The sequence below is a fragment of the Pituophis catenifer genome, unplaced genomic scaffold (genome assembly GCF_029215685.1).
Source record: "Pituophis catenifer annectens isolate HBS135680 unplaced genomic scaffold, rPitCat1.0.hap2 SCAF_6, whole genome shotgun sequence".
NCBI lineage: Eukaryota > Metazoa > Chordata > Lepidosauria > Squamata > Colubridae > Pituophis > Pituophis catenifer.
Window position 1 is genome coordinate 69,431,600 of NW_027256886.1, and position 72,089 is coordinate 69,503,688.

The 72,089-nt window shown below is 39.8% G+C and overlaps 1 protein-coding gene across 1 annotated transcript; it reads right to left on the reverse strand.

Annotated features, from left to right (window-relative positions):
• Nucleotides 1-27,912: 27,912 nt before the first annotated feature.
• MINPP1 (multiple inositol-polyphosphate phosphatase 1) lies at nt 27,913-56,706 on the reverse strand. Its single transcript, XM_070945251.1, has 5 exons — nt 55,875-56,706; nt 44,697-44,894; nt 41,821-41,918; nt 40,857-40,990; nt 27,913-30,218 (listed from the first exon to the last, which is right to left on the reverse strand). Exons 1-5 carry the CDS (start codon nt 56,704-56,706, stop codon nt 29,822-29,824), a joined length of 1,659 nt encoding a protein of 552 aa, XP_070801352.1. The 3' UTR covers nt 27,913-29,821.
• Between the last annotated feature and the right edge of the window lie 15,383 nt (nt 56,707-72,089).

Genomic DNA, 72,089 nt, shown 5'->3' on the forward strand with positions numbered 1-72,089 from the left:
CAATGAGAAGAAACCAAAAATAGGTAAACCAATTCATGATGAGTGTGCTCATATCTTACATAGGAAGTTAGGACATGCAAGCTTTCCTGTAGTACAAAAAATGACTGAACACGCAGAAGGTGTAAGAATAAAAAATTGTGAAAATTATTTAGAATGCTCAGTATGTAAATCCACCAAACTAAAAACCAGTCCTAGACCAAAAAAATCTAACAGATCAACTAACAATATTTTTGATTTGGTACATATGGACTTAGTTGGTCCATTAACTCCATCAATTACCTATAGAAAACGTTACTTCCTAACAATAGTGGATGATTACAGTCGCTATGGTTTTGTTTACACATTAAAGCACAAGGATGAAACCTTTCAGAAATTTAAGGAATTCTACAAACGCATAGAAACACAACATAATATCAGAATAAAACAAATTATGACAGATAGGGGATGTGAATTCATGTCTAAAGAATTCTCCCAATGGTTAAAGGATAGAGGGATGCTACATTTCACGTCCAATCCATTTTCTGCCTTTCAAAATGGGATTGCAGAGAGAAAGAACTCCACACTACAAACCATGATTAGATGCACATTAGAGGATGCTGGTTTAGGCAAACAATTTTGGTCAGAAGCCTTACATTATTCAAATTACACTCAAAATAGAACATGGTCCAGTATTGTGAATAAGACACCATATGAGGTGATGTACAATAGAAAACCTAAATTAGCACACATGCACATATTTGGAGTTACTGCAGACGTGCACATACCTAAACAATTGAGGAGAAAGGGAGAAAACGTATCCAGGAGATTAAGATTCATGGGATACGAAACTGGAACCAAAGGGTACAGATTCATCGATAATAATAACAAATTTATAGTATCCAGAACAGCTGTGTTTCATGAGCAGGCCAATTGGTCTAAGTTGCACCTTAATGAAATTTTTCCTAATAAAAGCAAAGATAATATATCTTGCGAGGAAGGAACAACAGAAAATCAAAATATTAACAAAAGTAAGAACAAAACCAAAACTTGGATAAATAGTCAGCATAAAATAAAGACAGACACATTAACAAAAAAGGAAGCCAGATATTTGCATGACAACCATAGCAAACCTGAAAGAAATATTAGAAATAATAGAAACCAAATACCAAATAAATACAAAGATTATATTATGCATATGGATGGAGAACAAATAACACCTAATACATATGAGGAAGTATTGAAACTCCCCCGTGAAGAAAGAGAAAAATGGGAACTAGCTATGGAAAAAGAAATGAAAAGTTTACAAGGATTAAATGTATTCACACCTGCGATCGCACCTAAGGATAAAACAATTATAGGTACCAGGTGGATTTATAAAATTAAGAATTTAGAAGGAGGTAATACCTTATACAAGGCCAGACTAGTTGCACAAGGTTATGCACAAAAATATCCAGAAGACTATACTGACACATATTCACCCACAGTGAGAACAGAGAGTGTCAAAACAGCTCTTGTAGTAGCATCTGCACTCAATCTAGACGTGTTTCAATATGACATACAGACTGCATACTTACATGCAAAATTAGATAAGGAAATATATGTAAGAGCACCACACAGTCAATACACTAATAAGAACGAAATTTGGTTACTAAATAAGAGTCTGTACGGATTGAAGCAATCTGGCAAAAGATGGTACGATTGTTTGGTAAAAGTACTAAAGACCATGGATTTCAACGCCACCACTGCTGATAACTGTTTCTTTGTAAAAAAGAGTAATGATCATATTGAATTTGTATTAATTTATGTGGATGATATTTTATATATTGGAAAGCATAAAGAGAGCAGGGAAATCTTTGTAAATAAGTTAAACGAACACTTCTCATTGAAATCACTAGGTAGAGTGAATAAATACCTTGGTGTACAAATTAACAAAACAAAAAGGGGATTCAAACTTACCCAAAAAGATAAAATCATTGAACTCCTAAACAAATGTAACTTAAATAATGCCAAAACATGTGACACACCTATGCAAACTGATTTTCTTAGAAACAATGATGAATCTTCCCCTGAGTTTAAAGACAACACATTTTACAGATCAGTTATAGGTTCACTCCTTTATATATCTAATTGGACTAGGCCAGATATTGCATTACCTCTCAATTTATTGTCAAGATATGTTAGCAAACCAACCTTGTATCATTGGGAAGCTGTCAAAAGAATTTTAAGATATCTGAAAAGTACATTAGATTTTTGTTTAATATTGGAACCCAATAATGACAAAGAACCAAAAATTACTTGTTATGCTGATGCAGATTGGGCTGGTGATACATCATGCAGAAAGAGTACCTCTGGTTATGTTTTTCTATTGAACGATTGTCCAGTTTACTGGTATACTGGTAAACAAGAACTGGTAGCCACCTCTACCACAGAAGCAGAATATGTTTGCTTGTCTAAAGCTGCAAATAACCTTGTATGGTTCAATGATTTGATCACAGATGTTTGGAAGAAACCTACTTTACCATTTATTATGCATGAAGATAATAAAGCGGCCATTGAAATTTCTAGATCCGATGCAATTGGACAAAGGTCCAGGCATATTGATATAAAATTTAAGCACGTGAGACAACTATCTCAAGACGGATTCATCAAAGCAATACATTGTGATACTTCTGAACAATTAGCTGACATATTAACAAAACCCTTACCTTCTAAACAACACAAATATTTAACTTCTAAATTATATGTATTATATTGTCCTGAATCTGAATGTAACTGGTGTTGTATAACGAACCGGCATTTAGAGGGGGATTTGTCAGATGTAAATGCCTTATTCTCTAATGTGTAAATAATGTATATATGGAACATCAGGGGTTAACTTATTACTTGAGCTTTAATGTATTCATATTTTACCACTCCCATTCCTGGCTCCGCCCCTTGTATATAAAAGGAGCCATCCTCCCCATTTTCCTTGCTTCTATCTTGAATATTCAGCGAATATAGAATGCCTATTATGATTAAAGAGAATTATATTTAAACCTATAACTTCTATTATCTTTATTGAGTCTGATCCTGAAAATATTGCAACATGTATAAACCCAGATTATAAAAATTTTCTTGTGGTGGTTTGGCAGATAATTCTTTTTTTTTTCCTGGAAGTTGACATATTTTTATGAACTGCAGGTATATGGCAAGTATGCAAACATGGAAACCTAGATATTCTATTTCTTGTTGAAGTCTGACTGTACATAGAATGTATACATAATAAACCACATACTGACATGCGTCGACATGTACACACAAAGGTTACATCTCTTCTTAATGCCTTAATTTTTTTCCCCTGCACAAAACACCTACTATTTTCTCTTATTCCAGCTGCAGCCAATGTTCATATACTGAGACATACTCCTTTCATTCAGATTGACAGGCAGGAATTATATAACCCTGTTGTAGATATAATTCAAAACACAAGAAATGTTTGTGGAAAAGATAGAAATTGGTGGGGCCTTCACATATACAACTTTGAAAAGGAAGACTCTAGAGCTTGATTTGGCCTTAATCAGGGAGGAAGCAGAGCCTCATGTGGGCTCAAGACAGTTGTTATGTTCTATTGATGGCTTGGTTTGATAATATTGCAAGCAGGGATCCCAAAAAGCTTTGAAGAATGCATGAAAATTGAAGATTTCATTAGTGTATAGTTATGTATTTTTTGGAAAAATATTATGACATCTTGCACTTATTAGTCATGCTTGCACATTACAATAAATCAAGAGACAATAAATCAAGAGAAAGGTATCAAATGAGTGAATCTGGCATATGTCATAAAGTTCATTGTATTAAAATGAACCCTTTGAACAATTAATAATGATATCAAAATGCACTTATCTTAGTCAGGAGAACATGTTGTATTGTTTGTATATCCTATGGCCTAGATAAGGTCATTAAAAACTTGTTATATAACATGTATAGCTAATCCCTGGAAGACTTATTATATTTAATATTTGCATTGTTCCATAGAATTTAAACCATATTCATGTGGTTTGGTGCACACGAGTGCTTCTTTGTTTGGGGTTTTTTTTTTTGGCCACATACAAGAGTTTTGCCATCACAGAATTTGAAATAACTGTCAGGATTGCAATATTTTTCACTAACCTTCCAGAGCCAACCCATTACTTCTCAATTAGGGATTTCATCTGAAAGCAATTCCTGGTCATTCTTATTCTAACCTTTGTAAAATTAAGAGAGTCTTTTTCGATCTGAAAGAATCATGCATAGCCAAAACCTAACAGTATTGTTCTTTTCCCGGACCTAATTTTTATCCCGCAAATAAACTCCATAACTGGACTAACATAGCACAATAGCATAGCTTGTTTAACTCCAATTAACAATCCATTATTGGCTAGATTCATACATTGCAGTTGCTTATCATGGTTTATTAGACATGATGACTGAATTCCTACTACATTTCACATCAGAACTAAGCAAACCTCATTATTTGGAATTAGTTGGAATTTAGTGGTTCACTGGTGCTAGGAAGTTGTCAAATTCAAATTCTTTCTTATCTCATCCCAAACCTGCTAAAAGGAAGTATCACATGCTTACTGCCTATCAGTATTGACACATTCTCTGTAACTACCACATCTCACAGTTATTTGATGGGATTTTAATATTGTATTATTTTTCAGCATAGGCTGGCAAATAATTCTGATTTGGTAGATTGCTGAGAACATTTGGGGGGCGGGGGAACCCCAGGGATCCTCAGACCACACTTTTGATGAACACTGAATTACAGTACTCAAGATTTATGCACCAAAAGAAAACTAAAGAATGTTCCTCTGGAAACCTTTGATTTAATAAAATAACTTTTCATTAAAATAAGTTATTTGATTTTCCACTTTGTAAATGGCACTATTAATGTCCCATTAGAGTTGCATATGTGTATGCATATATGTATATGTGTATGTGTGAGAACTGTAACACTTTTATAAATGCCTACTGATTTGAAATATTTGAAATATTTTTTAATTCAAATTGAATTCTAATTTCAAATGTTCTTAAATTGTACCTAATAACTGTTCCTTGAGTGAAGGTGTGTCAAAAAATTCAAAATGGTAGCTATGACCTTTAATTCTTCCCCATTGCTGAAGCCCAGTTATGAACCATACTTCTAATAACCCGTGTCCATCCTGGTTGGTACTGGCCTCCTGGGAGGTGACGCGAGGCTGGCTCCAGGAGATTATAAATGCTTCTTTGAGTGAGGGTGTCTTTCCCACCGTCTTGAAAGAGGAGGTGGTGAGGCCCCTCCTCAAGAAGCCCTCCCTGGATCCAGCTGTATTAGCAAATTATCGTCCTGTCTCCAACCTTCGCTTTGTTGCAAAGGTTGTTGAGAGTGTGGTTGCACGACAACTGCCTCAGTACCTGGATGAATCGAATTATCTAGATCCGTTCCAGTCGGGATTCAGGCCTGGGTACAGCACAGAGACAGCATTGGTCGCATTGGTTGATGATCTCTGGAAGGCTCGGGACAGGGGTTACTCCTCTGTCCTGGTCCTACTAGACCTCTCAGCGGCTTTTGATACCATCGATCATGATATCATGCTGCACCGGTTGGAAGGGTTGGGGGTGGGGGGCACTGTTCTACAGTGGTTCTCCTCCTTTCTCTCTGACCGGTCGCAGTCTGTGTTGACAGGGGGGCAGAGGTCGACCCCGAGGCCCCTTATATGTGGGGTGCCAAAGGATCGGTCCTCTCGCCCCTTCTATTCAACATTTATGTGAAGCCGCTGGGTGAGATCATCCGTGGTTTTGGGGTGAAGTACCATCAGTTACGCTGATGACACCCAGCTGTACATCTCCACCCCAGACCACCCCAATGATGCCCTCGAGGTGATGTCCCGGTGCCTGGAGGCCGTACGGATCTGGATGGGGAGGAACAAACTCAGACTCAACCCATCCAAGACCGAGTGGCTGTGGTTTCCGTCGTCCCGATATAGTCAGTTGGCGCCATCTCTGACTATTGGGGGCGAGTCGTTGGCCCCCACAGATGGGGTTCGCAACTTGGGCATCCTCCTGGACTCACGGCTGTCTTTTGAAGAGCATATGACGGCCGTAGCGAGGAGGACTTTTTATCAGGTTCGCCTGATTCGCCAGTTGCATCCCTTTCTGGATCGGGACTCGTTACACACGGTCACTCATGCCCTTGTCACCTCACGCCTGGATTATTGTAATGCTCTCTACATGGGGCTCCCCTTGAGAAGCACCCGAAGGCTCCAACTGGTCCAGAATGCGGCCGCGCGGGTGGTAATGGGAGCAATGTGGCACTCTCATGTAACCCCCCTCCTGCGCGAGCTGCACTGGCTCCCAGTGGTCTTCCGGGTGCGCTTCAAGGTTTTGGTTACTATCTTTAGAGCGCTCCATGGCTCAGGACCAGGGTACTTACGAGACTGCCTCCTGCCACCAATAGCCTCTCACAGACCAGTTCGCTCCCATAGAGAGGGACTCCTCAGGGTGCCGTCGGCCAAACAATGTCTACTGACGGCCCCCAGGGGGAGAGCCTTTTCTGTGGGGGCACCTACCATCTGGAACGGGCTTCCCTCGGAGTTACGAAACATCCAAGACTTACGCATATTCCGCCGTGCCCTGAAAACATTTCTATTCCAACAAGCTGGTCTGGCCTAACTCTCCCTTTTTAATTGGCTTTTAAACTGGCTTTTAAATTGGGTTTTAAACCTCTTTAGATAAATTTGGATGTTTTTAATCTTTGAGCCTAAATTACTTAATCTGTTTCTTAATAGTTTTTAACTTCTATATATATTTGTATTTATTATGGCTGTTCACCACCCTGAGTCCTTCGGGAGTAGGGCGGTATACAAATATGAAAAATAAAATAAAATAATAATAAATAATTTATTTCTATTGCCATAAAATTTGATGCCTTTGTTTAGCACTGTATGAATACATTGGCTAAATGACACCTAACATTATAAATCATTTATTGAATAATATCTGAATATGGATGATATAAACTGGTTTGAGAAAATCTGACTTCTCTGACTGTATAACGTCTGTTTTTTTAATTAATGCATTTTAACAGTGCTAAAGAGTCAAACAAGTCCGTGAGAATTTTTTTTTGCTATATCTTTTTTTTTTTTTGCTGTAAAGTTATACAGAAGTCTTTGTTATAGGATCCTTGTAGCTGAGGAAAAATAATCTCTAGTAAGCATAGATTTTCAAATGCGTGACAAGCTTATCTGAGGCCAAAAGTGCTATTCAAACATGACATTCAATATTAATAAGATTGAACGGACTGTCTTGGGAAAGTGGATGTGGTTTTCTTCTCTGTTTACCTTGGTGTTGCAAGGGGTCTCCAATTTGCAAACAGACGAGTTAGGAAATAGTAGTAACGATGTACAATCATGAATATCCTAACCCAGGGGTGGGCAAATGTGGTCTTTTTACAACCTGTGGACTTCAACTCCCAGAATTCCTGAGACAGCCAAGCTGTCTCAGGAATTTTGGGAGTTGAAGTCCACAGATTGTAAAAGGGCCACATTTGCCCACCTCTGTCCTAACCTACTATTCTCCATAAAGGGAATTTTAGAAGTTGGGCCAACACTTTGGCGCCCCATCCTGCTAGGGTGGTTGATATATACAGTATGAGTTTTAACAAAGGAATGGACTTTAGGCCCCCATATTTTTTTTTTCATGAATCCATCAACAGATGAATCACTGATTTCTACAATAATCATAAGAATGAAGCAATAAGTAATGGTATGAATAAATTGATAAGAAGCAATGTCACAGAAAGCTTTCAAATGCTCAAACAGTAGGAAGCCTACAATCCTTCTTCAGGCTTAGGACCTGGCTATCTACAAGACCGCATTCTGCCACCGATTGCCTCCCACCGACTGGTACGCTCACAGAGAGGGCCTCCTCAGGGTGCCGTCAGCCAAACAATGTAGACTGGCGACCCCCAGGGGAAGAGCCCTCTCTGTGGGGGCCCCTGCCCTCTGGAATGAATTACCACCGGATATACGAAGGATTCCCGACCTCCGCGCCTTCCATCATGCAGTGGAGACCCTGTTATTCCAGCAAGCCGCTCTGATGGGATAAATGGTTAATTTGGTTTTAATGGGGTTTTAAAATTGTTTTAAAATGAGAGTTTTAAATTCGGCCTATGATTTAATTATTTTAATCTGCTTTTAAATTCTATTTTGTACATTGTTTTTATTATGGCTGTTTACCGCCCTGAGTCCTTCGGGAGAAGGGCGGTATATAAATTAAATAAAATAAATAAAATAAAATAAATAGGTGTTAGATTTCAATTCCTATTTACCTTGACATTTGGGCAGACATTTGAGAGTTCTATAATATTTGGTGGACCCAGGATTGCCAATTCCAATCTTTGATACACATTACTTCATTTAAAATGCCTAGTTAGTAGTGGCCACTAGTCTCTCTTGATTTAGAGCTGAGATAGTTACAGTAAGTGAGAAAGATAGTGGATAGTAATGGAGGTGATCTTAATGCATTCTCTTTTCTGGTCATTTTACTCAGTTTCATTGTCTCAGTTCCTCCTGTTGGTACAGGGGAAATGAGAGAGAAAGAATCATAGCCATACAAACTTGGAAGTTTAGATGATAAATATAACTATAGATATTTTCGGTGAGCTCACTCTTATCTTAAAAGTGTTAACACAGGAAACAGTCGTTCCATCTTTCCTATCCTTTTTAATGTAATAAATCTGATATACTGATTAAGAGCATTAAATATATGTCATATAATTTTCCCCAACAGTTGCCAGAATAAATTCATCCCATCTTTTTGCTATTATAGTCTGCTATTATTTTGGTAATGACCTTCACTTTATCAATGAGAGCAATGACTACCTGTTTCTGCATTGCTACAGGAAAGTCACATAGATGCATCCGTAAGTTAGATACTTTATTATGGTCAGTGACTGATCCATAAGATGCCCTACATATGTAAAATGAATATTAATTAATTAGTAGATCAGATAAGCATATTAATTATACTGTGCACCTTGCATATTACAAGTCAGAATTTAGCCATTCTAAACAACTAGAATCAGTAGTCAAATCCAATTTTTTTTTACTACTGGTTCTGTGGGCGTGGCTTGGTGCGTGTGGTGTGGCTTGGTGGGCGTGGCTGGGAAAGGATACTGCAAAATCACCATTCCCATCCCACTCTAAGGGAAGGATACTGTAAAATGCCCATTCCCACCCCACTCTGGGGCCAGCCAGAGGTGATATTTGCCGGTTCTTCGAACTGGTCAAAATTTCTGCTACCAGTTCTTCAGAACCTGCTGGATTTCACCCATGACTAGTATCACTTGAGTGTGAAAGTATGAATTGTAGTTAGAAAGAGTAGAGAAATTGGTTAAATATGCAGTTAGCATAAAATGAACAGCATTAAGTCATACCTCTGAATGGAATAGATCTGAATGGAATTGAATGTATCTCCCATCTAAAACAATTCATGGATATATCCATAAAGTTACAAAAGTGTTGAGCCCAACTTGAAGAGGGTTGTCTTGAGGATTGTCAATTTGAAGATTTTCTTTTCCCATACAAAACACAAAACATTATTCTGTTCTTCTTCCTTAAATTATAGCATTAATTTCATCCCTAATCCTATTTTGCTTTTAACTGTTTCTCTGAATCCCTCTTTGCAAATTATCTTTCCATTACACTATTATTGATATATATTAATATATATTTAGAAAATGCTCACTTGAACAATAGTGAGATGCATTGCTAAAAAAATCAGTTTATATGAACCTAACACTTTAAAAAAAAAATTGTGAGGTGACTTAAGCAATGCCAATGTTTGCAAATGTTCTGCATGCTGATGCTTGGAGGAAAAAAACAATCAGCACTGGGACTTACCAATTGGACTGGTTCGTTATGTAAGATTTTAATCTGAAAAGTTGGCACAACTATAATTAAATCAATAATTCCAACTTATGTGTACTTGCCCAGAGGCAGTATTGATTTCACATTTCTTTAAAAGCTAATTCACTATTATGTAAGTGAATTCTTCCATTGCATTCCTGCTTGAATTAAGTCAACTTGGAGACCAAAAGAAGAGAGACTCGTATTCTTATTTGGAGGATTATGCAACTTGACCTCTATACAGCAATATGCATATAAATTTTAAATCTTTTTTTAAAATTGTGTTATTTCAGTGGGTTTGATTTGAATGAATCAAATAGCCAGCTCAGCTTAGCTGAGCTGGCTATTTCCACAATTCTAGTTAGTGTCGTAACAAAATAATGAGCAAATAAAAATGTACCTTGATCAGGTTGTGAACTTTGTGTGAAGTTAGATAACCAGCTAATAATGACTACAAACAAGTTTTCTCAGAAAATGCACCTATCCCTTCCTTCAAACTAAAGACTTACTGTAGCTGCAAAGAGAATTACTCTGCTTATATTACATCTGAAGGGAAGATGTTTTCAAGGATTAAGTTTGTAGTTGGAGTGTACCCGATGTTTGCTAAGATTCTCATGTTTAGGATAAGTAGCCTAATCCAAAGAATGAATTACCAGAGGGTAGTTGCATAATATCTCCCAACTCACAAGATTGTGTACTTTATTCATCCAGGACATTTCTCAATAGTCTTTATAGCATGTGAATGTTTGTTGTTTTGGTGCAATTAGAACTGGGCATTTTAAAGAGAAATAAGAAGCAAAACTACAATGGGATCCAATATTGCATTTAGTTACTGTTGTACAATTATTTTTTACTTAATAAGCTGTAAGCAGTTAAGTTCACCCAGTATGCCAAGCTAAAACCAAAGTATTAGAGAAACTACTCTGGTTTTTAAACCATAAATTTAATGTGATTGTGTCCATCTCATGTAAAAGGCATTTACATGCACACAAGCACACACACACAGATGGAGAGACACAGAGAAATAATTATTTCACACTAATGAGATTTGTTGCATTTGGTTAAAGATGATTATGCAATAGATTGTCACTAATTTACACCAAGCAAAATAAATACAGACATTTCCTAGCATAGCTAATGATTTTTAAGACAATATTTATTTATTTATTATTTGTTTATGTATTTATTTGCTGGATTTATTGGGCGGCCCAACTAAAAAAAATGTTGTGATTTTGGAGAGTGTACAATAGAAAAACAAGCAATAAAGCTAAAGAATCAAATCAAATCAAATATATCCAATATATAAAATTAGGTGGGATTACTCCTTTCATGCCACCCATATTCATCTATATAAATAATAAGATAAGGATATAGGTGTCCCGGGGAGTGGGGTTGTCACAAACTTTAGGGGGCAATGCTGATGTGTGTTTTTTAACCCTAAGAGCCAGAGTTGCCTGGAGATGTTTCCACGGTCATTTGGGCAGCATGACATCGCGCCATAGCACAAAGCATGGCGCTCACATTTTAACCGCTGTGTCCCTACATATAAACAATATGTATAAGTAAATAAACCCAAAGCCTGAGGGAAAGGCAGGATCTTCAAGACTAACAGGCTTTGGGATGTCTGAATTTTAGAGGTGGGAGGAGCTATTCCAGAGGACAGGTGCTGTGACCGGAAAGGCAAGGTATCTGTATGATACAGTGAGTGTGTTTTTGTGTGTCTGTTAAAAAAGACTCACTGGGTCCCATCCTAATCTATGAAATATAACCAGTGGTGGGATTCAGCCAGTTCACACCACTTCGGGAGAACCAGTTGTTAACTTTCTGAGCAGTTTGGTAAACTGGTTGTTGGAAGAAATAATTAGGGCAGAGAACCGGTTGTTAAATTACTTGAATCCCACCACTGAATATAACTGATCTGCTTGCAGTAAACTGAGGTGTATCTCGCTGATTTTTCCATAATGGCATGCAATTGCTGTGATTTTTATCCAAGCAAGATTTTTCAGGTTTTCTTTAGCAAGATTTATTGGGACAAAAAGGATAGGGTTACAGGAATTCTAGGAACTAAAATGTTTTCAGGTCAATGTTTGGGGATCAGTCATGGCCAGATTATGAAAGTTGAAAACCCAAAAATATTGGTCTTTGGGTTTTAGGATTGGTGTCATTGTTGCTATTAAGATGTTTTATGATTATCTAATTTGAAGGTTTGAGGCTGTAATTTGAGGGGCTGTAACTTGTTCAGTCCAACTCTAGAGGGCAATGCTCATCTCCATGTCTTAGCTGAGGGAACCAGAGTTGTCTGAAGATATTTCCGGGTCATGTGGGCAGCATCAGTGATAGGTTGCTCCTGGTTCGGTCCGGTTCTATAGAACCGGTAGTAAAACTGGCGGGAGGCTCCGCCCACCCACCACAATGTCATCATGGGCGATCTGTGCATGCACAGAAGCTTCTGCGCATGCGCTCCCATTGTGAACCAGCAATAAAGGTAAGTAGAACCCACTCCTGGACAGCATGACTAAATGCTGAGGCACAGGGAATGCTGTTACCTTCACACTGAAGTGGTACCTATTTATCTACTCGCATTTGCATATTTTTGAACTACTAGGTGGGCAGGAGATATGGCAAGTACCAAGTGCTCATCCTGTTGCGCAGCACTTGGGTCTCAAATTCGGCCTGTCACCTTTCCAGATGACAAGCTCAGTGTTTTTAACTGCCTCCTTTATACAGCCCCCTCTGCAGCTATGATGTTACCAGGGCTGAGGTGGAGAGGGGCAAATCCCTCTCATACTAATTCTCCCAAGCTGGAAAAAAAAAGGATTCTTACTTCACACCACATAAATTTAGCTATTCTAAATTGTGTTGGAATGACACAAATGGGGTGCTGGGGCAGCCTATAGATTACCCATTGCTAAGATAAAATATCAGAAACTGATAAAAAGTTGAGTAATCAATCAGGAAATTTGATTGTAACGGTAAATATGTCATTGCAAACAGGTTTCCAGATTGATTAACTTTTACCTGTAGAAACATACATACATACATACATACATACATACCTTGCTGTTTCCATTTGCAGCACTGAAGTAGAACAGTGAACATTTGGAACCAGCACTGTAAGAAACATGTAACAGTCTGTCAGAAATCCCTGATAGATAAGGTCTGTACAACCCAATTATTTGCTAATTTACATTTAATGTTGTGGAAAGTTGTGCAATCATATTGGCCTAGGATTCATCTCCTTTCTTCCTGTAATTTTCAGAATCGTAAGTAGATGTGGTTTAATATACTCATAAAGTTTAAGCCAGTGTGGTTAAGGTATTGGACTGGCATTGGGGAACCTAAATTCATATCCACAACTGAATAACTTTGGGCAGCTCATTCTCTCTCCACTCAGCGTATTTCACTGGGTTGTCGCTGTTGGGAAAAATGGAAGGAGAGAATGCTATGTGGGCTGCCTTTTGCTCCTGGAAAAAAAGATATACAGTAAATCTATGAAACAAATGGATAAATAAATACCAATACATGTATCAGATTAGCAGAGAAATTCATGTGCATTCTGCCCAACAGTATATCTGGTATACATTTTAAGAATAGAACCAGTCCCAGAATTTGGCCATGATCAAACCGTCTTCATTTTATCGAGATTAAAATTTTGCCAACTTCGACTTGTTTGTAATGGATCTTGGGCTTCTCACCGACACACAATATAATTGCAAAGTTTAGGATGATTACCAAGGTTCAGGATGAAATAGTTTTCAAGACCAGTGAAGTCCTGGTTGTAGTCTCTAATGACAGAAGTCAAGAGAGCTGAAAAACTGCCCTGCTTGTTCAATCTGCCTACTTTCCTGTTATCCTCCTGTAATTAGGGGACTTAGTTTAATGTAAAAACAATATAAAACAGGGCGTCTCTGTATCTTCGTTCTCAAGTCCTTCAATCCACGGCTGCAGATTGGAGACTGAGTTCGTTATTCTTGAAATATGGTCCTCTGTGGTAATGACTGTATCTCCTTGCCATGTATTTTAGGCTTTAAATTGGTGTGTGTGTATGTGTGTGTGTTGTATCTTTCATTTGATTATACTTTTAAAAATAGCATTTGTGACTTCTTATGAGCGGCTCTTACCTAGAACAGTAAATATATATATTTTTTACTTAGGACCAAATAATTTTTCAAAGATGCTGATAAGCCATCAGTAACTTTCCTGAAGGCAGTTGCTGCTGTGTTTTCTTCTTATTCATTTGGATCTCTTAATAAGCTGATTCTAAAAACCACTGAAGTAAAGACAAGGATAGAGAAAGCTCAAACACGGTTCTTCAAAATGAAAAGAGTCTTCTGCAGTCACAATATAAGCCTAAGACTGAAAATCAGGCTTATTAGATGTTACATCTTTTCTATCCTGCTCTACGGAGTAGAGAGTTAGTCTCTGACAGAAAGTCACTTGAACAGACTAGAAGAATTTGAAATGTGGATTGACAGGCAGCTGTTACGTATAAGCTGGGTTGACAAAATCAGAAATGAGGAGGTGATAAGCCACCTGGGAAAGCCAAGGGAAATCATCAAAACCATAAAAAAGCGAAAGTTAGAATATTTCAGACATGTGATGCGACACCCGGAAAAATATGGCATACTTCACTTACCGTATAAGACACTCCCGACTATAAGTCGCACCTACCTTTTTTGGTGAGGAAAACAAGAAAAAGAAATCTGCCTCTACCTCCCAGCGATTTTGCCTCGTTGCAGCAAACAGCAAACAGCAAACAGCCTGCTATACTTTCATTTTCGATTTCAGGATAGCTTGATTAGCACAAGAAAAAAAAAAATCTGCTCCCAGCAATTGCAGCAAGCAGCAGAGGCCCGCACATCAATAGGCAATGGCAATCCCTGAAGCTTGAAACAACTGAGAGTTGGGAGGCCGATCCAACGAACAATCAACTTGTGCTAATTGGGTTGTGCTGAAGCTGAAATGGGCTGTTTCTTCTTGTTGCTTGCTGCAAGGAGGTAAATTGCTGGGAGGCAGAGGCCAAAGGGTGGGGCCAGTGGGTGGGCGGGGCTACATTCAGTATATAAGACGCACCCAAATTTTCACCCCTTTTTGGGGGGGGAAGGTGCATCTTATACTCTGAAAAATACGGTAATCCTCCAGGGAAAGATTGAAGGCAAATGAGGTCCAGGCAGAAAAAGATGATCATGGCTTCAAAATCTAAGGGACTGGTTTGGACAAAACTCAACAGCACATTTTCATGCGGTTCTTGATAAAAATAGGATCACTAACATTATCGCCAATTTCTGATGACAGATATGGCACAAGAGGAAGAAGAAGAAAAGTAATATCAAGATATAATATGTTATCATTAAAAGCAGCTTTCCAGCAATGATTGCATATATAGATAGGCTTGGTCTGATTAAGTTCTATTCCAACACTATTAACCAGTTGTATACAAGTTCTATAAGTATATTGTGAGATAAAGAATTGGGACAATTCTAATGGTAGAATAGATCCAGACTTCCTCCACTATTCCCTGAGAGCAAAGTATGCAGAAAGTAGGATGATGTTAAAAGCCAAGTAACTAAATCTTTAGTGAGAAAAATGGTGGTTGTGCTTCAAACTATTTGTTAGTTTTCAGCTACTGATCTAGTTAAGCAAACAACAACCGCTTCCAAAGCTAACTTCACCCAAGTAAAAGATTTGGGTAGCAACTGCTTCTTTTAAATACCACTCCTCTCTTATACAAGGAACATTCTCAAAATGTTATACAACTATAACTGATTCTTGTGTATTGCATCATTCTTAGCACTTATCATATTCCTGGAGTTTTCAAGATTGTTGTGGAGCCCTACAACAACAACAACAAAACGTGAGGGCAAGAACCACATGATATTCAGAAAGACATTGGCATCTTTAAGTCAGTCGGGATAAAAACAAAATCTTGAAAACCCTATGAATAAAATCCCAGGCAGAGAATTTAGGGAGTCAATTAAAACAGATTATCCTGGAATAGCTTTCTTCCCATGGCCTCCATATCTGGCTTGTGTTGCCTCTTCCCACATAAATTTAATTTCTCCTCACAATCTCTCACAAGACCCCTAATGAGTCCTGGAAGATGTAATACATGCCTGGATGCATATGTTGACCTTAATAGGTTCAGACTGTGCAGTCTACCTGGCTTTCATCAGGGAACATCTTGTTCACTGATGAAGCCAAATTCAGTTATGGAAATAAGTCGGGCAGATTTAGTATCAGAGTGGTGAAACTTCTGAGAATTACTGTACTGTAGTATTCTGATCTGAAATACTGCCTTTACCACAAAGAAAATAATGCAGGTAGTCCTTGTGAGAAAATAACAATTAAATCAAGTGCAGGGAACAAAATAGGAGCAGGATGTAGGAAGTTAGCACCCACCCCTCTCCTAGAAAAATGATATATTTTAGGAGATATTAAAAGGGCAGAATATTTCCCCTAAAAGGGAGGCAGAAATTCAGACACCGCCCCCTTTGGCAATGGGCCATTAAGGCCTGGGCCAGTCTATTCTACATAACGAAGATTTACCTCCTTCAGGCAGAGCCATAATAGGAATCCCAAATCCCTTTCATTACATCATCACCCAGCAAGGCTCAACCAAGCTTGGGACTCAAAAACACAACCTACAAAGTTATCCCTGAATGGCCCCATGGGAGTCTGACAACCAATCAGAATACAAGCTCAAATACAAGCGGCGGGGGGGGGGGGGGTAGAAAACTCAGGCACTCTCAGCATCTCTTCCCTTTTTTCCTTCACCCAAGATTTTCAAGGCATGTGATCCTGTCCACCATTAAAACCATCTTTTCAAGCAGCCACCATGTTTCCAGTGTCTTCTTTCCCCACATGGAACTGAACCCAGAAGGAAATTTCTTCCAACAAGGACTATGCAAACATGAATGGGACTGCCAGGCATTTAAATGCAGCTACAGTATAAATCATAAGTGAGACTAGGCTGCAACAATGCTGACACTCATTGCCTTTACAATGCATGCATGATTTAAACGTAGCAAGATTTTGGCACATGCTTTTTCCTGCTACAGATTGGCTTAGCTCCATTTTGAAAAAGGTAGGAGGCCAAATATTGCTAACTGAACACATGTTTACATTTATTTTGGGAGATTATGTTCAGGGCATTAAGTATAATCTTGAAAAAAAAATCATTTTGAAACTTGGGAGAGATACACATGACGAATTCAAATTAAGGCTGTTCAGGCCCATTGTCTTTGACAGAATATTGCATCATTAACCAGCAGGAAATTTGCAAAGGGAGTTGTCGGTTTGGGAAGGGAATTACCATCACCAAGATGAGTGAATTAGAAACAAACAACAACATAAAAACTGTTGGCAGGCCTCTGAAACTGAAGAAATTTTATTACTGCCACGTGAAATCTTTATGCAATACTATCCCAACATTCATATGAAAATATTTTAGGTTATGTTCAAGCATGGGCATAAATACTATAGCCCAGTGATGGTTAACCTTTTTGGTGCCGAGTGCCCAAAGTGCACATGCGAATGCACCAGTAGTGGGTTTCAATTTTCTTCGCTACTGGTCCGCTGTGTTTTTGATGACATCCGGGAGGGTGGGCGGAGCTTCATAATGAGTCCCCCCTGCGCATGTGCAGCAGAGACCCGAAGACCAGCTGGCTGGTGGGAGGTGTGCGCGCATGCATGGTGGAGTTGGGCTGGGGCAATGGCTGGCGTGCCCGCAGAGAAGGCTCTGCATGCCACCTGTGGCACGCGTGCCATAGGTTCACTATCACGACTGTAGCCTAAATCCTGTGTGATAAGATTGTCACAGCCCCGCACAATCCCAAGATAATTTAAAAACACCCAAAGACTTAATGAACATGGAGATCCTCCTTTGCAATTTATCTGCTTGCTTCAAATACCTACCAGGTAAGCTGCAATTTACCTTTGAAACTCCCCAGTGTTAAAGATACCATTGAGATGAAGGCTCCTCACCCCCACCCAAAAATCATGAACATTTAGACCAGAATGTCTACTTACCACGGCAGTAACAAAAGTTCTGTCAGATGGCTGTTGAAGTCCACATGTCTTTTAAGTTGCCAAGGTTGAGAGACACTGGTCTAGATAGCAGAGACATTTGGGCAGTTCTTTGGACTAATTGCAACTGGTTTTTTTGTTGGGGCAAAAAATTGAATACGTTCTTTGTTGGGGGTAGAGGAAGGTAGAAGTTAACAGGGAAAAAATAAACGTAAAACTTGTATTTTCATGCTTGTGAAGCTAAGCGAATACCTTTTATCTTTTAGTAGGATAAGAGGAACAAGGAAGTCTGTAAAATAAATGAAATGGCATCCTCAAGGAATCTAGAAATTGATAATAGGAATCTATTTTAAAAAATGGATCCTGCTTAGATATCAATTGATTGATTCGGTGTTCTCAATTTCTTAATTTTTAATTTCAGAACTTGTGTTACTGCAAGTAGCAGCAACTCTTTTTGTGATGTTTTCTGGTCATGTACCTTTCCTGTTATTTGGAGCACGGCTGGAAAATACATGATGTGGCAATTTCTATTTCTATAATACACTGCTGTAGAAGGAACTGCATAGCACCGAAACATGCTTACCTCAATGGCTCACTTAAGCTGCATTGGAATAATAATAAGACATCCAGCAGATATTTCTGGGACCAAGCCTGTCTTGGTATATTTTGCAACTAGTTGGAATGGCAAGAGAGAGTAAGGAACATAAACGTTTCCCCCTAATCTGGGAAAAAGTCTGTAATGGTAGGAATTATAACACAATATTAACAGGTTTGAGAAAGCTGCTATAAACCAACAGGAGTTCTAATGTCTGGCTTATCTAGATAGTCAGAGAGGATCAAAATAATGTGTGTGAGTGCGTGTCTCTAGTCTTTTTTATTTTGTGAAGATCCAAAGTTGTGTAGGAGCTCTGCAATAAGTAATTCGTTCATGTTGTGTAAGTATTTCTTTGTCTGTTTGGCAATGATTTGCAAAACTCTTACCTACAGTTTAAGAAAGCCAGTTTGGTATAGTAGTTAGGGCATCGGGTTAGAAGTCAGGAACCTGTGAGGTCTAGTCCTGCCTTAGGCACAAAGCCATTTGGGTCACCCAGGAAGGGAACAATGGCAAATGTCTTCGGAAACACCTTGCCAAGAAAAGTGGAGGGACCTGTCCTGGCAGTCTCTGAGAATCGGATACAAGGGGAGGAAAAAACCCTACAGTTTAAGGAACTGTAGTTGAAGGAACTACAGAAGGAGTATCATAGGGATATTGTTATTAAAAAGAATCAAGATACCGATTATATTCTGGAATGTATCCCTGATATCTGACCTGGCAGGTATTACGGAGACCTGGTTGGGCCAAGAAGGGGGGGTTCCCCTCGTAGAGATGTGCCCGCCAGGTTTCCGTGCATTTCATCAGCCAAGGGCCCAGGGGAGGGGTGGGGGAGTGGCGGTGATCATTAGGGAGAGTCTTTATCCGAGGGAGACCACTGTTCCTCAGATAGCCGGATGTGAGTCCCTTTGTGTGAAGTGGGGCCGTGGGGTGCAGATGGGTCTGCTGACTACGTACCTGGCTCCCTGCCACGTGGCAGCGACCCTGCCCGAGCTACTCGACGTCATTGCCGGGGTGGCGGTCGATACCCCCAGACTTATTGTCATGGGGGATTTCAACCTCCCATCCACAGGTGGGGCGTCAGAGGTGGCTCGGGAGTTCATGGCTTCCATGACGGCCTTGGACCTGACCCAGTTAGTTCAAGGCCCCACTCACATAGGGGGACACACTCTGGACCTGATTTTTATCTCTGGTCAGTGGTTGAATGATCTTGGTAGAGGGGACCTAGACATCAAACCCTTGTCATGGACAGATCATTCGCTCCTTCACTTAGACTTTCCTACCGCTTTCCCCCGCCGCAGGGAGACGGAACCAACCAGATGGTTCCGTCCCAGGCGCCTGATGGATCCCGAAAGGTTCCTGACGGAGCTTGGGCCGTTTCCTGAGACTCTAACACACGACTCGACTGAAGAACTGGTGGCCGCCTGGGAAAGGGCGGCCGCTGGAGCTTTGGACCGCGTCGTGCCTTTGCGGCCTCTGACCCGATGCCGATCTCAATTAGCTCCTTGGTTCTCTGAGGAGCTGAGAGAGATGAAGCGTCGGAAAAGACGCCTAGAGAGCATTTGGAGGACTAGTCAATCCGATTCTGACCGGACACAGGTGAGGTCTTATATCAAGACCTACCTAGTGGCGATAAAAGCGGCAAAATCTAACCATTTTTCCGCTCTTATTGCATCTGCAGAGAACCGCCCAGCTGCCCTGTTTAGGGTGACCCACTCCCTTCTTCGGGGGGGAGTACGGGAAGATCCCTTGCAGGGTCGTGCTGAGGATTTTGTGCAATTCCTGCATGATAAAGTCGCTCGGATTCGGGATGGCTTGAACTCCGATTGGATGAGTCCACGGGAGGAGACCGGGGCAGGTCTTGAGAATGTTATCTGGGAGGAGTTTGATCCTGTGACTCCCGAGGATGTGGACAGAGTTCTGAGTAAGATTAGTGCCGCCACGTGTTTATTGGACCCGTGCCCCTCCTGGTTGGTACTGGCCTCCCGGGAGGTTACACGAGGCTGGCTCCAGGGGATTATAAGTGCTTCTCTGAGTGAGGGTGCCTTTCCTGCCGCCTTGAAAGAGGCGGTGGTGAGGCCCCTCCTCAAGAAGCCTTCCCTGGACCCGGCTGAATTAGCTAACTATCGTCCAGTCTCCAACCTTCGTTTTGTGGCGAAGGTTGTTGAGAGCGTGGTGGCACGACAACTTTCCCGACACCTGTATGAAGCTATCTATCTAGACCCGTACCAGTCGGGCTTCAGGCGGGGGTACAGCACAGAAACGGCATTGGTCGCGTTGGTGGATGATCTCTGGAGGGCTCGGGACAGGGGTTGCTCCTCTGTCCTAGTCCTATTAGATCTCTCAGCGGCTTTTGACACCATCGACCATGGTATCATGCTGCAGCGGTTGAGGGGGTTAGGAATAGGGGGCACCGTTTTGCGGTGGTTCTCCTCCTTCCTCTCCGACCGCTCGCAGTTTGTGTTGTCAGGGGGACAGAGGTCGACCTCGAGGCGTCTCACATGGGGGGTGCCGCAAGGGTCAGTCCTCTCGCCCCTCCTGTTCAATATTTATGTGAAGCCGCTGGGTGAGATCATCCGTGGTTTTGGGGTGAAGTGCCATCTGTACGCTGATGATACTCAGCTGTACATCTCCACCCCAGACCACCCCAACGATGCCCTTGATGTGATGTCTCGCTGCCTGGAGGCCGTGCGGGTCTGGATGGGGAGGAACTTGCTCAGACTCAACCCCTCCAAGACCGAGTGGCTATGGCTTCCGGCGCCCCGATATAGTCAGCAGGTGCCATCGCTGACTATTGGGGGTGAATCTCTGCCCCCCACAGAGAGGGCTCGCAATCTAGGTGTCCTTCTGGATGCACGGCTGTCTTTAGAAGAGCATATGACGGCCGTGGCCAGGGGGGCCTTTTATCAGGTTCGCCTGATTCACCAGTTGCAGCCCTTTCTGGATCGGGACGCCCTACGCACGGTCACTCATGCCCTTGTTACTTCCCGGTTGGACTATTGTAATGCTCTCTACATGGGGCTCCCCTTGAAGAGCACTCGGAGGCTCCAACTGGTCCAGAATGCTGCCGCGCGGGTGGTTATGGGCACAACTCGTTGTGCCCATGTGACACCCCTCCTGCGCGAGCTGCACTGGCTCCCAGTGGTCTTCCGGGTGCGATTCAAGGTGTTAGTTACCACCTTTAAAGCACTCCATGGCATAGGACCCGGGTACCTCCGAGACCGTCTCCTGCCACCAATAGCCTCCCACCGACCAGTCCGTTCCCACAGGGAGGGTCTCCTCAGGGTGCCGTCAACCAAGTTATGTCGACTGGCGGCGCCCAGGGGGAGGGCCTTCTCTGTGGGAGCCCCATCCCTGTGGAACGAACTGCCCCCGGAAATTCGTAAGATCTCCGACCTCCGGGCGTTTCGCTGCTCACTGAAGACCCTATTATTCCACCAGGCCGGACTAACAACACAATAGCTTTTAAATTGGGATATTTAAATTTATTGGGGTTTTAAATCTGAGCCACTTTATTTAATTATTTTAAATTTTATATTGTTGTTTTGTTTGTGTTTTTAAACAGGCTGTACACCGCCCTGAGTCCTTCGGGAGAAGGGCGGTATAGAAATAAAATTATTATTATTATTATTATTATTATAAATCATTTCAGCAAAGCTAGTTAAGATGTCTTTATCTCTTCTGGTTCTATTGAAATTAAAGTCAATGGAAAGAGAAAATAGAATATATATGTATACAGGTAGTCCTCTACTTACAGCCATTCATTTAGTGACTGTTTGAAGTTACAATGGCAGTGAAGAAAGGCACTTCTGACCGTTTTCACACTTATGACTGGAGCAGCATCCACATGATAACGTGATCAAAATTCAGATGCTTGACAACTGGAATGTATTTATGACAGTTGCAGTATGCCAGGTTCATGTGATCACATTTTGCAACCCTGTAACAAGCAAAGTCAATGGGGAAGCCAGATTCACTTAACAACTGTGTTAATAACAACTGTAGTGATTCACTTAACAACTATGGCAGGAAAGGTCAGAACACCGGGCAAAATTCACTTAACTATCTTGCTTAGCAAGAGAGGAAAATGGAAATTTTGAGCTCAATTGTGGTCGTAAGTCAAGGACTACCTATATAATTGCATACCTAGAGGCACACACAGTGGTGAAATCTAAAATTTGTTACTACCAGTTCTTGGTGTGGCTTGGTGGTGGTGGGTAATGTGACTGGGTGGGCATGGCCAATTTTTTTTTTAATATTTAAAACCATTTTTTCTACAACCTCTTCAGCGAAGAGGTTGTAAAAAATGCTTTCAAAAGGCTCCGACGATCCCAGCTGAGTTGCCTGATCGGCAGAGGCTTTTTTTCTTTTAAAAGGATCTGCCAATCAGGCAACTCAGCTTGGATCATCAGAGGCTTTTAAAAGAAAAAAAGCCTCTGCTGATTAGGCAACTCAGCTTGGATTGTCAGAGGCTTTTAAAAGCATTTGATGATCCCAGCTGATCCTGCATGATCATCAGAGGCTTTTTTTTTTTTTTTTACTTTTAAAAGCACTTTTTCGGCCAAAGAGGTTGTAGAAAAAATGCTTTTAATTTTTTTAAAAAAAGGCTCTGATGATTGTGCGACTCAGCTGGGCATTGGGGGGGCGGGGGGAGGCAGGGATTTTTGCTACCGGTTCTCCGAATCATCACTACCGGATTGGGTGATCCAGTCCAAACCGGGAGCATTTTACCCCTGGGCACACATCCCAGAATGTTGGCCACCCATCTTTTTCTACTTTCTTCATAACAAATCTTGCTGCACAACAAAGCAGCTACTGTTTCAAATACACATAATGCAACAACAAATGTCCCAATGTTTAAAGCAAATAATTATAGTCATCTTCATATAAAGCAGGTGAAAGACTTTTCAGAAATGTGTACTGAAGGTGTGAGGCTGCGTTCTTTGGTGTAAAAATAGTGACAACTATAAAAAACATGTCCTCCCATTAAAACATTTACAACACTTTTAACAGCAATAGACCACACCTATTATATTGCTTTTTGAGAAACTTTAATGTTCCAAGAAGCTTAACAGACAATATGTCAAAGGTGAGTAATTTGGGGTCCTTTGGATGTTGCTAAACCAGAAGTTTGGAAGTCTGGCAAATTAAATTATACCTAGTGATTTTAAAAATATTTTTTAAAAAATCTCAAAAGAGTTTGAAGTAGTTATAAAAGTGCAAGACAAAGTCACAGGAAAGTGTTCTGACCTAGGCTTCCTTAGAAATTAAACTGCACAAGCTTAGTCCCGGCAAACCTCCTTAATTCATATGGCTGTAAATTACTTTCATTTACAGTCCGCAAGGCTTGATAAACAGTCTTTCAGAGGAAGGTTATCAACACCCACCTATCTCATGTGGAATGCTGCCAAAGAGTTAATTTCCAGATGCAGGGCAAGGCCAAACGTGGCACAGAGTCACAAACAGAATTTTCAAATCTTGAATCGGCCAGATGAACTAATTGCTTCCTGCAAAACCTCATGTCGCGTTCGCTTCTCTTTTATGTCTTATGGAAGGGGCCAATCAACTCCAAGCCTTACTCCCAAATCGACCCTATTTCTTAATTGTTCTTGTCTCCTGGCAGCTCTGAGTATGCACACACTGGGAACAGGCTTACGCTGTTCTTCTGCCTCGCTGATGTTAGACTCCGGAGACTCCAGGGGCAGCAAAGAACTACCAGATGGCCTCGGCCCCCTCTGCCTCTGCAGCCATCGTCTGAGCCTTCCCCAGACTCCAGGACTGGCCCACATTCCTCCCCGACCTCCTCACTGTCCGAATCTGCTGCCAGCTCTGCTGGCCGCTGGCGGGCCACAACATAATGGTGGTTAACGAAGATATTGGGCATTAGTCCTTCATTCCTGCCATAAGTGAGAACTGACTCAATATTTACAGGAAAAACTTTGGAACTTTACTATATATGTTGACAGCAGCAAGACTATTGTATGCACAAAAATTGAAGGACACTTCGATTCCTACCATGGAGGAATGGTTGCAGAAGTTGATGGAATTGGCTGGAATTGCAAAATTGACTATTTTGATCAAAGAAAAGAATATAAATACTTTTGTTTCCACATGGAAACCGCTTCTGAACTTTGTGCTTGAAGTGCAAAAGAATGAAACTTTGATCTTGGGTTTTATCAATTAGGTTGATAGATCTTTATAGAAATGGCTTGTTCATATTATTATGAAAAAACAAAAAGTTATGATGTTAATGCCTTCTTTTATTGCAACATAGAATCGGAAGAAAAAAAAAATTCCTACCTTTCCTCCCTTCTCTTCCCCCTCTTCCTCCCCATCGTTCTTCTATTTACTTTTGTATTTTGTATCTTATTTTATTTTATAACTCAATAAAAATATTAAGCTGGAATACTTACAGGAAAAACTGAATTGCTATGTCATGATTACTGCACACTAAATTCCCATGTTATGTGGATTAGTTAGATATGCAGAAAACATTGTTCATCCAATGAATGCACATCCCACAATCTATCAGTAGCGGTACTGTAATTTGCTAACTGAATGTTATGTTTCTGGTAGCTGTAGTCACCATTTCATGCTTCCATCATGTCATTAATCTGTATATTGTTTGTGGTGTTTAAGGTAATAGTTTCTTTTCTATCTTGTTTCCCCCAAAATAAGACATCTCCTAATATGCCCAATCGGGCTTTTGAGGGCATGGCAATAAGGCCGAGTGCTTATTTCAGGGTTCAAAAAAATATAAGACGGGGTCTTATTTTCGGGAAAACAGTAATCATATGAGTTGAGAATTTGGGTTCCTTTTTAAAACCAAATCAGACACTTCCTGAGTTTGAAATAAAAACCCAGGATGCTGTTGAATCTAATGCTAAACATTTTTGCAGACTTTTTTTTCTCCTTTAACAAGGAAACCAGGAGGTAGATAAAAAAGAACGGAATGACTGAAGAAGTTTTACTAAGGGAAAAACCCATGTTGCTTTCTGCTTACCTCCTAAAAATGGTGGTGAGAGAACATCACAAGTCTGGGTTAACTGTCTTCGATGCCTTTCCAACATTGGCACCCTCCAGAAGAGAGGAACTTATTCAGCTTTAGAGATGTTCAAATTGCAGCTCTCACCGGTTGTAGGAAGGAGAATTAATGGCCCAAAAGAAACAAAACTGCCCAACATTTCTTTGTTCTTGCTGGTTGGGGAATTCCATACATCTTAAAACTTGGCCCAAGTTTGAGAAATACTTTTTTTAAACAGTCAGATCTGTTTTCATTATTGCATATGGTCCATCAGTTAACCCCACCTCAGTACTCAGTTTGCTAGCCTAAGACAACCCGAGTGCTGCCGAATGGTGGGGCGAGCTCCCTTCATTCAGTCCAGCTCCTGCTGACCTACCGTTTTCCTGAAAATAAGACCCTTATATTTTTTTGAACCCTGAAATAAGCGCTTGGCCTTATTGCCATGCGCTCAAAAGCCGGATTGGGCTTACTATCAGGGGATGTCTTATTTTGGGGAAAACAGGGTAGAAGTACATAATTTGGTCCTAGTCTCTCCCGTCTATATTGGGATTATTATTCTGAAAGAAATTTGAACTTTCTCATAGTTTCATTAGCTACTTTCTCATTCAAATATGTATTTATTGCTTTCAAGTCCCTACTTTGCATTTCCACAAAGCATAGAAGGACTGAATTTTTTTTTTCCTGCTACAGAAATGCTTCTCTTGCTCCAGGAGATTCTCCAGCCATTCTTTGTGGTTTGTTAGTCATCAACTGAATCAGATCTCTATAGCTCTTCCTTGTTTTAAACACATGATCCATTTTTATAGAGAAGTTAACTCTTATGACCAACATTTGTTTATATGTCAACAAATCAGTGTTGGCTCTTAGTGACCACAGATACTTTAAACCTTTTCCAGTTTGATCTGTGTCCAACCTGGCCCTTCAGGTCTTCCAATAGTCTACAGTAATCTATCTTAACTAAACATTTTCATCATGATGAAAAGGGACTGTTACACAACAAGTTGTCACAAACATTAAATGGATAAGATAGAATAGAATAATAGAGTTGGAAGGGACCTTGGATGTCTTCTAGTCCAACCTCCTGCTTAGGCAGGAAACTCTACACCACTTCAGACAAATGGTTATCCAACAACTTCTTAAAAACTTCCAGTGTTGGAGCATTCACAACTTCTGGAGGCAAGTTGTTCCACTGATTAATTGTTCTGTCAGGAAATTTCTCCTTAGTTCTAAGTTGCTTCTCTCCTTGATTACAGCTTCCACCCATTGCTTCTTGTCCTGCCCTCAGGTGCTTCGGAGAATAGTTTGACTCCCTCTTCTTTGATGATCTCTAAGATTTTGTTTTTAAGTGAAACTGATGAAGTATGCTTTCAGAACAATTCCATCTGACAAGGACAAGCTGTTCTTAGTTATGGGGAAAGGATTTCAATAACATTTCAAAAACCTTGAAAACAACCTGCGGCCATCTAGACCTGTTTAAAGCAATGCTAAAATGTTCTACATTTAGAGAATAAAAAGAGAAGCACTTCATGCTGCATACTTCACACTGGGTTGAGTCTCCTTTTTTTCAGACCCATATTTGATTTAAACAAATGCAAAGTTAGTCTGTAAACATTTTAGGTGTTACTTTCTTCCTGTCCCTTAATGGATTATTTATAAAGCAGAAATAATGTAACATAATGCCTTTGCTAAAGCACTCTAAATGGAATAAATCTAGACATAGTTTTTTTAAATGTATTTTCTATCAAGGCTTTGTTTTTCATAACACTGCAAATTCAACAGCTGTAAAAACTGTCACCAAAGAGGAATAAAGAGAGAAGGGACAAAATGCAACTCCAAGCACAAAAGGAAGTCCTTTCTCCGTAATCAATAATTATCCTCAACTGAGCTTATTTTTCATGAGTAAATGGAAATCAGAGATCTCATGCAGGACTTAGTGAATGGGAGGCAGCTGCTTCCCCCCACCTCCAATTCACTAAGTCCTCCTCTCTGCATGAAATCTCCTTTCTTTCCACACTCTATCTTTTTTTATTGCCAATGTGCGTCCTGGAATCCATGTTCACCTTTAATCTGCATCAAATTCCCACACGAAGCAGATCAAGCAGAAAATTGTAATTAAACTTGTTTGAATTTAACCTGCATAACTGCTTCGCAATGTTATTTGAACTTGAACTTCTTGATCAATCATAACATTTCCCTCACATTGTTAAACCTCAATGTAAAAGACTTTAGTATACTAAGAATGACAGTGATCTTGAGTCATATGATGAGTTATCTGTTTAACAAGGGCTTGCAAAATGAAAACCTGAATTGCAAGAACTATACACCTCTTAAAGCCTTATCCAGTTTACATTCAGTAACATATTTAACAAACATGCTATATTCCACTTAATGAAAGATCACAAAAGCAATGGAATGTTCTAAAATCAAGGCAGCTATGAGTCTTTTGCCTATAATAATGATTTTAATTGTACTAGTAGGTTTAATGATCGATATTCTCAAACAGGGTTCTTGATAAATGTTCCTTTAAGTTAGTGTCAATTCTTAGCAACCACAGAAATAAGTTTTTTTTCCAACCCGACTCTTCCAATTTTTCAGCAGTGCACTCATCACTCCTTAGTCTACCTTGCTACTGTCATCATTTTCTCTTCCCTTTCATCTTGATCACTAGAGCCATCATTACAGACTCGATCCTTTAATTACTTCCATTAAAAGCCTAATCTCTAAAAGCAAGTTTAAAATCCCTTTCTTCAAACTCTATTGTAATTCTAATTCAGTACATTTAATTCAAATTGCTTTTGTTAAGACATATAAAGTGATTTAAAATGAACTCTAATCAGATTTCTGCTTAAGCATGAAACCTCTTACTTCAGCATCTGATCTTATATACCGTAGCTGCGTCTCTTAAATTCAAAAATTTAAGGTAGCAACTGTTGTTCCCAAATGATTCTTTAAAAGAAAGAATCTAAAAATATTTTCTTGATAAAATGAATCCAGCATACTGGCTGGGGAATTCAGGAAATTGAAACCCACTCATTTTAAAGTTGTCAAGTTTGAAAAATACTGATTTACACAATCAGAATATATATATATCTTTTAAAGATTAATGAAAATTTTCACAAAAGCACTATATACTGTCTTTATAACATGCAATATAACCTTCTCTCTAAACAGGAGTTGGCAGCTAATCACCTTTGTACTGGAGGCAGTTTTAATAACTTGTATTTGTCTCCCTAACATTATGAAGTTGAAATGCAGAGATACAGAAGCAAAATGGGCTTTTATTTCAAACGTTTGATGTTGTTTTTGGTGTTTGAAGGGATGTTTCGGAGTTAGAATGGTAGACATTTCTCATTCCCACTGTAAGTCGTCTCTTTCACACCCAAAATGGATTAAATTTCAGGCCATTTTTCATGGTTGTTTTTTTTAAATCACCTGCTGTACAGACTAACTTTATCTTTTTGAATCTGGAATAAAATCCACTAATTCTTCACCTTCAACATGAATACAGAAGAAGACAATTGGAATAGTTAAATACTGAAACTGGAATGGCCTTTGTCCAAATGGCAAGTTCACAAGTCTTCTTTTTCTGGTCCTAGAAGATGAACATTATTACTGGACAAAGTCTACCATTAAAAATAAACGACTGCATTATGGAATGTGGTCAGTTACCACTGGGCTGCCCAAATGTATGCTAAACCTTTGAAACGGAATACAGAGAAATAAATATTTAGGCAATTCACATGGCCTCAAAAGTCCCCTGAGATTAACAGGAATATGTGAATGTCCCTTGGAATCGAAAGTAAGAAATACTTGTTGAAATCCACCTTTTTTTCTTTTTTGAATCGAAAGTAAGAAATACTTGCTGAAATCCAGCTTTTTTTCTTTTTACAAAGTACCAGCAACCATTTTTTCATTATCATTAACTCTGGAACTATTCACAGTAGACCACAGCCAGCACAATGGAGTAAGCTGAATGTGGAACAGCACAACATTACTTTTCAATCATTCCTGATTTAGGAACAGGGGAGAGAGAGAGAGAAAGAGAGAGTTATTTTTCATGAACAGAGCGTCAGTTTGTTTCAAGCTTTGGAAATATCCAGTATGCCTTTCTTTCTTTCAGGCTTCAGGTTTGATGCCACCGTTAAAAATTGCAAATATACATTTAAGGACTTTTTTTTAACACTGCAGTATCAGCAGTGCACCAGTCTTAACAGCAAAAGCAAAAATATTACCATTTGTCAAAAATATGCACACGCCGAAACATTGATCTTCTTTTTTTTTTACGATGTCTCTTTATAACAATTTAATGCTAGTACCATTTTTCTTGATACTGCACACTTTGGCAAACTCACAATTCTGAAGGGAATATTTATAATGGTTTTTCAGTTTGGTGTACAAAGAAACTGTTTTCCCCGAGTACGTGAAAGGCAGGAGCTTCTCGTTGAGAAGAATCTGAACCTTATACTCATCTTTAGGAGACCTAGCTTGATCACAATGATAAAGCACAAATAACAAGTTGGCAGCATAAGGGACGATACGACCACTACGGAACTTGCGTTTCGACTGACTGCGATAGTTTCTGGCATTAAGAGGCACTTTGTCTTTAAAATAGCCCATAAGTGAGAGAAGTGGCTGAAGAGTCTCTGCATGTCCAAATTGGATGATCACCGGCGAAGAAATAGGTTTTGACCTGGAAAGTTAAAAAGTCAAGAAAGAAATGATTACTCAAATTTATCCAAGTTCAGATGAATAGGAAACTACTGTTTTGTTACTACGGTAGGTGCTGTAGTCAAATCTGCTATGTAGTAGAAAACCTAGATTTAATTGTAGTGATTTGAAGCTAAGAGGATCAATTCAGTTGGAAAAAGTCATGCTTTGATCAAATAACACATTCAAATAATGGCCAGTTCCTCAAAATAGGACTCATTTTTAAAACCCTACCTCAAAAAAAAGTACTTAAAAAAAAAAAAGACAGTCTCTCTGGCAGATTACAGAGGCCAGATTCCTGACATGTTTGCAACTAACCTGATTAGGCTAGGCCGAAAGGGAGTGACTGGCCCAAGTCACCCATCCTGCTTTCATGCCTAAAGGAAGCCTAGAATTCAGTATCCTGTTTTTTTGCCCAGCATCTTAACCAATACACCAAACTGAGACTCTATGTATTTATGTAATCTAAACGATGGTCCTTTTATGACTTGTGGACTTCAACTCCCAGAATTCCTGAGCCAGTCTGGCTCAGGAATTCTGGGAGTTGAAGTCCACAAGTCATAAAGGGCCTGTTGTACCCCACCGCTGCTCTAAAGGGTTGATTTTTTTTCTGCAGATAAGCTTGTCCTTATTTTAAGAAATGCCTAAAGCATTTTTTTTCATCCATTTATTTATTTATAGGATTTATGTGGCTGCCTATCTCATACAATTACTAGGCTGCTCACTGCAAACCATAAAAACAAAGGTACCCTCCCTGATAGGGTATCTTAAGATATTCTTATCTATGACTTCCTTTTGCGTATTTCTAATTTCCCTTGTTCCATTAAATTACTGCACCCAGTCTCCCTTGCTTCACCGCAAAATGCCTCTTTGAATATGCACGTGAGAGCAAACATAGTTTTCCTTTAAATGCTTTTCAATATGCACTTTTTCTAGGGGTCTGCCACATTTAGTTAAGCTGAAAATGCATTTGCTAGCCCTTTTGTTAGATTATAAATAAGATATTCATGCAAACTTTGGAATTTTGTGAATCACTAAGATAAGAGTGCGGTGCAAAGCAGATGATGCAAAGCCTGAATACCGTAAAGAATTACAGAGATAGTACAGTATAAAATACTGTAGGTACATAAATTCCAAACTGTAGTTCATTGCTATAAAAACCTATCGGCTGAGCCCATTTCTACATTCTGGGAGGGTTTCTAAGTATATGGATAAGCCACATCTAAAGTGATTTTTTAAAAACAGCCTAATGTGATATGTGCACTAGGAGTTCGTTTAAAGTTCTGAATACACTAACAATATGGATTAGTGCACTGATTACTGAGATCTGGAGTTAATTACAACTCAGAAACCGGCCTTAATCCTTCCTATCCTAGTACTCTTTAAATGTGGTAGACTATGGCTCTCTCTATCCAACCAATACAGACTGCAAGATGATGGGATCTGAAGGGTAGGGAAGTCTGGCTAGATACGTTATCAAGACTAGAAGCCGTAGCTTACTGTTCCGACACAAACCAGATGTTAACCCAAGAAGCCCTTGTGTTTGGACCCTGTGTTATTTGAGATTGATACGATCAATTATCCAATTCAGATGATACATTCAAACAAATTACTTCTGGTCTGTGGAGTCCTTGATGCTCTGACCTTGATTGTTTGCTTAGAGTTGTTTCATTTCTGTCTAGGTAACATCCTCAGTGCTAGTAATCAAACCCCACGGTCAGTCAATGTTACCAAGTTGAGTAATGAAACATCTGCAAGCAAATGTCTATGGAGATTCTCAGTCATCCAGGTCTTGGTTGTCCCAAAGGTGTTTTTTTTTTTCTTCAAGAGGTAAATGGACCTTCTGGTTGCCATCTATCTCAAAATTGAACAGCCCTCTCTCAACAGTGGGGGAGGGATACGATGACATCATCTATCTCCAGTCGACAACACAGTCCTTTCAAGGTTTCCAAGAAGGTTCCACACCCATTTGCACTACTCAGGTGACCCTGAGGACACAGATAAACTTCCAAGTGGCCTCAATGACTCTCTAAAAGAATGCAAATGACCATCTGTCTGCAAATCCTTATAAATCCTTCCATTCCCCACCATCAGACAAACTGGAGAAGCTTCTTGGATGAGAAGTGAAACATCTTCAAAGAAAAATCAGAAAGTCCAGTTGACTCGGGGGGGGGGGGGAGGGAGGGAGGGAAGCATCTTTGGAATCTGTAAGCAAACAACCAGGCTTAGAGAGCACTAAGGACTCCATAGTTCAACCCAATACTACATATATTCTATTTCTGGTTTGTTTAGCTGCTCATATTACTGGAAAAATTCAAATGGGAGCAAAGAGGGTGTTTTCACAAGCCACAACATCCTGCAGATTTGCCATTCTGAGCTAACAAGTCCATAGTTTAAAATTATCGAAGGAATGCTTTTAGTTATATGGGCTGGTCTATAATATCATGTAAAAGGCAACAAAGTTCAGTTAATTGTTTGATTGCCATATTTGTAATATATTGCTTTACTATCTCATTACACAGCATTACTGATAAACTTATTTTAATATAAAATCAAGCTAGCAAAATTAGGCAAGAGATATATTTCTGAAAGGGAAGGAAGGGTGAGAAACTTACCATGATTGCACTAAGCCATAATGAAGTTTATTAGTTTTGGCTTAACATGCTATATGAATGAGCGAACTGTACTTTATGTAATAATCAATGACTAAACAAATATACTATGGCACAATTTTGTAGTCAGCGAAATTCATTTACAAGTTTTTGTAATTCAACCAATATTAAGAGTCTTTAATCAGGATGCATTTAGTCCTGGCTTATTTCCTTCACTGAAAACATAGTTCCTCACAACTCTAATATTAAATTCTCATAATACCCATGACTATTGGGATTTGGGATTTACTAAAATATTAACCAGTTCTATGCAGCAGAGATACAATTAAGTAGTTTCCTAAAGTAATGTAAATGAGCACCGATTCTTGAACAAATGATCAGAAACAGATACGAGTTACCCTAGAAAGACAGATTTCTATAACAGCTTTCTGTGTACTAAGCTTTCAATACAAATACATCTATGTTCTTTTTATTTTATTAAGGCAAAGGGTTATGTTTGATAATCCTGTTTGCATCATAACATCACAAAGGTCCCACCCACATAGGTCAACAAACCTTGACTGCTATTCAAAAAAGAAAAGCAACTCTTGAGAAAAAATTTCCCTGGAAAATTCTTGTATAACAGAACACATTCACTTGCCAAAAGCATATTAAGCAAAAGTATCTCGTCAATCAACACAAAGTTTTAACTTTAACTCCAACCTTTTCTTTTACCTGCACTTAAGGACAACTGGCAACTCATATGGGTAGAAGGAGTTGCTTCCAGAAAATCAGAGTCTGAACTCGAGGGAAAGAAAATTGAAAGAAAATTGGATAGAAATATCCGATTTGAGCTAACAAACTGATGTTTTTCTGATGATTAAGTTGGACCTCTTTGGTGTGTGAAACTTGCAGAGCTGCCAGGAATAAGAATTGTCTAGAACTGTTTTTTGTTCTACTTTATCTTTTTTTTTTAAGGCAATTTGCCATTTTGATATTTTTAGATTACTCTAGGTACGTAAATGGTAACTGGTCAACAAAAATGCGTTTTCCTTCAAAATTATAAATCAGAAGATCATAAGCTTCCCCAATCTGCTGCCAAAGACTTGGGTGTAATCTCTAGAAGTCCTCCAATAGGTACTATTGAACTGTAAGTTTTAATGTGACTAATAATAAAAAATAATTATTCCTTATTTCCTTACAAATATTGTTATCTTCCTTTGGCTCCAATGGAATGCAGAAAATATATCTATAATAAAATATTATTTATTGTTTGTATCCTGCCTTTTATTTTTTTTAACAAATAATCCACTGCAGTGAACATATTCAACACATTCCTCCTATTTTTCCCACAAGAACCCTGTGAGGTAGGTGAGTTGGGCTGAGAGTGTGTTACTAATTCAAGGTGACTCAGTTAGCTTTCAGGTGACATTAAAACTCACTGTCTCTTAGCTTTCTAGCCTTAACCACTTTATTAACCGCTATATTAAATTCAATTTAATAAACCACTATATTAAATTCATAGCAACTAAATTAAATTAAATTTAATAAACTAAATTAAATCCTATCTTCTGTTTTAAATATGGCCCTCATGAAAAAACTTGCATGAAATCAAAAGCACAAACGGGATGTTACTGAAGGCCATTGTTCTGTTGTCATTATTAATATTTTGGGACAATAGATATATTTTCTGCATTCCATTGTAGAAAGGTCCCCTCTCATTTAGAAACTGGAGGAAATAAAGAGAGAAAATTCCCCTTCCCCAGGATTAACATTTTAAGTGAAAGGCTCCAGTGTTTCCTTTTAACCAAGTTTACCAAGCTCAGGTGGTTTTGGAGCTTAAAAATAAAGCATCTATATTTCAAGAAAAGCAATAAAGGAAACATGTAAGATACAGGTTAAGTATGTAGTAAGATTGAATCTGCATATGAAAGCCAGAAAACATTAATCTGTTAACAGGATGAGCAAAGAAATAAAGAATTACAATGGCAAATGGGAGCGAAGGCTATTGAAGTGTCTACTCAAACTTTCCCCATCAAATTTATCTTAACTAGTTCTAGTTCCAATAAAGGAGACTACTTGTAGCTCAGGGTTGAACTGAGGTGCCCTTGTGCTCCCTGAGCTTGGTTGTTGGTTTTTTTGCAGACATTTCATTACCCAAACTAGGTAACACCATCAGTGCTAGACATTGTTGGTTTTAGTTATCCCAAGACTTTTTGGACCCATCCTGAATCTCAGATATAATGGGCAAAAATACGTTCCCACATTCTTTTGCTGTGTTTAGGATTTTCCAGCTCAACCATCTAATTGGAGACAACAAAACTTCTAACTTCTCCACATTAGTCTCATCCTCATCTCTTGTTGGAAGAGGATGATGGTTTTAATAGTAGAATACTTACAGACCACCCAGCTCACCCAGTGCCCCCTAATCTGCTAGAGTTTTACAGACAGTTCTCAAATTACAACCATAATTAAACCCAAATTTTTCGATGCTAAGAGAGATAATTAAGTGAATTATACTCCATTTTGTGATCTTTCTTACCATAGTTGTTATATGAATCACTGCAGTTGTTAAGTCAGTAATACGGCTGTAAAGTGAATCTGGCTTCCCCACTGACTTTGTCAGAAAGTCACAAAACTCACATGACCCTGGGACACTGTAACTGTCATAAATATGAACTAGTTCCCAATCATCCACATTTTGCTTATGTGACCATGGGGATGCTGCAACAGCCGTTAAATGTGAAAAATGGGCATATGCCACTTTTTTTCAGGGCCATTGTAACTTCCAACGTTCACTAAATGAACCTGTACTTGTTTTATGTAATTGTTTTAAGAAAATAAGAAAAAGTATAATAAGTAAAACCTCTTTCCTCTCTGCAACCACCACTAACTATCGATTTAAAGATCTCTTGGGTTACAATATGGAGCAGGGATGGGGAACTATAGCCCTTTTATGACTTGTGGACTTCAACTCCCAGAATTCCTGAGCTAGTATTTCAAACATCTGGTTCAGTTTCCATTCTGTATAAATGCAGTTCATTTGGGCACCAAAATCATCCATGTTGTTCCTGCCAAACAGATGGAGGGATTCCAATCCAGTATAAAAAATGCCTCAGTAGTTCTGCAGGTAAATGTGACCATGCTTCAACAATTATTTCTTACAATATTTTACTTATTTGTTAAATTTATATCCTGCCTTTTCTCCAGGAGTTCAAAGCAGCTTACAAGAGGATCTCCCTTCCTTTTATCCCCACAACATCAAGCAGACATGATGAGGAAGATTAGGCTACGTGACTAATTAATGACTAAGGCTTCCTGGCACAATACCTTAACCTCTACATCACTTTACGAAATACTTTTTCAGCAAAATCAAATAAAGTTTACTATAAACCTCTCTTAATTTTTTAATAGATGCATTTACTATCATACCTTACAAGAAGTTTATCTTCTAAGGATATTATACTTCGGTGCCCGAAGCATTGAAGCACTATTGCCCAGGGTCTGCCCAGTTGGGTCTCTTTTCACATCCCATTATGTTACTGCAAAATGATACCCTTCTATCTACTTGAGGTCGCCCGCTTTCAAACTGCTGAGTCGGCAGGAGCTGAAGTGAGTGATGGGAGCTCACTCCACCATGGGGCAGCCACTGGGCCACAAACACGAGCTTGCTGATCATCCGACCAGTGTCATAATCACCTGAGCCACTGGGCTCCGGCATCTGCTAGGTTGATCAAATACAGTAGGCCGAGCACAGGGGATCTAGATCCTAAATCAATGCTTAGGTGAGTTTTTGTAAGTAAAGCTCCCTTTGTTCCCTACTGTAAATACATTTGAAATAGCCTCTGTAGTTATTCCCAAGTTCTCCTTGGGAATAAGAATTCACTCACTTCGGCTTAGGTTGCAAAGTGTCCTTGCTCATCAAAGAAGAAAAGGATGTTGAACTTTACTCCTACTCTCTGTAATTGAAATATTGTTTGATTTATAATTGAATAGGATTAGGGTTAAAGTCATCTTCTTTTTTATGCGCTCTGTATTTGCCAACTACTTGACTGCTCTCTGTCTCTCTGTTAGGGGATATCCGTGCCATAGTCCCAGCAAAATTGATTTTGAGCATTTTCTCAATGGGATGCTATTCAAACAGCAGAAAGGCAACATTAGCCCTGAACCTTTAGTTCTTTCTTAGTCTTCTAGGTGTGGCTTTATCACCATCTTGATTCTGTAAATTACATATTCTAAGTCACTCAACCCAACTGTGCTTTATCCTACTTTATAAAAAAAAAAAAAAGGTCCAAATTACCTAATCCTTTCCGATGTCAGGCTTATATTTGTTCAGAAATATAAAGAAGAAATGGACACATTGAATTACATAACCTAAGGCAGCATTATGAAAATATATGCTAACATCTTGTATTTACACCGCCATCAAGTGTTAGGAGATAGAACACCATGTGTTGAAAGCAGAGTGGATAAAAACTGATTTAAAAAAAAAAACAAATTAAAACAATCGGATTTTTAAAAAATTTAAATCAGATTTTTTTTTATTTTTATCAAATTTATTTTAATAAAATGCTTTTTGAGTAAAAATGTATCTCAAGATAGTTTTCTATTTAAGATACATTAATAATTTACGGTTGTTCATTCAGCATGAAATGGAGCTGAGTTATGTAGCATGTATATGCTGCAATATTTACATTTTTGGTAAACATGTTATCTCAGCTTGCAGAGCTTGGATTCATTCAATGAATCCAAGCTCTGCAAGCTGAGATAACATGCACTTCATTGATCCATTCACACAATTTCGCAGTAACCGTGAGATAAATCATAAAACAAAGTTCAGGAATATTCCTTTATCTCATTGTTTTGCAAATCTATGTACACTACAAACTGTATGATTGAAGAGAAATGCATCTGTACCAGCAGGTTCTAAGTGTGAGGAGGAAGGACAAGCAGTAAAAATGAAAGTGAAACCTTCTAAGCAGCTTATAAATATAATATGAAAGAGCACCTGTCATTTCCCATCCATCATGGCAGCGCCTGTTAGTGGGCATCCATTCACCTGCTGCCTGCCATGTCCCTCACCTTGTTGTGTCACTGCTGCATCGCCAGCTGTCCCATTAAAGTGAATGGGACTGTCAGTGAGTCAACAGTGGGTCAGAGGAGGAGCCGCTGGGGGACAGAGATGACAGTTGCTCTTTATGATTTAAATTATGATTAAATTATGATTTAAATTGAATTGATTTAAATCAAGCCTTTTTACTAGTGATTTAAATCGTGATTTAAATCAACTTGGTTTAAATCAAATCCACCGTGGTTGAAAGTCTCATTAAAAACCCAAAAGCCGTGGAACAGTGTGTACACAACTCCTGTCTGTAACTCCAGCCTTAAATAGTTTCAATATAAACTGAGGCCAACACAAATGCAGCATTCCTAATCATAATTAAAAGGCTGGGAGTATATTGGTTTTCCTTTCTCAAGTAGAAATTCAGCCCTTCATTCCATGGCTTTCTGAAAGGATTATGGCTGCATTAATATGTTCCCTGACTACCAAAGTTTAACACAGCCTATCTACCATGAATCATGACAAATTTAGCCACCTAAGCTTAGCTTCTGTAATCTTTTGGTTTACTATTCGTCAGAGAGCAGCTTGGAAGCAGAAACGTTCTTTGCTGCACATCCTTCCTTTCACGCTGCATGTTTGAACAAACTCCGCCATGACTGTGCTGTGAGAGCTTCAAAGTTACTGGACCATAAATAGAACGAAGGAGCCAATCTGCACCCAATAGTTATAAGAGAGACAGCGGAAGAGGTATAGTGTGAACGTTTTACTTGTACTCAGGTTAAATGTTGGGTAAAATTGATCCCAATGGGGATATATAGCCGTGATAGAAGACCTCATGAGCCATGAATGAGAAGCTGCATTGCAATGGGTCTAACTACGGTTGGTATTTGTCAGAATTCAGGATCAAAGTAGTGCTGCTTCTAGCCCTGGTCTCCACTCTTCATCCATAATGAAGGCAAAATTTGAGAAGTTGCGAGCCATACAATTGATATGTACAAAACCCTGTTCCAATAGTCATTGTACCACAGCACCTACCTTGCAGTCAGGCTTAAACGTTCTGTATAAGCAAAATCAAGGCTATCTGTTAAATAGTAAATAGTATAGACAACTCCTGAAATATACACCATGCATGGATTGTTCATGTTGGCTGTAACAAAGAACCAAAGATCAGAGCCTCTAGGCATAGACTGGGCTGGAATTTTAACTGCAGAAGAAAATGCAGGTAATCCTCGACTTACAACTGGTTGCTTAGTGGTTCAATGTTACGACAGATTCCCCCCAAAAGATACTTATCACCTTCAACATCCCCCCTCCCCCGCCCCATGTGATCACATGATCTCATTTTGGGCCCTAACGTAAGAAACCCATTATATAAAGTCTATTTAGAGGACACTTGTCGCTAGTATTATTATGAATGCTGGTGATGTTCCTGAGTCATCCGCAAACTCATTCGTCTTATTAGTGCATAAAAAGGATGAACAACTTTTATGTTGGCATCTATATAAAAACCCAACATTTCTGGAACTTGTCTTTTATAAGATACATTCCAACAAAAATGATCCTTTGGACAACGATTATGCTACACCTTTATCAACATATGGACCTTATTTCCATAATTTCTCAATCAGTTAATTGTGAATTATTTCATATTCACTGGCAATTTACTTTTTATTTTTGGTCATAATATTTATTTCAAAGACTTCTGTTCTGGCAATATACATTTAATAAAAAAAGGTAATTTAAAAAAACCTACTTTCTAAAAATGTAATTAATTAAATTATATCCACTACCTTTTTGATTCAAGGTCCTTGTTTTATTGATCTTCTCTATTTATTTAGGGTTAAGTGCCTACTGACTAGTGACTAGCACAAAGTTTGATCCTTCTATCTATCCATCCATAACTGTTGACCATAACATGTAGTATCAGTTTTAAACTGTTAGCAACATTATTTCCAGAGAGTGTTCATGCAATAATACATGAATTTTAAATATACCAAATAATGCTTGAATTAGGCATAACAGTTACTATTCAATGACATGTTATGTGCTGGTTAAGCATTTAGGCAAAACTTAGGAATCCAAAGATTTTTTTTTGCGACCAATGTATTTATTACAGTGGTGGGTTTCAAAATTTTTTACTACCGGTTCTGTGGGTGTGGCTTGGTGGGTGTGGCATGGCTTGGTGGGTGTGGCAGGGGAAGGATACTGTAAAATCTCCATTCCCACCCCAGTCCAAGGGGAAGGATACTGTAAAATCTCCATTCCCTCCCCAATCCAGGGGAAGGTTACTGCAAATACCCATTTCCTCCTGATCAGCTGGGACTTGGGAGGCAGAGAATAGATGGGGGCGGGGCCAGTTAGAATTTTTACTACTGGTTCTCTGAACTCAAAATTTCTGCTACCGGTTCTCCAGAACTGTTCAGAACCTGCTAAAACCCACCTCTGATTTATTAGTATTTGTGCCTGAACATAAGAAGATACTGTGTAATAAGGAAGCCGTTCAATGGTAGTATTTCCAATTGGGATATTTACTGGTATCTTGATTTGGATCCATGGAATTTTTATCTTCACTGAAACAAATTTATTAGAAGTTATCATTAAATACCATGAGGCAAATACACCCACGTGTAGTCATTATAAGTTCCTATTATTGAACAATAAATTTGTTATGTACATTTTAAAGACTGCATAGAGTAAGGAATCGGAGACCCCCTATTTTCTTAAACAATGGGAAACTGTTATAACAGTTCTTTTTAAAAAAGTACTTTTTATGGCTTATTAATAAAAAAAAAATCATACTTGTGTTTTTAAAATCTTTAAAATGCTTTAAAATGTTGGATAGAAATACTAGATACAAATACATTCAAGTGGTCAGAGCCAATTTATTGCTATCAAGTATCAATCAGCCAATCTATTATTGCGAATTATCAGTCCCAAAGTAGTGTTCCCCTCCCTTTCAAAACAATACCTTTTACTCTCTGAAACTGCCTTGTCCAAATTTTTGAAGATATCTTGGAGAAGTATGCAGCTGGACTGACTGTTAATATTATATCCATAGGCTCTCTTCCAATATTGTTTGAGATCATTCAGATACTCAAGTGCCTAGAAATAAATATTAAACATTCTATTGAATTAAAAATGCCAGTTTAGATTTGATACTCTGACACTTCACATTACATGGCTTAGAGATAATACATAGTCCTCAACTTACAACAGTTCATTTAGTGACCATTCGAAATTACATCACTGAAAAAAGTGACTTACCGTATTTTTTGGAGTATAAGACACACACACACACACACACACACCCAAAAGTGGGTGCAAATTTAGGTGCATCTTATAGACCAAACACAGGCATTTTTGGCCTCCCAAACCCTCCGTGCATTGTGTTTTCATCCTCCCTGACCCCCCAGAAGAACTTTACAGGCCAAAATTGGGCGCATTTTTGGCAAAAACGAGCCGTGCAGAGCACTGCAGAATACTTCTGGGTGCCTAGGAGGCTGAAAATCTGACGCGTGGAGGCCAAAAACTATTTTTTTCTTGTTTTCCTCCTGTAAATTTAGGTGCGTTTTATAGTCCGGTGCGTTTTATAATCCGAAAAATACGATATGCCCATTTTCACACTTATGACTGTTGTAGCATCCCCTACACAATTTGGATGCTTGGCAACAGGTTCGTTTTTATGACGATTGCAGTGTCCTGGGGTCATGTGATCAAACTTTTGCAACCTTCTGACAAGCAAAGTCAGTGGGGAAGCCAAATTTATCTAAAACCGTGTTACTAACTTAAAAACTGCAGTGATAAACTTAACAACTGCGGCAAGAAAGGCCGTAAAATGGGAGAAAACTCACTTAACAAAGTCTCACTTAACAACAGAAATTTTGGGCTCAATGGTGGTCGTAAGTCAAGGTCTACCTGTATTCAACACTTACCTTGGCATCTTCTTTGTTGAACAGTGAACACCAGGGGGAGCTAATGTTTTTTATACTTAGTCCAAAGGAGCAAGTAAAAAATGCCACTTGAACCAGATCTGCAGGGGAAAAATAAGATAGCAATAAACTAACTCGGCTTTTAAGATACTTATTCAAAAATGGCAAGATGAAAAAACCTACTTCAAAAAAGGAGAAAACATTACTTTACAATACTCCCATATCAGTGAAGAAAAAAGGAAACTGAAACATTAATCCAGGAATAGAGCCCTACAGAGAAACAACATGGTAGTAGAACAGAAAGTACCACAAACAAAGTTGTTACTTCTTTTCCCAGACAACTCGCAATTCCGCTGAATGGATAGCGCCACACAGAATTTATTGGTTTATCTACAATTTCTGCATCTACAATCTTTGCATCTACAATCTGCAGTCAGATGTCAAGATGTATAAAATGTAAAGTACGAACTGGCAGATGTTTAATATAAACTTATCTATATTATTCATAAATGACATGCAGATGGGTGTTAAGGGTGTGCAGAGAACTTGTTTGATTAGTATAAGCAAAAACAGAATTTTTATAGGTCCTTATTTTCCAAAGATGGTTGCAAACTCCTGGACTCACGACTCCTGCTTGAAGAGCAGGTGACGGTCGTGGCCAGGAGGGCTTTGCGCAACTGCAAGTGGTGTGCCGGTTACACCCTTTCCTGGACCGGCAATCCCTACTCACAGTCACTCATGCCTTAGTCACTTCCCGTCTTGACTATTGTAACACGCTCTACATGGGGCTGCCCTTGAAGAGCATCCGGAAGCTCCAGTTGTTGCAAAATGCAGCGGCCCACATGGTTTTGTGCAGACCACGGTGTTCACATGTATCACCTTTCCTGCGGGAGTTGCATTGGCTGCCGATCTGCTTCCGGGTGCAATTCAAGGTGCTGGTTGTCACCTTTAAAACCCTTCATGGTTTGGGACCAGGTTATCTGAGGGACCGTCTCTTGCCGGTCACATCTACCCAACCCATCAGAGCGGGGAGGCAGGGAATGCTGTGGGTCCCATCCCCGAGGGAGATACACCTGGTGAGACCCAGAAGGGCCTTTTCTGTAGTGGCTCCCTTTCTCTGGAACATCATTCCCCCAGAGATTAGAACAGCCCACACTCTAATTCTCTTCTGGAAGGCACTGAAGAACTGGTTCTGCTAGTGGGCCTGGGGAACCCAGAGCAGGATGGAGCCCATTACATGGCTCGTGTGATCAGCTATCGCTGGGGCGGGAGGTGGGGAGTGATTTTATAACATTAATTTATCTGATTTTTTATTACGTTTTACTGTTTTTTAAATGTGGTTTTTATATTCTGTAAGCCGCCTTGAGTCGCCCTGGGCGAATAGGTGGCAATATAAATTTAAGAAATAAATAAATAAATAAATAAATAAATAAATAAATAAATAAATAGGTTCAAATGCTTGTCCATTTAAGCTGCAAAGTGTGAAACCTGAAACTTAATATATTATCTTTTCTACATTCTCATTCGTAGGCAGACATTAACATACTATACATAAACATGCATACTATATAAAGGACAATTATTTACCTACTTTTGTACTTACTGTATTTTCTTTCATTCATGATATTCTAATTAAAAAGCCCACTGCTTATATAACTCCACGCTGTTACTCTGATGAATTTTAAGATTTTTCTCCTATTCGGGTTTTTGAAAAGACAGTGATCCTAATATCTGTAGCGTGCATTTACTTAAGCCTTACTAAACGGAAGTATAAACAATGACTGATGGCAAGGATATTATTAGTAGCTACTCAGCTTGCTAGCAGTGGATGCTCTACAGCAGTTACATGTTTGGGGATTGAATTACCTGAGCTTTGCATGAAAATTGCTGATAGGTTACTTCCTTTCTGTCCTCCACACCTGATCTTACAAAGCCTTTCCAATCAGTGGGACTCAATGGTAAACGTCTGTCTCCTCTCTCCAGGCTACCACATAAACATGAATCAAGTTTCAGTTTTTACTCTTGGTGGCAAATGTGCAGGTAGTCCTTGATTTATGTCCATTCATTTAACGGCCATTCAAAGTTATGACTATGTTGAAAAAAGCAATTTACGAGCAATCCTCAGTGGTGGGTTGCCCCCAGTTCAGACCGGTTCTATAGAACTGGTAGTAAAACCGGCGGGAGGCTCCGCCCACTGACCCTGATGTCATCAGAAGCGATCTGCGCATGCGCAGAAGGCATGCGTGCAAGCAAAGCGAGCGTGCACGTGCAATCCCATTGTGAACCGGTAGTAAAGGTAAGTAGAGCCCACCCCTGGCAATCCTCATACTGACAACTGTAGCAGGCCCCATGGTCACGTGATCAAAATTTGGATGCTTGGCAACTGGTGTGTATTTACAATGGTTGCTGCATCCTAAGATCACATGATCAGCACTTGTGACCTTTCCAGGCGGCTTCTGACAAGCAAAGTTGTCAGGGTAATGAAGATTTAAACCTGACCAGCCCTTAAGACTGAGGATGAATCAACAGGGTCATTGCCCTTTAAGAAGCTGTCTATATAAAAGTCATACAGAAAAGTCGTATTCACTTAGTGACCATGGGTGATTCGTGTGGCAGAAAAGGTCGTAAAATCGCATATAACTCACTTAATGGTTGTATTGTTAGTGAGGGATGTTCCTTATTAAGTTGTGGTCATAAGTAAAGGACTACTTTTGTGCACGTGAGACATACTACCCACAACCAGGACACTTTGGTATTGAAGAGGTTCAAATTCAAGTGGTATTATCATGTTTAACATTTCATGTCCACCTGATCCTTATCATAACCGAAGACAGGTAGCAAACACAATAAGCTTCAAGAGTTCAAAGACTGAGTATTACCTGCATTTAAGTCTTCCGCTGGTAGACACAAAGTATGTGTGGTTTTATTCACTACCTTCATCATCTCAGGGCTTTCCTTAAAGGCGTCAACCTCATGCATGGCTGTGTCGTTGTCTTCAACGTCTCGTACAAATTTTTCACAGTGATCAAAAAATCTCATCAATTTATCATTGATTTCAAATGTTTCTGTCAATGTAACTGAAAATAAACGAAGTAATGTTAACAATTTCTTTATTTCATCATTGTCATCACATTGCTGTTATAACTACTAGTGTACACTTAAGAGTTAATTGCATTAAATCAGTTATGTAAACATCTTTTCTCCTAGTGATGAAGATTTCACTAAATATCCATTGAAAGCATTTTCAGCATCCTTGGGTGTGGCACAAACAGTATGATACAGTTAATCCCCGGGTTATGAGTGTTCCCTTAGCAAACGTTTGAAGTTATGTGATCAGCGCCCCCTAGTGTTTATGAACAAGTCCCGAAACTACGAGTCTTGCAGCAGTACGGCAATTGTTCACTCTTACGAACAACTGCAGAGGTTCTGCAAAATTCATCCTGCACTTTGCCGGCCAAAATGGAGGTTAGGAGGGGCGGGTCCTGATCAGGCCTAAACGGAGCTCCGATTTTGCCAGAAAAATGCCAGCCTGCAGAGGCCTAAACATAGCATCGGAGGGGCACGCTTGGCTGAGAAGCTGGAGAAGAGACAGCTTGCTAAATCTTCGCATGGTAAGTGACCTGGCGCAGCAGGTTTGGGGGGGGGAAGCAATTGTGAGATATTTCAGTGGGTCAAGGAGGCCTTGGGTGGTTTTAAGCAGGTGGCCTGTTCCATCACTAGGCCCCCACATGGCCTTCCCAACCCCGAAATACCTCATGTGCACTTAACGAGCTGCACATTCGATTAGCAAATGCGTGGGCAAAAGGAGGGAGTGATTGTGTTCAAGGTACGATTCACTCCCACAAATCTCCAGGTTACGAATGGCTCCATTACATTCGTAACTCAAGGACTACCTGTATTATGTCTATTTACGTGCAGTGGTATCATATCAATTTAATATGCAATATTAGGAGAATGTACATGGACCTCAACGGCAAAAACAAAGAAATCACAACTCAGTCCAAGATTTTAGTTTTACATGCAAGATCCAGGGGAACTGGAAGCTAGTAATCACTTGTTGCAACTATTATAATTGGTATCTTAGTCTATGCGTTGGTATTAACTGACTGATCACTGGAAGTGGTTGACTATTCCGTACCATTTTGATGCAGGATGATACTTAACAGTTGCCTACTGCAACTGTTATTGAACATCTTTTGCTTATTATTACTTGATTTAAATTAGACCTTCTATAACTGAGCCTTTAGCTCCAAAACAATCCCTCCCCATAGTATCTTATGAAATTGTTTGTTTCAAGAAAAACAATAAAGTACTCGAAAGGATGGAGATCAGATATTTTATGTTGAAGGTGTTCACTGATCTACCTTATATCATTGTGTGATCATTTAGTACAAGGTAGCCCTTGAATTATGACCTCTCATTCAATGGCTGTTCAGAGTTACATCAGCACTGAATGAGGACTTACGACCGGTCCTCAGAGTTCCAGCCATTAGTGTCCCTACAGACCTGTGATCCTGATCTGGGCACTTGATCCTGACTCACAATTATGTTGTAGTGAGCCATGATCACATGATCGTGATTTCTGACATTCCCAGCCAGCTTCCCACAAATGATGTCAATGGGGGAGCCAGTAGAAAGTTGGAAGTTGCTCTTGTTCCTGTCAATTTTTCACCTGACCATGGTCTGTAGCACTGCCTGTGGCACTTGACCACATTCCGTAGTGCCTGACCATGGCATCCTCACTCCTGCTTACTTGGACTCCTGCATCTTCCTGCTTAATGGCCTGTATGATTCTGGGGTTGCAATAGCAAATGGGACTGTGGGATTGCAGTTGCTAAGCAATGTGGTTACGTGATATTGGGCTTTATAATCATATGGCTGTCATGGGGATCGTGTATTGTGTATATTAGTAGATTTATGGGAAAATCTTTGAATGTTAATAATGCTAGTGCAATGTTGAATTACATACCAAAACATTGGGATTTGACTGTTTATTAGGAATTGTGAATGTATCAAGCATTGATGGTGGCGAAAGAATACTAAGAAATGGTAATAAAAAAAAAAAAGTGGAATTATCCCAATATCAAGGAGTAATTGTTGGAAATGTGTGATCAGTCTGTTTTGGGGAAGGCAATATCTTTTACCAAAAGAAAAAAGAATCATTCCGGGCCCAAAGACTGGATGACAGGCCTTTAATGGCTTGGAAGGAGACAGGAGCAGGCTTGAAACTACTGGCCAAAAAGAATGCAATCAGAAGTGGCAACAGCTGACCAAGCACCAGACTGACTCCACTGAACAACTGAATGGATGGAACAATGCCCTAACATGGCAACTAGACCTTGGATGTGATGGTGCTGGCCCCTCCTCTATCCAAAAGTCCAGATAGCTTGGCATTGTCTAACTTGAGCCAAGTGCCAGACCAAAAAAAGGACTGTTTCAAACTGTGGTCTTGGATTGGACAACCTGGACAGGGCTAGGTAACTGCATTCATCAATTCCACACTTTGTGACACTTTTACAGGAAATTTTGCAAAGGTACAAAAGATGTTTTTAATCACAATACAGCAGCCACTCATATAGCTTCAAGTTTCAATACTTTATGGAGCTGAAGATTAAGTGTTATGATTTCCTTGCTTGAAAGTCTTAAGAGTACTGTTTCTAATGATTTGCATTGCCATGGTGAGTGAATGGGTATGCAAACTTGAACTATTCTTAGACACACTCATAACTCAATCTGTAAGTTTTAGGCAAAACAGTGCCCTCCTCTGGAACGTATTTAAGGAACACTGGTTGTAATACATTAATCACTTTTACTTTTAATTAGGTAATCCTTGATTTCAGAGCATTTAGCTATTGTTCAAAGTTACCACGGTACTGAAAAAAAAAGACTTATAACTGGTCTTCACACAATATGACCACTGCAGCATCTCCCACAGTCATGTGGTAAAAATTCAGGTATTTGACAAGTGGCTTGTATTTATAATGATTGTAGCACCCCAGAGTCATGTAATTGCCATTTATGACCCTCTCCCAGATGGTTTCTGACAAGCAAATTCAATAGAGGAAGATTAAGATTTGCTTAATGGCAGTATGATTCAGTAATGACCATGGTGATTTGCTTAACAACCAAGGCCGCAAAATCAGGCACAAGTCAGTTAATGATTGCCTTGCTCAGTGATGGAAATTCCAATCCCAGTTGTGGTCATAAAGGCTATTTATCTTGAATTAATTTTAATTACTATTTGATGAAGCCACTGTTGCTGGGAAAGAGACTATTGTTAGTCATCTCTCAATCTGGCCTGGTCTGTCCCCAGCTTTTGCCATGTACAAATACATGAGGAACAAAGCAGGGATTACATTCTTTTTGCTGATGTTTTTGACTATTTTTCAAAGCACAGCAGAAAATGAGAGATTGGCCTAAAATACAGTTATCTGACAAATTGATGAAAAAATTAACAATATACTAGGCCCAGGGGGGGGCCTTCTCTGTGGGGGCACCTACCCTCTGGAATCAGCTGCTCCCAGAGATAAGGAGAATCCAAGACCTCGGTGCCTTCCGCTGTGCCCTTAAAACCTTCTTTTTCCAGCAAGCCGGGCTGGCCTAACACTTTTTAAAATGTTTTTAATTGTCTGTTATTGTTTTTAATCATGGGGCCAAATTTATATATATCTTTTTAATTGTATTTTTAATGTTTGTAGTTTATGTTTTTACTTGGCTGTTCACCACCCTGAGTCCTCAGGGAGAAGGGCGGTATACAAATTTAAAAATAAATAAATAAATAAATAAAATTAGATATACATTGCCACATTTTGTAGCTATTGAATCCCGCTCTCAAAACTGACAGCTGTTTTCTATCTTCTTTTCCAAATACGTCAAAGGAAATAGATCAAAGACATGCCACTATGATTAAAGATGCTGGAACCTTAGTTACAGGTTTTATATCCTTTCCCATTCCGTCCCAACACAAAACACAGAATCATAGAGATGGAAAGGATAATTTAGTCCAGTGTTTTTCAAACTTGGCATGTAGGCTGGGGAATTCTAGGAATTGAAGTACACGCATCTTAAAGTTGCCAAGTTCGAAAAACTTGATTACAGCTAACAACAGGCTCTAACATCAAGATAGACCTGACAGGTGATTACTCTGCCCGTCTGAACAAATTTCAAGGGAACCCATTGCCTCCCTTGAAAATTGGTTCTATTGTTGAATGCTTTGAGATGTTTCTTAGTATTTAGCTAAAATCTGTCTTCTTATAACTTAAGAACATTACTATGCTCCAGAACAACAGAAAACAAATCTTAACCTTCTAAGTGAACTTGATGAAAAATGTTGCTGTAACTTTCCACACTTGTCTTTTCTTAAGGCTAAATGTACTGTATTTGTATTCTCTCTTCAGAGGACTTCTTTTCAAGTCACCAGATCATTCTTCCCCACTGCTCTAAGAATAGATTATAGTACTCAAAGGTTGAAGTCTAACCAGCACAGATTATATTGGAGCTACTGTTTCCTGAGACGTAGAAACCATACTTCAAGTTCCAAAGTTTGTAATAGCCAGTTTGATTTAGTGTTTAAGGGATCAGGCTAGAAACCAGGAGAATGTGAGTTCTAATCCTGCCTTAGGCATGAAAACTGCCTAGGTGACTTTGGGCCAGGCACTCTTTCTCTGTGTAACCCACCTCACAGGCTCGCTGTAGTGGAGAAAACAAGAAGAAAAAGAAGTACTAGGTATCCCAAAGGTGCTTTTTCAGGATTTTCTTGTTTTTTCTTTGAAGACGTTTCGCTTCTCATCCAAGAAGCTTCCTCAGTTCTGACAGAATAGTGGGGAATGGAAGGATTTATATTCCTTTATATTCCTTCCATTCCCCACTATCTACTGTCAAAGCTGAGGAAGCTTCTTGGATGAGAAGCGAAACGACTTCAAAGAAAAAACAAGAAAATCCAGTTGCCTCCTGAAAAAGCACCTTTGGGACAACCATGTCCCTGGATGACTGAGAATCGCTAGAGTTTGAGAATTAGGTATGGTCGCCATCTTGAATTATTTATAAAAATATAAAAAAGTGTGATAAAAATCAACATAAATACTTCTATTGAAGCCACCTCACACTGCTCACTCATATGCATTTTTCCAATCTACATCTAAATATTATTTCAATACCTGCTCAGTAATACCTCTATAATTATTACTTAAATAAAGTGTAATAAGAATATATGAAAATATACACGAGCCTCATAAAATCCTCTCTACTCTAGTCTTGTTAACAGGAAAAAATAAACAAAAAGTGTGTGTGTGTGTGTGTGTGTATGTATGTATGTATATATATATATACATACATACATACACACACACACACACGCTATAGTTTTCTTTTGTTTTCTGTTCCCTAATAGCTAGGAAACTCCCTTCATGGAGAATTTCAATTTTGAAAGTGTAATGTGAAATGCAAAAATTCTTTTTTAAGTTTTCTGTTTTCTTCTTTTATAACTATGTGTGTTCTTTCTCATTGGCTTTTGTATTTTGTTAATTAAAAAAGATTTTAAAAAATATGTGATTAATTTACTCAAATAAATTAGGAAGTGCCTTTTTTAATGACCCCAAAATTGTTCTTGGATAAGCAAAAAAGAAACTAAACAAAACAGAACTTGGTTTTACTATTTAACTTCTCTGTTCTTATTTATATATTTATAGGTCGTAACATTGTACATAACATTTCCTATTGTTCTCCATAAAAATCACCCTGTGAGGCATAAAGATAGTCCTCGGCTGAGGACAGTCAGTTACAACGGACTTTCTCACATCTATTTACAACCCAGTTTCAAAGTTCCAATGGTCATGTGATCATACGTGAGGCGCTTGGCAACCAACCTGTGTTCAAAACCTTTTGCAACATCCCCAAGTCACGTGATTGCGATTTTTGGTATTTCTTTTTTTGCCAGGAACTGGTACAGGTAGTCCTCAACTTACAACAGTTCATTTAGTGACCGCTCAAAGTTAAAACGGCACTGAAAAAAGTGACTTATGACCATCTTTCACACTTACGACCGTTGCAGCATCCCCACGGTCATGTAATCAAAATTCAGATGCTTGGCGACTGACTCATATTTATGATGGTTGCAGTGTCCCAGGGTCATGTGATCTCCTTTTGCAACCTTCTGACAAGCAAAGTCAATGGGTTAACAACCGTGTTACCAACTTTACAACTGCAGTAATTCACTTAGTAATGGTGGCAAGAAAGGTAGTAAAATGGGGCAAAATTCACTTAAGAAATGTCTCACTTAGCAACAGAAATCTTGAGCTCAGTTATGGTTTGTAAATTGAGGACTACCTGTATTTACTTCTAATTTCTGGCAAAAAATAGGTTGATTTGATAAAGCCTGCAAAAAGGTTGTAAAATCGTGTGTGTGTAATTCCAAGCTCAATTACAGTCATAAATTGAGGACTAACTATAGGTAGACTAGATCTGGGACTCCGTGTTCCAGGTCAACATTTAACTACTACACCATGCTGGCATTTGCTGTGACTATCACCTCAGCTTCCAAAGTTACGATGTGTAACATAAAGTTAGAAAATTCAACTTTTTGCTGGCTGGAGACTGCGTTTAATATTGTGAGTGGCTGAGAGTCATGGTGAGTGGATGATGATCCAATGTAAATGGAATCAGAATTTTCTCTCTCCTCCCTCCCCCTAAGCTTTAAAGGGAATTCAGGGCATGTTTGTACATTATATTGACCTATTTTAGAACACAGACTGCAGATTTTTGTTTTCTTTGTTTTACAAGAAATCATACCACAAGTGTTAGGAAAGCAATGGTCAAAGGTGGATCTGAGGATCATCAAACAAACAAACTCTAACTAATCTAACTTTTTCTCCAAGCACTAGATAGCTGTAAATGAGAACATTGAGAATGTTTCTGTGATAGAATACTTTGGATTATGCAGCTTGCATTTAGCTAGAATGATTAACATTTTTAAACTGTGCAGCAAGAGGGCAATGTATAGCCTGCAGGCAGTATAAATACAAAAGAACTAATTCGGTGGTTCCCAAGTTAATAGCATATTCAGCACATTAATTTAAAAGGTACTCAAAGACACTTCTTCTTTCTTAAAAGAAAGAGATAGCAATTAAAAAAGGATCAGTATGGAAAGCATGGAAAGGAGGAGCATCACATATTCATAAAGATGAGCCCCAAATCAGGATTTAGAAAGCAATGTGAAAGCAGCGGATGGCTAGAGATGAGACTGCCCCTCACAAACAAACAAAGGTAGTTCTCAATTTACAAACAGTTCAATTTAACGACCATTTAAAGTTACGCTGGAAAACATGACTTATGACCATTTTTCACACTTCGAATATTGCAGCATCCTCATGGTCATGCGATGCTTGGCAACTGATTTAGATTTAGGATGGTTGCAATGTCCGGGGATCATGTGACCACTTTTTGCAACCTTCTGATAAGCAAAGTCAGTAGGGAAGACAGATTCACTTAATAACTGTGTTACTAACTCAAAAACTGTGGCAAGAAAGATCTTAACATCGGGCAAAAACTCATTTAACAATTATCTCGCTTAGCAACAGAAATATTCTGCTCAAATGTGGTTTTAAGTCAAGGACTACCTGAAGGAGGCCAAGTGGATTTTGACAGGGCAAGAGTTAATCCCCAAAATGCTTTTCTTGCTTGCTGCACTCCAATCTCTTGACTTCCAGATAAACCATCATGGTGAATGAAGTGATGGAAAAAATGACTGGGTGCCGAAGTTAGTTTAAGCCCAGATGATTGAAGGGTACGAGTCAAGTTTGTAAACAGAAGATACACAGGTATACGTAAGAGATGAAAGTTTGCTGTTCCTTTAAAAATTGGTTAGGACTGTTTGAGAATGTCGTTTCCTGTCAGCTGGAGATAAAGAATTAGGACAGTGATAGAGTGGCTCAACAGAGACTTAATGAACTTGTGTGTGGCAGGGCAAGCAACATCCAAAGAGGTGTTTTTGTATGCTGCACTCCAGCTTTTTGAAAAAGGAGCATTTTCACATGCTGTCACCCAGGGACTGCTTTCAATTCCCTGACCCACTCCTGTACAGCTAGTCCAGCCTGGCCCAATAGCCAGGCCAGGCATGCCTCATCAGCAGTGGGAGCAAAAAACAAACAAACAAAACAACAAACTGAGATGAGCTAGGTGTTAGGCCTGGAAGCCATCTTTTGCATTTGGCCTTCAGGCCTACGACATTTACTACTGTGGGAAATTGGGAGGGGGGATTGTATGGAGCATGAATGATATATAGTCATAATAACATTCCTTTATCAGGGAGTCAAGGACATCTTGCCCTGCACCTGGACAGATGAGACTGGGAAGCATCTCCAGTTGGGACGGTGTTTTGATTGGACCATGTGATGGACATGTGGGCGTTGGGCAGGGACTTGAACTTTCCCGGAAGCTTTCAGATTCGGGTTTTCCCGGATGTGCCAATATGACATTTCTAATAAAATGGAACTTTGAGGAAACTCAAGCGTCAGAGCTTTCTTTCGTTGGGGGTGTTACTTGGAACCCTGACAATAGCACACAGATGGGGGAAGATAAGCAGGTGGGGGCAATTGGAGTAAGCCCCTTATGTTACTGAGGGTCAGGGCTGGGAGGTACCAAGCTCAGAATGGGTTGGCTTGGATACTTGCTTAACAATCCACAGTATTTTTTTTTTGTATATGTTTTATTTACAGTTTTTCTTTAACAACCAACATTTTTTTGTGGACAGTGTAATGACTGGGTTGACATATTTTTCACACAGTGCTCACAGTAATAATACAATTACACATACAGAATTTTTGTCTTCCAACTTCTAGCCTTAATGTGCTCATTATAATTGTAATATATTCTTTTGTGTATCAATCTCACTATTTCCCCAATTTATCACTCCACAGTTTTTGATTAACAGGGAGAGACAGGATTACAGTCTTAAAGCAATCATGTGGCATCTTGTTTTTAATGATGACATTACTTAGTGATTGAAATTCCATTATCTAGAAACTGGAGTGCAGCATGCTAAAACACGTCTTTGGTAAGTTTGGAAGTTTGGTAAGTATCTGCTGAGCCAGCCTATCACTACCTTAGCTGATAATTCAAGTGACTGAAAAGTCAAGGACTACCCGTAGATCTTTTGAGTTGCTTGTGAAATCCAGCCAGAGTTGAAATGTTTTGGAAATTGGTCAGCAACCAAGGAGTAACAATGCTTTTAATTACAATCAGAAGAGAAATGTAAACAATAATTACTACCTTGCCCCATAGTGTTCAGTTATTTCTACCTTGGTTTTTTTCCCCTACATATACCCTAAAATGAATTGGGTATGGCCAGTCCAGAGAAAAGAAGGACTGAGATGACATGATAGAAGTATTTCAGTATTTGAGGGGCTGCAGCAAAAAAAAAAAGAGGAGGTCAACTTATTTTCCAAAGCACCAGAAGGCAAGACAAGAAACAATGAATGGAAACTAATCAAGGAGAGAAGCAACCTGAAATTAAGGGGAAACTTTTCCTAACAGTGAGGATAATTAACCAGTGGAACAGCTTGCCTTCAGAAATTGTGGGTGCTTCATCCCTGGAGATTTTTAAGAAAGGACTGGACAGCCATCTGTCTGAAATGGTATGGATCTCCTGTTTGAGCAGGGGGTTGGATTAGAAGAGCTACAAAGTCCTTTCCAGCTCTATTCTGATTTAAATGACACCAGCAAAGTCCACTGGGGAAAGGAAGGACCTCAAATGAATCCTGAACCCCTAGAACTGTAAATCTGTACCTGTTTACTGAATGCAGTTTCTTCCAGATCAAGGGACTTCGGGGATCAAGGAGTATTTAAAACATAACCTGCTCCATTATCCACAGCCCTTCTGCCAGGCTGGCTGAACAGCATGGGAGAGGAGAGAGGTTCTGGTCTAACTGTAGACCAGAAAAGCCAAAAGACCCCCACCTCTAGCTGTACCCCAGCTACTGGAAAAATCTTTTCAGGTCTAAGATATTTTTAAGTGGGGGGGAGAGAACCCACAGTATTATAGGTTTTTCCCCCCCTCTGCAGGGTTGAATGATATCTTCAAGGAAAGTAAAAATTGGATAGGTGCAGGAAAAGTATCTGTATTGGAAACAACCATGAATCATAAAATGTGTAATTTAAAGGAGGGGAGCGTTTTATGAAACAAATTTGCAATGTAAAGAGGGAGGGAAAGTATTTTACGAAATAGCATGCAATTTAAGGAGCTGAGGAAAGGTGTTTTGTTTTTATTTCTTCCTTTCTGACCTGGGGGAAGCTGGAGAGGGGGGCATGGGAGAATCTATGACAATTCATCTTGGCTAACTCACCAGGATCAACTCAACTCACCAGGGTCAACTAGTTGCAGGACAAGAGTTAACACTAATATCAAAGAAAATAGTGGAATAAGAGTAATAGAAGAAAGGAGCAACGCCAAAGGAGGGACAGAATGAAACGTGAAGGGCAAAACATTAAAATATTTGTTTTTTTTAAAACTATATTTGGCAGGGGAAAAAATCAAGAATCAAAATACAATCACTGCAAGGTAGTAGAGAAAGAGGAGGATTTGGACTCCCAGATTGGGAAACCTACTATAAAACAACATCACTTATATGGATCAAAGACTGGATGGAATTACGAAATAAAAGAATTTTAGCATTAGAGGGATATGATTTGCAGAGAGGGGGGGCACACTTTTTTCTGGGAAGGAAAAAAATAAACAGCATAACTATTTTCAACCACACTTAATTAGAGATGCACTAATTACAAACGTGGCAAAGGGATAAATAAAAAATCATTATGATAAAATTCCAGAATGGTTCTCCACAACGGAGGCACCAATCTACCCAAATGCATTAGACATGGACCAAATGAAAAGATAACCAAGATCTATTAAAACAGTCAAGGGGAATTTCAAACAAGGCAGGAATGAAAAGAACAGGCTACAGACATTGATTGGTGGCCTTACCTGCAAATAAAATATTTTTTTTTAAAAAAAGTGAAATTGTCCCGCAGGCGAGTTTCCCCAAGCCTGAGGAGAGCGGACTCACCGTTTTTCCCGCCGCCGCTCATCAGCGCCTCGCGGAGCCCTTCGCGGAAGGCTTTGCTGCTATCCACGCACCGGTGCTTGGAGCTGCTGGTGAAGGCCAGGCGCCGACCGGGAGCCAGGAGGCTGGGGAAGCGGGAGGCCAGACGCTTGGCCAGCATCCCCATGTCGCTGAAGCCTTTGGGGGCCAGCTTCCCGTCCATGCTCGGCTGGTACCACATCTCCCATCGCGCCAGGCGCTCCGCCACCGAGCAGCGCTTGCCGCCGCCGCCGCCGCCGCCGCCGCCCCGTAGGAGACCGTGCAGGCTCGCCAGTTTCTCGATCTGCTTGCGGGTGGGGAAGCGCGTGCCGTGGCGCACCACGGCGCTCAGCTGAAGCGGGGTGCAGGAAGCCGGCGGCAGCGGGAAGCCCGAGAGCGGCGGCCCGAGCGACAGAGGGTCCCGGAGAAGGTACGGGTGCAGCTCTTCGTAGCGGGATTTGGTGCCGAAGAAAGGGCTCAGCAGCGTGGCTCGCTCGGCCGTCTCGGCGTCGCCCTGCAGCTCCCCGTTGGCCAGAAGGAGCAGCAGCAGCTGCAGCATCGGGACAAAGCGCGGGCGGGTGGCTGGGCAGCACATGGCGGACAACGACGGCAACTCGCTCCGTGGAGGAGAGCGCGAGTCCTCGCTGCCGCCGCCGCCGCCCGCCTCCCTTTTGTTTCCCTCCCCAGGTTGGAGAACGGCGGCCACGCCTCGGCACGGCGGCAACCCCCTGCCTTCGTTTCCTGCCCTTCTCCAAAATGGCCGCCTTTCTCCATGACGTTTGAGCCTCTGGAAGGCCTCCTCGCCCACAGTCAGCATGGCGCTCTCTCCTCCTCCTCCTCTGGCTCGTTTTCTTAAGGCAGGGGTGGGCAACTGTGGCCCTTTTACAACCTGTGGACTTCAACTCCCAGAATTCCTAAGACAGCCAAGCTGGCTCAGGAATTCTGGGAGTTGAAGTCCACAGGTCATAAAGGGGCCATATTTGCCCAGCTCTGTTCTAAGCAGCAGGGGACTCCCAAGCTTGCCCACTTTAAGACTTGTGGACTTCAACTCCCAGAATTCCTTGAGGAATTACATACAGTAGTTTATACATACAGTAGTACTGAATTACATACAGTAGTTTATACACTGCTCAAACAACTAAAGGGAACACAAAACTACTGTATGTAATGAACAAAGTATTTAATAAGGCTATTTCATTCATTCAGATCTCGGATGTCTTCTGCTTGTATTCCCTTTATTTTTTTGAGCAGTGTAGTTTGCCTCTCTCATCTTTGTGAGAAACCTTTAGTTTTTGTCCTGCATGGCCAATGCAGGCAATAGCAAGGCTCTTTCCCAGGCCTCCAGGGAGAAAGGTCTAAAGCTAACTTTGATAATGCTAAAATGTCAGTGACATGACGTCAAAATACAAGAAAGCAGGGGTCCGGCTGACACGAGCAGCATCTGGTGATCCGGACGTAAGGACTGCCCTCCTTCTTTGGGTGTTGCGGTGTCTATCGAACTTTCATCCTTTTGAAGAAAGTGGTGGGTTCTTGTTGGCTCCACTCTTTCATACCCGTTTTGTGATATCACAAAGTCAAGTTTTGGTTTTTTTTTCTTTATTATGCAATTATAAATCTTAATACATTGTATTGTCTCAGTACAGTGATGTTTCAGTTAATATGATTAAATATTATTGACATTCTATTATTTAGATAGCTTAGAGTACAGTACTGAAAATAAAGGAGAGAAAAAAGCATTCTATCAATATTAAAGACAATTTAGGATGTCCATGTTACAAGAATATTTTTTTAAAAAAATTTGAAGTTGAGTATAACACTGAGAAATGAACCACTACTTCAAAGTATTTTATTTATTAATCAAATTTGTATGGCTACTCATCACACAAAAGTGATCCTGCAGGCTCCATCACCTACTGTATATATTCTTATGAAATGGTCTCAAGTTGAAATGCCTATTAGCATTCAATGACATGTAACGTTTAAAAGAACAGTTCCTGATTGGTTACTAATTAAAAACAAGGTAATATGCAATGTTTTCTCAATATACAGTACAGAAGCTTTCATACCTTATAAATATACATTTCAAGATGTTATTGACAGCGATATATATTTCTAAACTATTAACTTCCAGCTTTAAACCTTTTTATAATTTTTATATCTTACCATACCTGAGTTAATAAGTAGACATCATTTTTTTGACTGATGAAAACTCCTGGAGCCAATTGACGAATACCAAGGTATCACTGTATTTGCAAGAAAGGTAACTGTGGATGTACTTTGATTCCTGATTGATAAATGTACAAATTTCTGTAAATTAATATTTAACCCTCAACATTCCTATTCCTGGGCATATCCACCACAATTGAAAACATGCATGTTTTTCACTGTAGTTATTCCAGCAGAGTCTAATTTATTTTTAATTCTAGATTCCAGTTTCACAATAATCATATACCATCTACCAATTAGTTGTTTGTAAGGCCAAATCTTATTACAAGCCCCTTTCTTAATAACTTTTATTTCATTTTCCAAAGAGATTTTAATTTGCCTAGTGGCAAAATTTTATACCATAGTAAGAATGTAAAAACAGCATATTTGTCAATGCATTAATATATTGAATTAATTGAAATAGAGGAACAAAACCAAGTAATTGAATAACAAACGTGATTGTTTCCTTGAATCAGCTTGAGCCACAGCTCTTCTCTGCTATGTTCTCTCCTGCCCTGAAAAACAAACTATACCAGTGAAACTTCAACTATCTCTTTTAGAAATTTGGAAGTAATAAGTACCTTAAACGCTCAATAAACACCACCTAAAGTCTTCTGTTAAAATAACTGGCTAGTGAGCAATTTGGAGTAGTAATGAAGGAGTTGACCTAGAAATCAGGAGATTTCTAGTCCTGCCTTAGACATGAAAACTAACTGGATAACTTTGGGCAAGTCATTCTCTCTCAGCCCAATTTACCTCACAGGGTTGTTGTGAGAAAATAGGAGGAGGAATGATTATTAGCTATGCAATAGTGGCGAATATCTGTAGCTCAGGTGCAGGATGACAGTGAAGGTTCAATCTCCGAGCTTGTGGGTTGGTTTCCAAACATTTCATTACCAGGCTAAATAACATCTTCAGCAGGATTGGGGTTAGGGAGATTGACACTAACATCCCATAAACTCCACTGAAGATGTTACCTTGCCTGGTAATGAAACGTTTGGAAACCAATCCACAAGCTTGGAGAATAAATAAACTCTGTTTTACAGAATTGTTTGGGAGTGAATTGTGTTGCTCAGTAAAGCTAAAAAAAGATGCTAAAAAAATTGCATGTGCTGTGAACATGGCACCTGTCAGTAATTCTTTAAAGCAGCAATATGTTTTCCTGGGATCACAGAACTGCTTTAGAAAGATGCGCAGATGTATTATCTTTATATCCCTGAATACGACAAAGTATTTTGAGGGAATCTGGTCACAGCAGACTTGTATTGCTCAGAATGTGTCACATAATGACCAAGTCTACCTATTTCTATGTTTAATAGAAATCTGTCTTTTTGTAGCTCCCAGTTTAGTGGGGAAACTGGGATGAAGGCCTCTGGAGGCCTCTTGTAGTATTTGAGCATGTGCAGATAAGACACAGCTATATGGAGCTGTAAAGAACACAAATGCCCCTGAATTAGGCTTTTGTGCATCTGAAAAAAATATTGGTGTCTCTAATTGTATTGGTCAATCCCAATACATAAGTTTGAACTGATTTTTTCCAACAACACAGAAGAAAATTCAACTAGATGTAGTGCATCTGAAATCTTAGTACAGTAAAATTAGTTTAGAATTAAAGTCCTCAGCAGAAATTATATCTCATATCTGTTTTGGCTGTGGGTTTTATAGAAGAAAACAGTTTCATGTCCAAAAGGCCTTAGATTGCTGCAAAGCTAGAACACATGATAGTTAAAATTAGTCCTTAAAACTGCATTTCTTAGCATTTTTTTAAAGAAGTAGATGCCTATTGTCAAAATAATCTCAGTTGGGGTTCTTTTTTATTTAACAGTACATAAGAGGAGAATTTAACAGCTGACTAAACATTACATGTTAATTTTTGTCCATGTTAATGTTTTAAAGTTTTATACATTCTGCCAAATAAATAATCATCCAAATCTGAAAAAAAGATTTGAAGTATAAAGAATGAGACTCAAGCAAGAACAAAAAGTAACTTGTTCATTTAGGAAGAACGTTTTGCACATTAGCTCTTTTCCTGAAAAGCCCAGCGGCTTTCTGTACCCATTTTAATATAACAATGATTGTATTATATATAATAACTGTTTAAGTATGTAGTACATGATCCCTTCCTTGCACCAACTCAGCTCTTCTCTATGTTCTCTCCTTGGAAAATGAATCACACAAATGCAATTCACACCTTTCTGACTTAGACATATAGAAAAGAGTGAAGGCTTCAAAATTTAATGAATGTTTATCAAAACTATGCGAAGGATTTGATGAAAGAAGCACCTCTCTGAAATCTGCTCTTTAAAATTGCAAAGTGGCTGCAGCCATTCCAAGATTGGGTGTGTGCATATCCATGTGATTATAGGAATTGATATAAACCAAGTAATTACAAAAACAATTATAGTATTCAGCCTAACAAGTATTCATTCCCCAACAAATGTTTGTTTATTTTTCACGTTTCTGAACCTCCCATCTCCCTCGAGGTTTTAGAAGAAGACAAGCTGAATGTGTAGATCTCTAGAAAAGATAATTCTTTAATGGAGCTTATGCTTTGCATGGAGGAAGACTAAGATCCATTTGACTATCCCAAGGGAAGTGGAAATGTTCTCCTTGAAACCCTAAAAAGGTTTCAATGCTAGCTAAGGCAGACCAATATAGAGTGACAATATAAGGCAGTTCCTTATGTGGCTATTCCGTAGAATCTCTGTTATATCAAACAGTGTACATCTTAGTGAGAATTTAATATAGATCTTATATCCCTATTATACTGGCTTATTAGACACAGGAATTGTTTTTCCTGTTTGATCTATCCATTCTGTGCAAGAAACCAATATACAGGCAATCGTGTGTAAACTAACAAGAGTTCTTCCTAAAGAAAAATGGATAGAGTGTGTTTATCATCTGGAAAACAAAACAAAATTAATTTGGGATGAAAGGCCAGAACCTGATGTAACTCGCAACCTCACTTGTTTGATCTTTGGTAGATGTGAATTTTGGGATTGTGATCATGCTTACAACAAGTCCCTTGTAACCATATTGTGAGATAACTCTTAATATCTCAAAGCACATTTAGCCTCAATAAATGTACAGTGTATCATGTTCTATGCAAAGAATCAAGCATAACCAATCAAGGATAATTGCCTAGCTATAATTTCCTCCTGCACATAAATTGTGCTTCCTTGACTATACATAGATGCACACAAAGATAATTAATCTATTATCAGGCTGATGATTCTCATTCAATTATTAATGCATTTAAAAATAATAAGCAGAATATATAACCAATTAACAATGTTAAAATAATGTTTTCCGCCATCTGTCCTATAGATTTGAGGCCTATAGTTGACCTGAATAACATTTCAACTAAAGCATGAGCATATGCTTTCATGCCAAAACCTCATCAATTCATGAGGTTTTCTTGTGAACAAAAATTCATTTCAACAGCCTGTTACATTTTTTCCCCTAAAATCAAGACCTAATCTGAGAGAATTTGATTTCACAGATGGCTTAAAACTAAGACATATTTGAATTCTTGGCTAGGTCAGCATCAAAGAAATGAAGTGGTTAAATCAAGATACTAGGCTTGTTCCACAATAAATCTTTTCAGATCCTTAGTTTTGTTGGGTTTATATCAGGGCTCACCTACTGTTTAATTGCAATATATGTATTATCATTCATTAACATGGTTTCATTTTTTAGAGTTTATCCTGCTCTTTTAAAAAGGGCAGTTCCAAGTTTCGGTATATTCAGAACAACGCCAAACAAAACAAACAGAAACAGCCAAGATCTTTGCTATAATTTGCTTTCCAATGATGGTGACAATTACCATGACTTTTGGCACATTGGATGACGCAGATATATAGATACAGTCAAAGTCCAAAATAGTTGGATGGTACCAGGATGTGGAAAGATTCCAAGGATGGAATTCAAAGAATGGAATGAAGTCCATTTCCTGTAGGATCCTATCTGTGGCTTTCATTTAAGACATTACGTGGCTCGATAAAATGTTACCTGCAAACTCTGCAGAGATTAGATTGAAAGATAAAGAACTGGTAATAATAATAATAACTTTATTGTCATTGTACGTGTATACACACTATACCCATACAACAAAATTCACTTAACACCCAAAGACCAGGTCTAACACACATAACAATTCCCAAACACATTCCCACCCAGAACAATTTCCCACCCCTAAACCACCCAAACATCCACACAACAGACCAAGTAATACTGTCCAACAGCTCACTGATGGTGGCCCTTTAGTTCATTGTTGAGTGCAATTATAGCTCTGGGATAAAAACTATTCAGAAAACGTGTGGTCCGAGTTTTAATTGTTCTGTATCTTCTGCCAGAAGGCAACAGTCCCAAAAAATTGTAAGCAGGATGGGAAGAATCTCTGAGAATGTTATGCAACTTTCTCAAACAGCGAGATTCGAAGATGTCATCCAGGGCTGGTAGCTGGAGCCTGATGATATTCTGGGCAGTTTTAATGATTCTCTGGAGAGCTTTTTTGTCCACTACAGAGCTGCTCCCATACCATGCAAGAATGCCGTATGTCAGGACACTCTCAATGGTGCTGCAATAGTAGGACAGAAGTAGATGCCGAGATAGATTTATAATTTCTGTACTGTGCCAGAACTGAACAAAGTACCAGGTTTAAAATGACTAAGCAGGTGCCCTTGAATAGATTTGCTCAAATATATGGGTTTCAGATAATGGGACAATTAGCGCACAGGGAAGAAAACAGTATGCGATAGGAGCCAGTAGGAGATAATCGCAAATAAGGTATCAACACAAAAGTTGCAACCTCAGCAAAGTAAGGCTTTTTAGGAGAGAGAAAACATTATCATTTGTTTGGGTGTTCATGTGGCTCTGAGTCATGTCTATTTCCCATTCAGTTGCTGCTGTGGGATCATCTTCCCAACATTTATAATATAATGAAAAGATCATCACATTTCATTTCCTGTGACTCTGAATGAAGATCGAGTCTAATAAAAAAACATAGAGTCGGGTGTATATATTCTGGAAGCATCTGAATGCATCACAAAATTTCCAGGAATAACTGAACCACGAAAGAGGAATGTATCTACCATATTTTTCGGACTATAAGACACACCGGAATATAAGACGCACCAAGATTTTGAAGAGGAAAACAAGAAAAAAAATAATTTTTGACCTCCGCTTTTCTGGTTTTTGCCCTCCCTGGCCCCCAGAAGCACTCTGCAGGCTTCCTAAACCCTCTGCGCATCCTGTTTTTGCAAAAAACGGGCCTGTTTTTAGCAAAAACAGGATGCCCGGAGCGGGGGTTTTTGAGAATGGGAAATTTTTACTCTGGAACCTAGATATAAGTGGTGGGTTGCTACCAGTTCGCCCCGGATCGGACGAACTGGTAGTGACGGTGGGAGGCTCTGCCCCACCTGCCCAGACATCTCTGCACATGTGCAGAAGCTTCTGCGCATGCGCAAAAGCAGCACATGTGGGCGCCCCCACAAGCAAACCATTAGCGGCCAAAATTGAAACCCTCTACTGCTAGATATATAAAGTCTGTAAGTCCTTTGTGTAGCAGTGGTTAAATAATTATTGTGTTGAGGTTTCTAGTTAAATCATGTCTGGAAGTCTTTTGTCTAGACTAATCAAAAATTATTTAGAGAGCTGTGATTCACTACTAAGCAGATAATAAGATTAGCAGATTACAAACTATGCCTAAATGGCAAAAAGCTAGAGCAACTAGAAGTATTTGTATATTTAGGTAGAATGTTTACTAAAGATGGAAAATGAAGATACTTGAAGGCACGTAAATGCTAATAGAAAATAAGATCTGTTGTGAGGAATGCATATTGGTTGAAAAGAGCTAAAATATTTGTGTGTTAAGAGCATTTTCCTGCCTTTTTGTTATCTAGATATGAAAGGTGGTTTATGTATTAAGAAGAAATGTGGACTCGAGTCAGAAGCACCAAGATGCTTCTGGGTTGAAAGGATTAGCAGGTGTACATCACCGTTGTTCTGGGGATGCCCACTTGGGGGCTCCTTTCATGACCCCGGCAGGAGATGAGTGATGGACAAGAGCCCAACCCCTCCCCATGGCAGTTATCGGATTTCAAATGTGGGCTTGGTAACCTCCTGCCTCCGTTACAACCACTCGAAGCATCATGCTCCTTATTAAGAAGAAAGGGACATACATGTTAGAGGAATGTGGTACCATACTTAAAAGGAGGTATAGTTGTTAGGAAAGAAATCTTACCAGGTTTGTTTTTGAGTTGAGAATAAAAAACACAAGTAGTTACTTGAATCAGGGGTGAAGTTTATTCCAAGAGTGCAATATACAAAAATCAGCCATGGTTTAAGTCTCTATCAAGAGGTCCTTATTTATTATTATTTATTTGGTTTTCATCTCGCTCTTATTATATTAGAAATAACTGAAGACAGCCAACATACAGTAATGTTTCTTCTTTCTTCTCCTATTGGTAATCTCTTCTTTTCTTATTTGATAAAAGAGATCTCAAGTTAGGTTTCAAACAGAGAGGAATTGTTCACCTATTACATTTGTTGTTTCCCGTTGCACTTTGATCTTTCTCTAGACTAGAGCAATGGTGAAATGTAAACTTTGTTACTACCGGTTCCGTGAGCGTGGCTTGGTGGGTGTGTGGGTAATGTGACTGGGTGGACGTGGCCAACTTTTTTTTTTTAAATGTTTAAAAGCATTTTTTACAACCTTAAGAGGTTGCAGAAAAAATGCTTTTAAAAGCCTCTGATGATCAGGCAACTCAGCTGGGATCGTCAGAGGCTTTTAAGAGGTTGCAGAAAAAAATGCTTTTAAAAGCCTCTGACGATCCCAGCTGAGCCGCACGATCATCAGAGGCTTTTTAAAAAAAACTTTTAAAAGCATTTTTTTGGCCGAAGAGGTTGTAGAAAAAATGCTTTAAACTTTTTTTTAAAAAAGCCTCTGATGATCGTGCGGCTCAGCTGGGAATGGGGGGGGGGCAGGGATTTTTCCTACCGGTTCTCTGAACCACCCACCACCATCACTATCGGATCGGGTGATCCGGTCTGAACTGGGAGCATTTCACCCCTGCATTAGAGCCTATTCTAATCTATGACTTGGAATTACAGAATTACAAGATGTGTGAAGATAGGACTTACTTTCCTTCCTGCGGTAAAACAAGAAGCAGTAAGTTTGAGAATCAACAGATGAATTGGACAGAAATGTGAGGCAGCCGCATGAAAGGAGCACAGTGATGGCCATACAAACATAATGAATAAAGATTGAATTGCAAAAGAGATTTATAAAAGAAGAACGAACATGTGAAAAGGAAAGCTGGAGAAAGTTGAGAAAGAACTGATATCTTCAAAAACAGGGAGATATATAGTGAACTAACAACAATGTTGATCAGGCAGTGTGTGAACATGATGAAAAAGAAGATGGTTTGTACGAAGAGAGAAGCATGGATAATTATAATGAATAATGTATACAGGTAGTCCTTGACTTACAACTATTCAGTTAGTGGCTGCCCAATGTTACAACAGCACTGAAAAAAGTGACTTATGACTGTTTTTCACATTTACCTCTGTTGTAGCATCCCTATGGTCACGTGATCAAAATTCTGGCATTTGGCCGCTGGCATTTGCACTGCCCAGGGTCATGTAATCACCATTTGAGATTATGAGCCGTGGTGGCACAGTGGTTAGAATGCAGTACTGCAGGCTGCTTCTGTTGCCTGCTGCCTGCCTGCAATTTGGCAGTTCAAATCTCACCAGGCTCAAGGTTGACTCAGCCTTCCATCCTTCCAAGGTCGGTAAATGAGGACCCAGATTGTTGGGAGTAATATGCTGACTCTGTAAACCGCTTAGAGAGGTCCGTAAAGCACTATGAAGCAGTATATAAGTCTAAGTGCTATTGCTATTTGTAACCTTCCCAGCTGGCTTGACACAATGGGAGAAGCCAGATTCATTTAACGACTCAGGATTCATTAACACTGATTCACTTACACACCGGGGCAGAAAAGGTTGCAATGGGATGCAACCCACTTAGCAACTGCCTTGCTTAAGCAATGGAAATGTTGGCCTCAATTGTGATTATAAATCAAAGACTTCCTTTTTTTCCCCATGCCTTGTATTTCCTTGGTTTACTTTTTCTTACCCCTGGAACTTTGCACAATAATTTGAGCTTGGTCATTTGTGACTTGAGTGAATGCACTTGATGGATTTATTTGATGATCCATTTTTATTATTATTAAAATTTATATGCTGCTCAACTCCCAACAACCCTGGGCAGTTGTTGTCCTCTTACTGCCTTTAAAAAAAAATCCCTTCTACCGTGTTTCTCCAAAAACATGACCCACCTTGAAAAGAAGCCCTATCACATTTTTGAGCGCATGCAATCAAATAAGCCCCACCCACAAAATTAGCCGTAATTAAGACCCTGCCCAACCCAGGGTGCAGGGGGTAAGGCGAGACACACAGGTAAGAAATAAGCTAGGGTTGGGATGGGGGGTGGTGGAGCTGCCCTACTTACCAGGCCTTGCTCACCCCGACACCTGCCTCTCCTTCTTCTGCGGACACTCTTCTGCAGCCACTTGCCGCCACTCGCTCGCATCGCCCTGGCCTCCGTTTTGCGTTCAGATGCCTGCCGGAAGGCATCCGCAGCCAATAAGAGAGCTCCGGAGCTGAGTTTACACCTGGCTTAAATTAAGATGTTCCTTAATAAATCTACATTTTCAATGCAATGAAGGAATAATTTGGAAAACTCATAGGTACAAGTGTACCAATTTGTTGAATTTAAGGAGTATGAATGAGATATTTTATTGGCTTCAGCAACAACTTGGTCTTGATTCTTTCTGGTCAAAGCTTATTAAATTTAGAAATATCTAACTACAGTAAAAAGTAATCTAAAATTTATAAGAACTAATTCTTCCTCAGAAAAACATTGTGCAACGTTTAGAAATCCAAAAATTTCTATATGGCAGGGTTGTTTATATAATAAGAAACTATAGTACTCCAAGAAATGCCTTCCCAGTTTCTTTCCTTATCCTTATCCTTTCCAAAAAATGATAATTGGATAACTTCTGAAGAAAGCTTATTTGGATCAAGAACAACTCAAAATGGCCAATGGCCAACATTCTGTTCCCGAACAAGATACTCAACAGAGTGACAGCCAATCTCTCTTGGATTACTTTCTGAATTCATGTCCACTGGGCTTCAGGCCTGGCTTTGAGACAAGCATCATGTTGGTTAGCTTATCAGAGGGAGAAAACCTCCAAATGTTTTAGTTTTCTATAAATCTTGACTTCTGATTTTAGAATTAAAATGAAGCAGGCTCAATCAGCTGTTCTTGTTATGTTTTAATCTGTGGAGATGATCAGCACATTATGTGAATTTGGAGAGTACCGAGATGGCTTGAAGGAGGAATGCAACAATTGTTTTAACTACATCAGTGTAGCTGGGAAACATAGGATGAGTAAAAAGGAAACCCAAGATTCCCCGTGTTTGATGTAAGCGAAAAGCTCAGACAGGTTTTCAGGATATTATGATTGACTGGTTGATTTATGTGTCATAATTTTTGACTCCTAACCACCAGATAGATTTTTCTCAATGAACTTTTCCTCCATATAACAATAGTCAAAATAGTTCTTGTGATGTCTGTTTCCTAACCTAGTTTTTCTCAAAGGACAGACGGTAAATGTTTACTTTTGTAAATTATAACATTCTCAGCTGCTCAGCAATTGGCTTTTCAGTTTAATAGATGAAGAACATACCTGATTTATTCAGTATTTATCAACAGTGTGTTGCCACCTGGTGGCCAGTTAGAAGCCAGAAGGTTCATTTAGATACAGGAAGTAGTTCAAACCAGAGAGAAATGTCAAGAACAATTTTATTGAATAAATATTAAGAGAATAACTGAAAAAGAAACATTTACTAAATTATGTCTTTTCTTTCACTAGGAATTCCTTACCTTTTGGAGCAGCTGGTTATGGAGTACTCTTTCTTTCCTGAACTTTAAGTCTGTGCTAAAGTTCAAACTATCTGGTATCACTTATTTATACAGATAATCCTTGATGCATTGCTATGAACATATGCTTTGGCATATATCATTATATTTAAATATAAAAATTATTTAAAAAAATTTTTATAACGCAGGTAGTCCTCAATTTACGGCCACAATTGAGCCTCAAATCTGTGTTGCCAAGTGAGACATTTGTTAAATGAGTTTTGTCCCATTTTACGACTTTTCTTACCATATTTGTTAAGTGAACCACTGCAGATGTTACGTTGTTAACATGGTTGTTAAGTGACTCTGGCATCCCCTTGTCAGAAAGTTGTCAAAGGTGATCACATGACCCCAGGACATGGCAGCTATCATAAATATGAACCAGTTGCCAAGCATCTGAATTTTGATCCCTGGGCCAGATGCTGCAATGATCGTGAATTTGAACAATGGTCATAGGTCACTTTTTTCAAGTGCCGTTGTAACTTTGAAAGGTCATTAAACAAATGATTATAATTTGAGTACTAGACTACCTGTGTACCGCAATAACACCTAGAAATGGCCTGATAGTTTATCTTATCAGCAACATGCAGTGGTGGGATTCAACCGGTTGGCATCACTTCAGCCGAATCGGTTGTTAAATTGCTGGCTGGTTCCGCCCCGCCCCTTCCAAAAGTCCCCACACACCCCGTTTTGGCTCTCAGGTAAGTGCAGGGAGGCCTACTAGCCCAAAACGGGGTGTGGGGGTGCGGCATGGCCCCCCGTGGCCCATTTTTGCTCCCAGCGGGATGCAGGAGGCTGCCTCACACCCTCTGGCCACGCCCACCATGGCCACGCCCACCCAGCCAGTCATTAGGGCAGAGAACCCTAATGTGGGTTCTCTGTGGGTTCTCTAATGTGGTGTGCTGAGGATTTTGCGCATTATCTGCACAATAAAATCGCTCAAATTCGGGACGGCCTGGACTCTGACTGGGTAGGTTCAGGCAAGATGTTTGAGGCGGGTCTTGAGAATGTTATCTGGGAGGAGTTTGACCCTGTGACTCGCGAGGACGTGGACAGGATGCTGGGGAGATTGAACGCAACCAATGTTTACTGGACCCGTGTCCCTCCTGGTTGGTGCTGGCCACCCGGGAGGTTACACGAGGCTGGCTCCAGAGGATTATAAATGCTTCTTTGAATGAGGGTTTCTTACCTCCCGCCTTGAAAGAGGCGGTGGTGAGGCCCCTCCTTAAGAAGCCCTCTCTGGATCTGGCTGTTTTGGCAAATTACCGTCCTGTCTCCAACCTTCGCTTTATTGCGAAGGTTGTTGAGAGTGTGGTTGCATGGCAGCTCCCACAGTACCTGGATGAAGCTGTCTATCTGGATCCATTCCAGTCTGGCTTCAGGCCTGGGTACAGCACGGAAACGGCATTGGTCGCGTTGGTCGATGATCTCTGGAGGGCTCGGGACAGAGGATGTTCCTCTGTTCTGGTCCTATTAGATCTCTCAGCGGCTTTTGATACCATCGACCATGGTATCATGCTGCGCCGGCTGGAGGGGTTGGGAGTGGGAGGCACCGTCTTATGGTGGTTCTCCTCCTATCTCTCCGACCGGTCACAGTCCGTGTTGGCTGGGGGGCAGAGGTTGACCTCGAGGCACCTTGTTTGTGGGGTCCTGCAAGGGTCGGTCCTCTCGCCTCTCCTGTTCAACATTTATGTGAAGCCGCTGGGTGAGATCATCTGTGGATTTGGGGTGCGGTGCCATCTGTATGCTGATGACACTCAGCTGTACATCTCCACCCCAGACCACCCCAACGATGCCCTTGAAGTGATGTCCCGGTGCCGTGCAGGTCTGGATGGGGAGGAACAGGCTCCGACTCAACCCCTCCAAGACCGAGTGGGTGTGGTTGCCGGCGTCCCGATATAGCCAGATGGTGCCATTGCTGGCTATTGGGGGTGAGTCATTGGCCCCCACGGAGAGGGCTCGTAACTTGGGCATCCTCCTGGATGCATGGCTGTCTTTAGAAGAGCATATGATGGCCATGGCCAGGGGGGCTTTTTATCAGGTTCGCCTGATATGCCAGTTGCGGCCCTTTCTGGATCGGGACTCCTTATGCACAGTCACTCACGCCCTCGTCACTTCTCACCTGGACTACTGTAATGCTCTCTACATGGGGCTCCCCTTGAGGAGCACCCGGAGGCTCCAGCTGGTCCAGAATGCGGCCGCGCGGGTAATTATTGGGGCAACTTGGCGCTCCCATGTAACACCTCTCCTGCGCGAGCTGCACTGGCTCCCGGTGGTCTTCCGGGTGCACTTCAAGGTATTGGTTCTCATCTTTAAAGCGATCCATGGCTTAGGGCCTGGGTACTTACGAGACCACCTTCTGCCACCGATAACCTCCCACTGGCCAATTCGCTCCCACAGAGAGGGTCTCCTCAGGGTGCCGTTGGTCAAGCAATGTCGACTGACGACCCCCAGGGGGAGAGCCTTCTCTGTGAGGACACTCGCCCTCTGGAACGAGCTACCCCCAGGAATATGACTGATCCCGGACCTCCGTACTTTCCACTGAGCGTTAAAGACTTTCTTATTCCAGCAAGCCGGGCTGGCTTAAAATTTTAATATTATTTTATGGGGAAAGGGTTTTAAAATTTAGGGAAGCCAAACTGATTTAATTTTGTTTTAATTCTTTTTAATTTTTATACTGTATGTGTCTTAAATTTTGGCTGTTCACTGCCCTGAGTCCTTCGGGAGAAGGGCGGTATACAAATTTAAATAATAAATAAATAAATAAATAAATAAATAAAAACCGGTTGTTAAATTATTTGAATCCCATCCCTGGCAACATGGTCATTTCAGCCAGCAGACCCTCCGGCAGAGATATTTTTAAGTGAGACAGGTTGGGCAGTGTTTTTCAATCTTGGCAACTTTAAAATATGTGGACTTCAACTCCCAGCATGCCAGCTGGGGAATTCTGAGAGGAAATCTGCCTATTTTAAAGCTGCCAAGGTTGAGAAACACTGGCCTAATAACATCAATAGCTTGGCAATCCAGATAACAACCCTCTGCCAAAGATATGCTGAATAAGATATCACCTCTTGGCGATAATATTTAGGGATGGCGTGGTGACATTTTTGGCAAACTGAGTTGGCTCTTTGCTAAGAATATTTTTTATGGGAACTGTTTCTTGTGTGTAACCCTGCTCCCCTCTCTTTAATAGGTGTTAGAGTCCGATGCTCTATGTCTGTCTAAGTATGGTCTAGAGTTGTGTTTCTCGAAGTATGGGTCCAAGAATCCTTGGGGGGCTCTCCCAAGTCCCTCTCAGGAGTCTGCAAAATCAAAATTATTTGTCAATTATTATGTTGTGTTGGAAGAAATATCCAGATCCAGTTCCAAGCCAGAAGAAAGGCACTGGAAATAAAATGGAGGCGGGAGGCTGATTGGAAAGAAAAGCTCCAGTTATTGATGAAACAGAATCACCAACCACATGTGATTCTGGGACAGCTGACCATTAGCTAGATTAGTGCCAGGATTTTTATACAGGTCCTGAAATGCTGCTGGGAATGGGTTGGGGTTATACAATGTCTGAAATGCCCTTAGGAAATTGTGTAATGTAGTGAGCTCTGTGTCTTCTGCTAAATGGTAGTGTGTTAATCTCATTATGTCCTAAAAGGTCATGACCTGCTCTTAGAATTTTGGGTGGAGGAGAATGTAAATTTTAATCCCATTTCTGAATAGGCTGGCACAGTCTTTCTAAATGGACACAAAATAGCTGGGGGCTATTAAGAAAGACTGAGTTTGCTGTCTGCCCCTAAAACATGTTTCTCCATTTCTCCTTTTGAGGAAATATAGTATTCTGCCTTTTTTGAAATATTCCCCAAAATATTTCATTCTGAGGAAGACCACAGCCTTGGCAGCCAAATATACTTGGAAATTTGTAAGATTGGTGTCAACTTTGTGGGGTAGTCCAGACAAGAAGCACCCTCAGATGAACTAATCCTACTTTATTGTAAGGTTACATTAACAGAGTCTTG

What these genes read in the sequence shown, in the direction of transcription:
- MINPP1 (XM_070945251.1), bottom strand. Translation starts at nt 56,706, where the DNA reads ATGCTGACTGTGGGCGAGGAGGCCTTCCAGAGGCTCAAACGTCATGGA. An exon ending in TCAACAAAGAAGATGCCAAG is followed by an intron (nt 40,991 to 41,820) that starts GTAAGTGTTGAA and finishes ATTTATTTCTAG; the next exon opens with GCACTTGAGTATCTGAATGA. An exon ending in GCAGTTTCAGAGAGTAAAAG is followed by an intron (nt 30,219 to 40,856) that starts GTATTGTTTTGA and finishes TTAACTTTCCAG; the next exon opens with GTCAAAACCTATTTCTTCGC.